This window comes from Hyla sarda, chromosome 5 (genome assembly GCF_029499605.1).
Source record: "Hyla sarda isolate aHylSar1 chromosome 5, aHylSar1.hap1, whole genome shotgun sequence".
In the NCBI taxonomy this organism is placed as follows: Eukaryota; Metazoa; Chordata; class Amphibia; order Anura; family Hylidae; genus Hyla; species Hyla sarda.
The window spans coordinates 269311664-269383752 of NC_079193.1; the positions used below are offsets into that span (position 1 = coordinate 269311664).

Sequence of the window (72089 nt, forward strand, 5' to 3'; positions counted from 1 at the left end):
CAGGCTTTAGGGCACTGTTTTATTTATTTATTTGTTTGTTTGTTTGTTTATTTATTTATTTTTTTTCCAAAGCACCAAATGTAAACTGTACAACAAGTAACAATGAGATCCAGAACAAAAAAAATGCCGTCAACGATTGTACTTTTGTTCATTTTAGGGGTATTCAAGAAATGCCAAATACAATAATCCTATTGTTTTGTCAATCGGTGTGGTGATGTCTTTAGTGTATTTATTATTCCTCATGTGAGTGAATTACCTGCCTCTATACAGACTATATGTAAATGACTTATTCCAGGTGAATTATTTGGAAATTAAACAATACTCGGCTAAGGGCTAAGTGTTAGGGGATAATAAATGAAATTATAGGACTGGGGATAGACGAGACAAATACCAATGCCACCTCAAATTATATTAGTGTAAAGAATTTTAGTTTAGAATTGAATTATAGACAACAGATTAAGTCACATAGGTGCAGAAAACGTTTTTGTACAGAAGGCACAGGGGAGGTGTTTTTTTTTTCTTCCCACATTTATTTCACATTTTTCACATTTATTATTTCATATCTCCTTGTCAACTGGGTCACCATGTTCCAGGGTTTCCCAACCAGGGTGCCTCCAGCTGTTGCAAAACTACAACTCCCAGCATGCCCGGACAGCCTTCGGCTGTCCGGGCATGCTGGGAGTTGTAGTTTTGCAACAGCTGGAGGCACCCTGGTTGGGAAACACTGCTATACTCTATACATTATAAAAGTAATGCAATAGTATGGATATTGTTACTATAGACAGCTGTAAGATAAATGATTCGTTTCCTTCCGCCTTTTATTTTTATTTAAAACAATGACTAAAGAACAACAAGCAATCGTTCTGTATTCTGCTTCTTTCACATAAAGCTAAACTAACATGCAAAGACCATCACATGTATTAGATGGTGCCTGCAGGAATGCAAAGTTACCCCTTAAAATAGACAAAATAAATGTAAAATATCAATGTTAGAAAAAAATAAATCTAAATAATATAATAGGTATAAATATACTACAAATAGTAATAGGTAGAGATATAACACAAATAGTAATAGGTATAGATATACTACAAATAGTAATAGGTAGAGATATAACACAAATAGTAATAGGTATAGATATACTACAAATAGTAATAGGTAGAGATATACTACAAATAGTAATAGGTATATATATATATATATACTACAAATAGTAATAGGTATAGATATACTACAAATAGTAATAGGTAGAGATATACTACAAATAGTAATAGGTATATATATATATACTACAAATAGTAATAGGTAGAGATATACTACAAATAGTAATAGGTAGAAATATACTACAAATAGTAATAGGTAGAGATATACTACAAATAGTAATAGGTAGAGATATACCACAAATAGTAATAGGTATAGATATACTACAAATAGTAATAGGTAGAGATATAACACAAATAGTAATAGGTATAGATATACTACAAATAGTAATAGGTAGAGATATACTACAAATAGTAATAGGTATAGATATACTACAAATAGTAATAGGTAGAAATATACTACAAATAGTAATAGGTAGAGATATAACACAAATAGTAATAGGTATAGATATACTACAAATAGTAATAGGTAGAGATATACTACAAATAGTAATAGGTATAGATATACCACAAATAGTAATAGGTATAGATATACTACAAATAGTAATAGGTATAGATATAACACAAATAGTAATAGGTAGAGATATACTACAAATAGTAATAGGTAGAGATATAACACAAATAGTAATAGGTATAGATATACTACAAATAGTAATAGGTAGAGATATAACACAAATAGTAATAGGTATAGATATACTACAAATAGTAATAGGTAGAGATATAACACAAATAGTAATAGGTATAGATATACTACAAATAGTAATAGGTAGAGATATAACACAAATAGTAATAGGTATAGATATACTACAAATAGTAATAGGTATAGATATACTACAAATAGTAATAGGTAGAGATATACCACAAATAGTAATAGGTATAGATATACTACAAATAGTAATAGGTAGAGATATACTACAAATAGTAATAGGTAGAAATATACTACAAATAGTAATAGGTATAGATATACTACAAATAGTAATAGGTATAGATATACTACAAATAGTAATAGGTATAGATATACTACAAATAGTAATAGGTAGAGATATACTACAAATAGGAATAGGTAGAAATATACTACAAATAGTAATAGGTAGAGATATACTACAAATAGTAATAGGTAGAGATATACTACAAATAGTAATAGGTAGAAATATACTACAAATAGTAATAGGTATAGATATACTACAAATAGTAATAGGTATAGATATACTACAAATAGTAATAGGTAGAAATATACTACAAATAGTAATAGGTATAGATATACTACAAATAGTAATAGATATAGATATACTACAAATAGTAATAGGTATAGATATACTACAAATAGTAATAGGTATAGATATACTACAAATAGTAATAGGTAGAGATATACTACAAATAGTAATAGGTATAGATATACTACAAATAGTAATAGGTATAGATATAACACAAATGGTAATAGGTAGAGATATACTACAAATAGTAATAGGTAGAGATATAACACAAATAGTAATAGGTATAGATATACTACAAATAGTAATAGGTAGAGATATACTACAAATAGGAATAGGTAGAAATATACTACAAATAGTAATAGGTATATATATATATATATATATATATATATATATATATATATATATATAACTAACAAATAGTAATAGGTATAGATATACTACAAATAGTAACAGGTAGAGATATACTACAAATAGTAATAGGTATATATATATATATATATATATATATATATATATATATATTACAAATAGAAATAGGTATAGATATACTACAAATGCAACAAATGATATGCATGACGATTCTATCAGATGTAATGGAAGGGATGTGTTGTGTACTGTATATAGTTGCTTGTGTGTGATCCTGGGCTCCTCATACTTACCTTTTATGTATGTTTCATGGTAATACCAGTCTGTGATGTAGAAACAGTGTCTGAACAGACCTATAAGGCTGCTTCTAGTGACAGATCTATTGCTGATAACCCTGGTTACTTTATATGGAGTGTGTCATATCAGTAATGTCCACATGAGAGATAACTTGTAGCTCCTCCAGGTGTCAGGATGCCAGGTTGGACAACCCTAAGGACTTACCTGTCTATAGTCACTGGAAGGAGTCCATATCCAGTGCAAACCACTGCATGTGACATATAATGTGAATGATTTTCTCCCCTTTAAGTTCAATTACCCTATGAATTTATGAATGATCACAATGTCCATCTGATCAGATCTGTTAGTCTCAGTGATGGGTGCCATATGTGTTTGTGTATTTCTATGGATATAAATATTTAGGGCTGCAGTAAGTGGGCTGTAAAGCTATTATAATAGCTTTGATCATTAGTGATTAATGTGTTTGAGGAGAGGCTGGTGTTTGTGTAGCCCCTTGTTGGTTAGAATACACACAAGTGTCCACCAGTCAGTCTGTATGTGGCATGGAAAGAGCTGGGACTGGCACCCTGGGGAGAGCAGTGTTTATTCAGAGCTGCAGGAGTCCAGTCCTGAGTGGCTGCAATGTTCAGGCAGAGCTGTAAGAGGCGCCTCCTCCTCACATTGTAGGTCACACAGCTCTATCCACCCATCTTCTCTGTCACTCTGAAGCTCTGACTGCACTCAGAAGATCCATGGACACAGCTCTGCATTAGGTCTGTACGTCCACTCTGCTTTCTAGGCTGCAGAATATACATTTAGGCAGATGACTAAGGAATCTGGGTCTTGGTCAAAGACCAGGTGATCAAAGCAGTGTTTCCCAACCAGGGTGCCTCCAGCTGTTGCAAAACTACAACTCCCAGCATGCCCGAACAGCCTTCGGCTGTTCGGGCATGCTGGGAGTTGTAGTTTTGCAACAGCTGGAGGCACCCTGGTTAAAAAGCACTGGGTTAAAGAGTAGTAGTGAGATAAAGCTACTTATGACTTGCTCAGTTGTCACTTCCTTCCTGCTTGTTCCTCACCCCCCAGGTGAGACCTCACCTCATTTCAGAGTCCAGCCATAAGGCATAGGGGAGCTGCACTCTCACAGAGGCTCCTAATGTTGACAGTGGAGAGCTGCCATCCTTAAGGTGTGTTGGAACATGTAACCAAATGTAAACCTTGGGAGTAAATGGTGCTGACTGGCACGGACCTACTCCAGAAGATTGGCTCCCCCTCTCATAGGACTGAGTCAGTGGGTGTGTGGGTGTAAACCGAGCACCCAGCTTTCTCTACTACACCAGGGGAGAAGAGCAGAGCTGTCTACAAGGGATCACACATGGTAACATGCACTTAGGGGGGCTGTAGAGGTGGGGGCTTGTAGACAGGTTCCTGTTGAGTTTACATTGAGGGGGTCCATCATTGTCCAGGATTGTAGATGAGTCTGATCCTATTATGTGCCTCTTTTGCATAGTCCACGTCTGATGGCGTTGTCTTTTGTCTAATGAATTGAATTAAATGGATTTCATTGTCCTCTATTTAGCTGTTGCCTAACTTTGTGCTTGTATGTTTTTTTTTCTTTTTCATATATATCATCTTTTTTTTTTTTTTTTGGCTGTTCTTAAAGGACTCCAGGTTCCAAGTCCCCATTTCTTTCCAGCTCCCAACCTGGATGGACCTACCTGAGGACTCCTGGTCCGATGTCAAGAGAATCAATGTGGGGGGCTATTACTATCCCGTCAAAGTGAAGGGGACTGACAGCCCCTCTTCCTCACCATCCCCCGGCTCTCAAGGAATAGACCTGAGCTCCACCAAACCCAACCACCAACCTGACTCGGAAAGGACCCAACCTGTACAGGAGGGCAGGTCGCCTACCTCTGCCCACCACTTTGGGGTTTCTCACCTTTCCAGTTTGCCAAATCCGGAAGATATTATTCTTTTTAGGGATTTAGATCACATCAACAAACTGATCCTGCCCAGCAGAGACTCCAGGTTTGGTGCTTTGCCTGAACCACAAGGGGATATGTATCAAACTTTGGCCATCACTGCGGCTCAGGGGCCAGTCAGCTACGATGGCTCTCCTGGAAGTTTCATGCACTCCGCTGCCAGCTCACCAGTCTACGTGCCCACCACCAGGGTTGGACCCATGCTTACAAGCATCTCCTATCTTCAAGGGAGCGGACCTTCACAGGCCTCCCACTCTGTGAACAGTCACTCAGTGTGGTCCCAACCAACCTCAGAGACCTCCTCATACAGCAGCAGCAGTCCTCACACCTCCAGCAGATACCACTACTCTCCCAGTCCTCCCATGGCCAATGGAAGCAACAGGGACACTGGCTACAACAATGCCATCAATGTAAATGGCAGAGATCAATACACACCTCTGGCTAGATCGCTTAATGGATCTTACCATAACCCCTACACATCTTACATGACACCACCTCTGACTTCAGCCTGGTCTACTGCACCCTTTGACAACTCCATGCTTCACAGTCTTCAAGGAAGGCCGGCACCTATTGCTATGAGAGGGCATCCTGGAGGTAAGTCCATTGGCATAACAGAGCACTGTACTATAGCATTGGGCTTCCAATGTTCATAACATTCATTTAGAATCAATATTACAAAACTGGATATTATTCATCTTTCATGTTAAGTTGCCATAGTCCATCTCAGTGTTTCCCAATCAGGGTGCCTCCAGCTGCTGCAAAACTACAACTCCCAGCATGCCCGGACAGCCTTCGGCTGTCCGGGCATGCTGGGAGTTGTAGTTTTGCAACTGCTGGAGGCACCCATGGTTGGGAAACACTGGTCTGTTTGGAGAAAAATGGCATGTCAAGGTGTTATGTTAATGGTTAAACCAAGGCTGAGTTGCATAAGTGGCATCTAGCTGCTAAAGAAAAATGTACTTCACCATGGCCAAAAGAAATTGCCAAATGTTATAACTGTAAAAAGAAGGATGCAAGGTACTATAGATTAAAGTGGGCTATGTGGTTTACATTCATGTCCTGTAGCAGATCATTGGTACTGATAGTGGATGCCATACCTGGACATGAATTGGTATTGATAGTGGATGCCATACCTGGGCATGTATTGGTATTGATAGTGGATGCCATGCCTGGACATATATTGGTACTGATAGTGGATGCCATACCTGGACATGAATTGGTATTGATAGTGGATGCCATGCCTGGACATATATTGGTACTGATAGTGGATGCCATGCCTGGACATATATTGGTATTGATAGTGGATGCCATGCCTGGACATATATTGGTACTGATAGTGGATGCCATGCCTGGACATATATTGGTATTGATATTGGATGCCATGCCTGGACATATATTGGTATTGATAATGGATGCCATGCCTGGACATATAGTGGTACTGATAGTAGATGCCATGCCTGGACATATAGTGGTACTGATAGTGGATGCCATGCCTGGACATGTATTGGTTCTGATAGTGGATGCAATGCCTGGACATATATTGGTACTGATAGTGGATGCCATGCCTGGACATATATAGGTATTGATAGTGGATGCCATGCCTGGACATATATTGGTATTGATAGTGGATGCCATGCCTGGACATATATTGGTATTGATAGTGGATGCCATGCCTGGACATATATTGGTACTGATAGTGGATGCCATGCCTGGACATATATTGGTATTGATATTGGATGCCTTGCCTAGACATATATTGGTATTGATAATGGATGCCATGCCTGGACATATATTGGTACTGATAGTAGATGCCATGCCTGGACATATAGTGGTACTGATAGTGGATGCCATGCCTGGACATGTATTGGTTCTGATAGTGGATGCAATGCCTGGACATATATTGGTACTGATAGTGGATGCCATGCCTGGACATATATAGGTATTGATAGTGGATGCCATGCCTGGACATATATTGGTACTGATAGTAGATGCCATGCCTGGACATATATTGGTATTGATAGTGGATGCCATGCCTGGACATATATTGGTATTGATAGTGGATGCCATGCCTGGACATATATTGGTATTGATAGTGGATGCCATGCCTGGACATATATTGGTACTGATAGTGGATGCCATGCCTGATCATATATTGTTATTGATAGTGGATGCCATGCCTGGACATATAATGGTATTGATAGTGGATGCCATGCCTGGACATATATATTGGTATTGATAGTGGATGCCATGCCTGGACATATATATTGGTATTGATAGTGGATGCCATGCCTGGACATATATATTGGTATTGATAGTGGATGCCATGCCTGGACATATATATTGGTATTGATAGTGGATGCCATGCCTGGACATATATTGGTATTGATAGTGGATGCCATGCCTGGACATATATATATATATATTGGTATTGATAGCGGATGCCATGCCCGGACATATATTGGTACTGATAGTGGATGCCATGCCTGGACATATATTAGTACTGATAGTGGATGCCATGCCTGGACATATATTGGTACTGATAGTGGATGTCATGCCTGGACATATATATTGGTATTGATAGTGGATTCCATGCCCAGACATATATTGGTATTGATAGTGGATGCCGTGCCTGGACATATATATTGGTATTGATAGTGAATGCCATCCCTGGACATATATATTGGTATTGATAGTGGATGTCATGCCCGGACATATATTCGTACTGATAGTGGATGCCATGAATGGACATATATATTGGTACTGATAGTGGATGCCATGCCTGGACAAATATTGGTATTGTTAGTAGATGCCATGGCTGGATTTTCTATTGTTACTGATAGTGGATGCCATGCCTGGACATATATTGGTACTGATAGTGGATGCCATGCCTGGACATATATTGGTATTGTTAGTAGATGCCATGGCTGGATTTTCTATTGGTACTGATAGTGGATGCCATGCCTGGACATATATTGGTACTGATAGTGGATGCCATGCCTGGACATATATTGGTATTGTTAGTAGATGCCATGGCTGGATTTTCTATTGGTACTGATAGTGGATGCCATGCCTGGACATATATTGGTATTGTTAGTAGATGCCATGGCTGGATTTTCTATTGGTACTGATAGTGGATGCCATGCCTGGACATAGACATGATCAGCTGGAAAATCTTCATTTTCTATCCTGTGATAATGCTAATAGTCAGTGAACCAATATATTTACACATGTATGTGGTATGTGAGTTTCTATAGCTCTTTAACAGCCCTCTAGTTATATGTTTCTTAGTTAATTTTTAAAGGGGATAAAATAGAACCTGAATATGTATATTACCTAAACTGAGTAGGGCCAGGAGCAATACAGACTTTCAGTGACAGCCCATTCTTCATCTGCTCTGTTATCATGTCATGCTGTGTTATCAGATTGATAAGACCTCTCTAGTAGATCCTATAGAATAACAGAAGGGGTTAAGGCTTGCATCACCATCTAGAGATACTGCTTTTCCAATGTTCCATGTGTCACATGGCTGAGTGCTCTCATAGTTCCAGCTGTCACTGAATAGCACACCATGCTATCATTGTGGAACAGGAATATACCACAGCAAACATACAATTTTGTGTTTAGTTAATATCAGTTATACTATTTTAATAGTTTAATAATAACAATAATAATAATAGCAACAACCTTTTTATTATTATTATCATTATAAATAGTAATAACATTGTAATGAATAATATTGAAAGCACCAAGCATTATAAATGCACAAACTTTGTTCTACTATCAGCAGATTATTTAAAGATTTTGGGATGTGTTCACACATTTAGGTTTCTAACTGAAATTATTGAATACAAAGCCATAAAGAAATACACGGTGGACACCGATAAGGCGAGACTTCTCGAAGCAAATCAATTCCTGGCTTTGTAACCAATAATTGCTATTAAAAACCTAAACATGTGAACACACCTCAGGCTATGTTTTTTTTAGCCTCAATTGTAAATTCAAGAGTGGGACTAAAGCACAGAATGTACAAATTCTTAGATTTTCCCTGTATTTGGTTCCACTCCTGTTTTTTTTTGCAAATATACTGACCAAAATGAGGACCGAAATATGGTCCAAAAGGAAACTCATAATACTGTGTACACATAGACTGGTGTTTCACAACCAGGGTGCTTCCAGCTGTTGCAAAACTACAATTCCCAGCATGCCCGGACAGCCTTTGGCATAGACTCACACGATTGAACTAGGCCAAAGCCTAAATCTAGCATAGATCATCTTGTCTGGCATATGAGACAAAACTGAAGTACATGTTATTTTAAAGGAGAAGAGGAAATAAGCAGCTCCCAGGCATACCTGATGCCGCTTATCTCCAAGGGTAATGGGATTTTTTGACAATCCTTTTGCATCAGGCATGTCCGTTTTTACTAATGTCATTCATTTTTGCACAAAAGACATTTTTGGTCCGGCAAAAAATAATGATGAAAAAAAGGCTGTTAAAATTTAACACTGAAGTCTAGGGGAAACGGATGTTAAAATAAAAAACATCCGTTATCATCTGTTATTGTCTGTTTTTTTAACATCCGTTTTTTTTGTACTGAGCATGCTCAGTACAGCTTTACAAAAAAAAGTTAAAAAAATGAAAAAAAAAAACATTAAAAATAACGGATGTTGGTCATCAGTTATCATCCGTTATTACCAGTTATTGCATTCAGTTTTTTTCCATCCGTTATTGCAAAATAACGGCAGTAAAAAAGCAGGATGATACCTGTAGTGTGAAAGGGGCCTAACATGGAATTGAACAATTCCCTTTTCTTATGAACAGCAGGGCATCAGGCAGCTGGGCCTCATAATTGTTATATATATATATATATATATATATATATATATACACATTATTATTTTTATTGTTGTGTAATTTCTGAAGCTTTTATCTAAATGTTGTTCTTTGAACTGGATTGGTAGGTATTTGCTTCAGAGAATGCATAGGCTATTCTAATAATTATTAGTGTTGTAGCTTGTTCATAATTAGGCCATAAAAAAAAATCATGAAAAAACATAATTTACCTGCAGCGTAGCCTTAGGAATACATTGATTCGCAGGCAATCCTGTGGGCTGCGGCTGTAACAGGTGAAACATTAAAAACCACGGGAGCCGATTTATCATTGCTTGAGTTGGTACACAAGCTGTAACCCTATCCTTACATTGCTGGAAATATGTGTACTTGGGCCAAATATATCAAAATGTCACATGAAGTATGATAAATCTGGCGCACGTGCACATGTGTAGGATTTTTGCTTTTGTCATGTTGTTGTTAGAAAGTTTTGTAAGTGAAACCACAGCTTGGTTTATGACATTTGGAGCCCTCTCTGACAAAATTGGGGACATTTGGACAAAAGTCACATATGATAAATTCGCGACGGCTGCAAAATCAAAGCGCAGTTTGGCACAAATCAGGACAAAAAGTCGCAAATTAAGTAAGCCAGTTTGGCACAAATCAGGACAAAAAGTCGCAAATTAATTTAGATCATGGTATATCCAGTAGTAGGTAATTGTAGGTTACTGGACTGATCATTCCCCTCTTACCAATTCCTTAGCTCCAATGAATGGTAGAGAAAGTGCCCAGCATTTGTCTTGAGGGTGACACACTGGGGGAGATTTATCATTCAAAGTGTACCCTACTCTTTTTTTACCGCCGCTTTTCTGTCTAACTTTTTCCGTTGCAGCGTGTAATTTATCATAAGTGTGTACTGTAGATGATAAATTCCCTGCCGCTTTGCATGGGCGGGAAAAGCTCTAGCTTACGAGGTTTTGTACGTGTACTTTTGGTCGGCGTACTTTAGCGCCTGGAAAGCGGGGTTTGCTCAATTTTTTGCGACTTATTCTAAAAGTCGCATATGATAAATAAGGGTGCACTGCATGTCTAAATCGGAAATAGGTGTACTGCTACTCAAAAAGTTAGGAAACGTCAACTAAAGTCGCACCAATGTCGCTATCACAGCGCCAATGATAGACGGAAAATAACATCTATATTGAAGGATAAATCTCCCCCCCCCATTGGCTTCTTTCATATATACAGCATAGGTGAACTCAGCCTAGATCTTGATGCAACAGATGCCATAACTGATGACAACGGGCATCAATTGTCATCGTTTGCATGGCATCCATTGACCATTGTTACTGAACGCTGGACAGGGGAACGCAGCAAGCTGTGTTCCCCTGTTCGGTGCCATCCAGCGTGTCCAGCCATCCGGCGTCAAAAGTGAGATGCTGGATGATTGTGAACTGTCACGCCCCCTCCCATAGGCTTGCATTGAGGGGCGGAGCATGACGTCACACTCCGCCGGCCCCGTGGTCGCCGGTAATCAGACCCGGAGCGAACATGTTCCGGGGACTGATTTTAACCCCCGCGATCAGGCATCTTATCCCCTATCCTGTGGATAGGGGATAAGATGTCTAAGCGCCGGAGTACCCCTTTAAAGCCTAAAATCTGTCCTTAAACTACAACGGCATAATACTCTTCTGTCAGCCATCTGACTACCTACTTGCAGGGTCATGTAAATAACCACTTTCTTCAATGATGCATATATATATATGTGAATGAGGTTCTTTCTGTAGCATATGAAAAAGTAGCAGATTTCTATATATATATATATATATATATTTTTTTTTTTTTTTTCTTTTTAAATAATATAAATTGTCTGCAGCCCTACTAAACTTTAACTTAGTAAAATGAGTATTGGTGTACCGCATTTTACTAAGTTAAAGTTTAGTAGGGCTGCAGACAATTTATATTATTTAAATGAATAAAAATAAATAAATGTTTAATATATATATATATATATATATATATATATATATATATATATGAGGTTCTTTCTGTAGGATATGAAATAGTAGCAGATTCCTATTTTTTACATTAAATCTGCCATGTGTGAATATACCCTTACATTACAGTCATACATAGTTCATGAATATAACTATGGAAACCAAAATAAATATATCAATCACCTACATTGCTGCCTATATTTAAACAACTGGAAATGAAACACAAAATTATGAGAATTTTTAACTTACAGAGGGAATTATTGTCAGCAGCTTTAATTAAATGATTTAAGTCAGTTTTCTTTTTTCTTGTAAGCAAAACATTATACATTGTGGAAAGAGAAAAAGTAATTGAAGCTAAATGAATGGCTCACATAGGTATAAGGCAGTGTTTCCCAACCAGGGTGCCTCCAGCTGTGGCAAAACTACAACTCCCTGCATGCCCGGACAGCCTTTGGCTGTCCGGGCATGCTGGGAGTTGTAGTTTTGCCACAGTTGGGAAACACTGGTATAAGGATTGGGAAAACTGTCTTTACCTTCAGCTGAACTGATGAAGTCACTGAAATGAATGAGCAAAACCCTGACTATAAAATTGGATAAAGACAACTCTATTTAGTGAAGATTCCATATCTATGAAGGGTTATGGGTTATCTATCATCTATTTATATATTGATATCTTCTAGATAATTTTAGCTATCCAAGGAATTCCAATTCCAACACTTTTTAATTTGACAAATTCCTTGACAATCTAGTAAGCTGGATTTTTTTTAAAAATCTAAACCTTTGTTTCCTCCAACATAAGGGGCACTAGAATATATTTATCAGGAATTACTTCTCTATTTATAAATTGATATCCCCATTTGGCCTTGTTGAATTGGCAGGTCCATGGGAAAAAAATGGAAAAGATAGCTGTTTATTTGTTTTCATGCAGCAATTCAGAAACATTATAGTTGCCCAATACTAGAGGTCGCCACCTGCTGGTAGCTTTTAAAGGGGTATTTTTTATTTTTTATTTATTTTTTTTTTTTAATAGATCAACTGGCTCCAGAAAGTTAAACAGATTTGTAAATTACTTCTTAATCCTTCCAATAATTATCAGCTGCTGAAGTTGAGCTGTTCTTATCTGTCTGGAAACAGTGCTCTCTGCTGACATCTCTGCTTGTCTCAGGAACTGCACAGAGCAGAATAGGTTTGCTATGGGGATTTGCTTCTACACTGGACAGCTCCTGTCATCAGAGAGTAGTGTTGGGCGCGAATATTAGCATTTCGAATTTTTATCGTGAATATCGCAAATTCATGAATATTGCGAATATATTCGCTATATATTCGAAATTGCGAATATTAATTGTGCCGCATATTCGCATATTCCTTCCTTTCACTTGTGGGCCAATTAGAAGGATGCAAATACACTTGTCAGAGGTTATCAACAACATCCCTAGCAACCAATAGTAAAGTTGCCCACCCCCTCACTGTTTTCTTCCTCGAATATGCAAGTATTCACATATGCGAATATTCACATATGTGAATATGCGGAAAAATTAATATATAACGAATGACGAATATGCGAAATTCGCGAATATAGGACGAATATATTCATGAAATATCGCAAATTTGAATATGGCCAATGCCGCTCATCACATCAGAGAGCATTTAGACAGAAAATAACAACTCAACTTTAGCAGCTCATAAGTACTGAAAGGATTAAGATTTTTTTTATAGAAGTAATTTACAAATCTGTTTACTTTCTGGAGCCAGTTGATAAATAAGAATTTTTTTTTACTGGATAACCCCTTTAAATACCCTAATGTGCACATTTCAGATTTCACACAATCTGCAAGAAAAGGAGGGTGCACAATGAGAGGATATATATCAGGAATGATTTCCCTGTCATAGCTTCCTCCCATCAGCCTCAATGAGCACACTCCAGAGTATAGTGGAACTTCCAGAGATTTATTGATGGGGAGCACACTGACAGTCTGTTTATCATAAAATTCTTCTTACAGATTCTTCTTACAGTCAGCCAGGATCAAGGGAGCAGACAATTTCAAACAAAATATTTGCTTTTAGTTACAGATTAGAGACTAAGATTACAGAAAATCATTTATTCTTTTCAGTTCCATAATATTATTTCAAATAACCCACCTGTAGTTTACAGGCACAGGGTCATTGTACAGTATACTGACAGTCATTTACATTCTTTATTAGCACAAAAATATTCTTTTATTTCATTGGATTTTTAATTATTGTAGCACAGTACATACAAAGTACAGGATTTATGTTTTGTTTTACTAATATGTTGTGTATTTTTATATGATTTATATCATTCAATTATTCTTCTTATTTTGAATAATATATATATAAAAAAGAAGCCATTCCTAATATTTAGTCAGAATTATGAAATAAAATATTATTACATGAAATGATACCTGATAGAATATAATACATAGATAACTAGATATTATTCCTATTAAAGTTACACATGAGTTTCTGAAGAATAAACTGTGGAAAATAAAGTGAAGTCATATTTTGGGTTAATGTTTCATTGAACAGTGAACATGAGTCTTTTTTTTTACTGCTCTGAAAGGTCACTTCTTATAGATTCGCAGGGTTTAAACCTTAACTATTTCTATGTTATTAGTCATTGCCCTACATTGTGCAATATACAGGGATTCATCCAGGATTGGACAGATTGCTGGTTAACTCCAATGGCCTTGAAGTGTCTGCAATGTTATAGATTGCAGAAGTTTAAACAACGTAAAGTTGCATCCTTTGAAAAATATATTTCCTTTTTTTAAGAATATAATATAAATGACTGGATTCATAGGAACGAATATAGACACAGAGTAATAGCTGCAGTCTACTGATCTGTGCAGATGACTGGATTTTATTTAATGACCTTATACATGATGCATTATATAGTGGCCGGATATATAATGCACTAATATATAATGGTCTGATATATAATGACCTGATATATAATGGTCTGATATATAATGGTCTGATATATAATGACCTGATATATAATGGTCTGATATATAATGGTCTGATATAAAATGATCTGATATAAAATGGTCTGATATATAATGGTCTGATATAAAATGGTCTGATATAAAATGGTCTGATATATATTGGTCTGATAAATAATGGCCTAATATATAATGGCCGGATATATAATGGTCTGATGTATAATGCACTGATATATAATGGTCTGATATATATAATGGTCTGATATATATAATGGTCTGATATAAAATGGTCTGATATATATAATGGTCTGATATAAAATGGTCTGATATATATTGGTCTGATAAATAATGGCCTGATATATAATGGCCTGATATATAACGGTCTGATATATAATGGGCTGATATATAATGGTCTGATATATAACGGTCTGATATATAATGGTCTGATATATAATGACCTGATATATAATGGTCTGATATATAATGACCTGATATATAATGACCTGATATATAATGCACTGATATATAATGGTCTCATGTATAATTGTCTGATATAAAATGATCTGATATATAATGGTCTGATATATAATGGGCTGATATATAATGACCTGATATATAATGGTCTGATATATAATGGGCTGATATATAATGACCTGATATATAATGGTCTGATATATAATGACCTGATATATAATTGTCTGATATATAATGGGCTGATATATAATGACCTGATATATAATGATCTGATATATAATGACCTGATATATAATTGTCTGATATATAATGACCTGATATATAATGGTCTGATATATAATTGTCTGATATATAATTGTCTGATATATAATGGTCTGATATATAAGGGCTTATATATAATGGTCTGATATATAATGGGCTGATATATAATGGTCTGATATATAATTGTCTGATACATAATGGTCTGATATATAATTGTCTGATATATAATGGTCTGATATATAATGGGCCGATATAAATTGATCTGATATATAATGGTCTGATATATAATGGTCTGATATATAATGGTCTGATATATAATTGTCTGATATATAATGACCTGATATATAATTGTCTGATATATAATTGTCTGATATATAATGGTCTGATATATAATTGTCTGATATATAATGGTCTGATATATAATGGGCCGATATAAAATGATCTGATATATAATGGTCTGATATAGAATGGTCTGATATATAATGGTCTGATATATAATGGTCTGATATATAATGGGCCGATATGAAATGATCTGATATATAATGGGCTGATATATAAGGGCTGATATATAAGGGCTGATATATAATGGTCTGATATATAATTGTCTGATATATAATTGTCTGATATATAATTGTCTGATATATAATTGTCTGATATATAATTGTCTGATATATAATGGGCCGATATAAAATGATCTGATATATAATGGTCTGATGTTATCCTACAAAGTACAAACAATACAAAAGAGAAACAATGTAAAATACATACTGTATCAGGGAGGTCAGCTCTGACATCAGGGAGGTCAGCTGGGACATAAAAAAATTAATAAATACAAATAAAAGAGAGAGATATAGATATATATTGATATTTAAAAAGAAGAAAAGAAAGAGGGAGAAAGAAAGAAATAAGAAAGAAAGAAAAAGAAAAATATTAAGATGCAAAATATTTTAGTAAAAACGACTTGACTTTTTTATGGACTTCTCAGATGTTTTCATGCTTTTGTATTGTATTGATCCGGTCATATTATTATAGTTTGAAATATTTTATTATTTAAATCTCTTTATTATGAAGGGTTATAACATTTTCTCTAAGCTTAGGGACAAATATGACCTTGTATAATTCTTGCGTTCTACACTTCGGGATATTACCCGTATCAGAATGAGTTTCCTTATGGGTGGTTGCTATTGATAAGGTTTGCTGCGCTTTGTAGTTCCACAGCTGCTGAAGATCAGCGGCTCAGATTGTTGTAATGATTTTTCCCATACGAAATGTGTAGTGTGCCGTGGCTGCAGCGCGCGGTGCGGACAGGTGCGGATGCGGTGTGTACTCACCTCTCTTGTCCCCGCAGATGTGCTGGACGAGCTGCCGGAGAGCCGGGAGTGTGTGAACTGTGGCTCCGTGCAGACCCCGCTGTGGAGACGGGACGGGACGGGACACTACCTGTGTAATGCCTGCGGCCTGTACAGCAAGATGAACGGCCTGAGCCGACCCCTCATCAAACCGCAGAAAAGAGTGGTGAGTATTATCATTCTATATATTACAGCCATCGGCATCATATAAGTGCTTATGGAAAAAACTCTATACTTTAGTCAGATTTTCATTATAAATATATATATATATATATATATATATATATATATATATATATATATATTTATTTAAATATTTACCTGTTGACTGGTGACTGGCACTGTTTCCTTGAATGGAGGATTATATATATATATATATATATATATATATATATATATATTTCATAATACATTCATAACATCTATCTATCAGTTATACAGTGGAGGATTATATATATATATATATATATATATATATATATATATATATATATATATAAATATTTACCTGTTGACTGGTGACTGACGCTGTTTCCTTGAATGGAGGATTATATATATATATATATATATATATATATATATATATATATATTTCATAATACATTCATAACATCTGTCTATCAGTTATACAATAGTACAGACAATTACCCTAAGACAGTGTTTTCCAACCAGGGTGCCTCTAGCTAAAGCAGAACTACAACTCCCAGCATGCCCAGACAGCCAACGGCTTTCTGGGCATGCTGGGAGCTGTAGTTCTGCAATAGCTGGGGGCACACTGGTTGGGAAACGCTATCTTAGGGTAATTGTCTGTACTACTGTATAACTGATAGATAGATGTTATGAATGTATTATGAAATATATATATATATATATATATATATATATATATATATATATATATATGAAATCCTCCATTCAAGGAAACAGTGCCAGTCACCAGTCAACAGGTAAATATATGTCACGATGCCGGCTGGCAGGTAGTGGATCCTCTGTGCCAGAGAGGGATTGGCGTGGACCGTGCTAGAGGATCGGTTCTAAGTCACTACTGGTTTTCACCAGAGCCCGCCGCAAAGCGGGATGGTCTTGCTGCGGCGGTAGTGACCAGGTCGTATCCCCTAGCAACGGCTCAACCTCTCTGGCTGCTGAAGATAGGCGCGGTACAAGGGAGTAGACAGAAGCAAGGTCGGACGTAGCAGAAGGTCGGGGCAGGCAGCAAGGATCGTAGTCAGGGGCAACGGCAGAAGGTCTGGAATCACAGGCAAGGAACACACAAGGAACGCTTTCACTGGCACTAGGGCAACAAGATCCGGCGAGGGAGTGAAGGGGAAGTGAGGTGATATAGGGAAGTGCACAGGTGTAAACACTAATTGGAACCACTGCACCAATCAGCGGTGCAGTGGCCCTTTAAATCGCAAAGACCCGGCGCGCGCGCGCCCTAGGGAGCGGGGCCGCGCGCGCCGGGACAGAACTGACGGGGAGCGAGTAAGGTACGGGAGCCGGGGTGCGCATCGCGAGCGGGCGCTACCCGCATCGCGAATCGCATCCCGGCCGGAGGTAGTAACGCAGCGCCCCGGGTCCGTGGAACCGACCGGGGCGCTGCAGTGAGGGAAGTGTAGCGAGCGCTCCGGGGAGGAGCGGGGACCCGGAGCGCTCGGCGTAACAGTACCCCCCCCCTTGGGTCTCCCCCTCTTCTTGGGGCCTGAGAACCTGAGGATCAGACTTTTGTCCAGGATATTGTCCTCAGGTTCCCAGGACCTCTCTTCTGGACCACAACCCTCCCAATCCACTAAAAAAAAAGTTCTTCCCCTGACCTTTTTAGAGGCCAAAATCTCTTTGACAGAGAAGATGTCCGAGGAGCCGGAAACAGGAGTGGGAGGAACAGATTTAGGAGAAAAACGGTTGAGGATGAGAGGTTTAAGAAGAGAGACGTGAAAGGCATTAGGGATACGAAGAGAAGGAGGAAGAAGAAGTTTGTAAGAGACAGGATTAATTTGACACAAAACTTTAAAAGGACCAAGATAGCGTGGTCCCAACTTATAGCTCGGGACACGGAAACGGACATATTTAGCGGAGAGCCATACCTTGTCTCCAGGGGAAAAAATGGGAGGAGCTCTTCTTTTCTTATCTGCGAATCTCTTCATGCGAGAAGAAGCCTGTAAGAGAGAATTTTGGGTCTCTTTCCATATGGTGGAAAGATCACGAGAAATTTCATCCACAGCGGGCAGACCAGAGGGCAAGGGGGTAGGGAGGGGGGGAAGAGGGTGACGGCCGTACACCACGAAAAACGGAGATTTGGAGGAAGATTCAGAGATTCTGAAATTATACGAGAATTCGGCCCAAGGTAGAAGATCTGCCCAGTCATCCTGGCGGGAGGAAACAAAATGTCGTAAATAGTCACCCAAGATCTGGTTAATTCTCTCTACTTGTCCATTGGATTGAGGATGGTATGCAGAAGAAAAATTTAATTTAATCTTGAGTTGTTTACAGAGAGCCCTCCAGAATTTAGACACAAATTGGACGCCTCTATCCGAGACGATCTGTGTAGGCAACCCGTGAAGACGAAAAATGTGTACAAAAAATTGTTTAGCCAACTGAGGCGCTGAAGGAAGACCAGGAAGAGGGATGAAATGTGCCATTTTGGAGAATCGATCAACGACCACCCAAATAACAGTGTTGCCATGGGATGGGGGTAAGTCAGTAATAAAATCCATACCAATCAGAGACCAAGGTTGTTCGGGGACAGGTAGAGGATGAAGAAAACCAGCGGGCTTCTGGCGAGGAGTCTTATCCCGGGCACAGATAGTGCAGGCTCGCACAAAGTCCACCACATCAGTCTCTAGAGTCGGCCACCAATAGAAGCGAGAGATGAGTTGCACAGATTTCTTGATGCCCGCATGACCTGCGAGATGGGAGGAGTGACCCCATTTGAGGATCCCAAGGCGTTGGCGTGGAGAAACAAAGGTCTTTCCTGGAGGAGTTTGCCTGATGGAGGCTGGAGAAGTGGAAATCAGGCAGTCAGGAGGAATGATGTGTTGAGGAGAGAGTTCAATTTCAGAGGCATCTGAGGAACGAGAGAGAGCATCGGCCCTAATGTTTTTATCAGCAGGCCGAAAGTGAATTTCAAAATTAAATCGGGCAAAGAACAGAGACCACCTGGCCTGACGAGGATTCAGCCGTTGGGCAGACTGGAGGTAGGAGAGGTTCTTGTGATCGGTGTAAATAATAACTGGAAATCTTGATCCCTCCAGCAGATGCCTCCATTCCTCAAGTGCTAATTTAATGGCTAGAAGCTCTCGATCCCCGATGGAGTAGTTCCTCTCCGCCGGAGAGAAGGTCCTGGAAAAAAAAACCACAAGTAACAGCATGCCCGGAAGAGTTTTTTTGTAGAAGGACAGCTCCAGCTCCCACTGAGGAGGCATCAACCTCCAATAGGAAGGGTTTAGATGGGTCAGGTCTGGAGAGCACGGGAGCCGAAGAAAAGGCAGACTTGAGTCGTTTGAAGGCGTCTTCCGCTTGAGGAGGCCAAGACTTGGGATCGGCATTTTTTTTTGTTAAAGCCACAATAGGAGCCACAATGGTAGAAAAATGTGGAATAAATTGCCTGTAATAATTGGCGAACCCCAAAAAACGTTGGATGGCACGGAGTCCGGAGGGGCGTGGCCAATCTAAGACGGCAGAGAGTTTATCTGGGTCCATTTGTAGTCCCTGGCCAGAGACCAAGTATCCTAGAAAAGGAAGAGATTGGCATTCAAACAGACATTTCTCTATTTTGGCATAGAGTTGATTATCACGAAGTCTCTGAAGAACCATACGGACATGCTGGCGGTGTTCTTCAAGATTGGCAGAAAAAATCAGGATATCGTCCAGATATACAACAACACAGGAGTATAGTAGATCACGAAAAATTTCATTAACAAAGTCTTGGAAGACGGCAGGGGCGTTGCATAGACCAAAGGGCATGACCAGATACTCAAAGTGTCCATCTCTGGTGTTAAATGCCGTTTTCCATTCATCCCCCTCTCTGATGCGGATGAGATTATAAGCACCTCTTAAGTCCAGTTTGGTAAAAATATGGGCACCTTGGAGACGATCAAAGAGTTCAGAGATGAGGGGTAGGGGGTAGCGGTTCTTAACCGTGATTTTATTAAGACCGCGGTAGTCAATGCAAGGACGTAGAGAGCCATCTTTTTTGGACACAAAGAAAAATCCGGCTCCGGCAGGAGAGGAGGATTTACGGATAAAGCCCTTTTTTAAATTTTCTTGGACGTATTCAGACATGGCAAGAGTCTCTGGGACGGACAGAGGATAGATTCTGCCCCGGGGTGGAGTAGTGCCCGGGAGGAGGTCAATGGGACAATCATAAGGCCTGTGAGGAGGTAGAGTCTCAGCTTGTTTTTTGCAAAAAACGTCCGCAAAGTCCATATAGGCCTTAGGGAGACCGGTTACATGAGGAAGCACAGGGACACGGCAAGGTTTACTGGGAACCGGTTTTAAGCAGTCCTTGGAACAAGAGGGCCCCCAACTCTTGATCTCCCCAGTGGACCAATCCAGGATTGGGGAATGGAGTTGAAGCCAGGGAAGTCCAAGAAGGATTTCAGAAGTGCAATTGGGGAGGACCAACAGTTCAATCCTCTCGTGATGAGATCCGATGCACATTAGAAGGGGCTCCGTGCGGAAACGTATAGTACAGTCCAATCTTTCATTGTTTACACAATTGATGTAGAGGGGTCTGGCGAGACTGGTCACCGGGATGTTGAACCTGTTGACTAGAGAGGCTAAGATGAAATTTCCTGCAGATCCAGAGTCCAGGAAGGCCACAGCAGAGAAGGAGAAGGCAGAGGCAGACATCCGCACAGGCACAGTAAGACGTGGAGAAGCAGAGTAGACATCAAGGACTGTCTCACCTTTGTGCGGAGTCAGCGGACGTCTTTCCAGGCGGGGAGGACGGATAGGACAATCCTTCAGGAAGTGTTCGGTACTAGCACAGTACAGGCAGAGATTCTCCATGCGGCGTCGTGTCCTCTCTTGGGGTGTCAGGCGAGACCGGTCGACCTGCATAGCCTCCACGGCGGGAGGCACAGGAACAGATTGCAGGGGACCAGAGGAGAGAGGAGCCGGGGAGAAGAAACGCCTCGTGCGAACAGAGTCCATATCCTGGCGGAGCTCCTGACGCCGTTCGGAAAAACGCATGTCAATGCGAGTGGCAAGATGGATGAGTTCATGTAGGTTAGCAGGGATTTCTCGTGCGGCCAGAACATCTTTAATGTTGCTGGATAGGCCTTTTTTAAAGGTCGCGCAGAGTGCCTCATTATTCCAGGATAATTCTGAAGCAAGGGTACGGAACTGTACGGCATACTCGCCAACGGAAGAATTACCCTGGACCAGGTTCAACAGGGCAGTCTCAGCAGAAGAGGCTCGGGCAGGTTCCTCAAAGACACTTCGAATTTCCGAGAAGAAGGAGTGTACAGAGGCAGTGACGGGGTCATTGCGGTCCCAGAGCGGTGTGGCCCAAGCCAGGGCTTTTCCAGACAGCAGGCTGACTACGAACGCCACCTTAGACCTTTCAGTGGGGAACTGGTCCGACATCATCTCCAAGTGTAATGAACATTGGGAAAGAAAGCCACGGCAAAACTTAGAGTCCCCATCAAATTTATCCGGCAAGGATAGTCGTATTCCAGAAGCGGCCACTCGCTGCGGAGGAGGTACAGGAGCTGGCGGAGGAGATGATTGCTGGAGCTGTGGTAGTAACTGTTGTAGCATAACAGTCAGTTGAGACAGCTGTTGGCCTTGTTGCGCAATCTGTTGTGACTGCTGGGCGACCACCGTGGTGAGGTCAGCGACAACTGGCAGAGGAACTTCAGCGGGATCCATGGCCGGATCTACTGTCACGATGCCGGCTGGCAGGTAGTGGATCCTCTGTGCCAGAGAGGGATTGGCGTGGACCGTGCTAGAGGATCGGTTCTAAGTCACTACTGGTTTTCACCAGAGCCCGCCGCAAAGCGGGATGGTCTTGCTGCGGCGGTAGTGACCAGGTCGTATCCCCTAGCAACGGCTCAACCTCTCTGGCTGCTGAAGATAGGCGCGGTACAAGGGAGTAGACAGAAGCAAGGTCGGACGTAGCAGAAGGTCGGGGCAGGCAGCAAGGATCGTAGTCAGGGGCAACGGCAGAAGGTCTGGAATCACAGGCAAGGAACACACAAGGAACGCTTTCACTGGCACTAGGGCAACAAGATCCGGCGAGGGAGTGAAGGGGAAGTGAGGTGATATAGGGAAGTGCACAGGTGTAAACACTAATTGGAACCACTGCACCAATCAGCGGTGCAGTGGCCCTTTAAATCGCAAAGACCCGGCGCGCGCGCGCCCTAGGGAGCGGGGCCGCGCGCGCCGGGACAGAACTGACGGGGAGCGAGTAAGGTACGGGAGCCGGGGTGCGCATCGCGAGCGGGCGCTACCCGCATCGCGAATCGCATCCCGGCCGGAGGTAGTAACGCAGCGCCCCGGGTCCGTGGAACCGACCGGGGCGCTGCAGTGAGGGAAGTGTAGCGAGCGCTCCGGGGAGGAGCGGGGACCCGGAGCGCTCGGCGTAACAATATATATATATATATATATATATATATATATATATATCTATATATATATCTATATATATATATATATATATATATATATATATATAAATAAAATCCTCCACTGTATAACTGATAGATAGATGTTATGAATGTACAGTATTATGAATATATATATATATATATATATATATATATATATATATAAAGAAAATAATGAAAAATGGTATGATTCTTTTCTGGTGGATCACTAGCTATTGTTCTTTGTCTCACTAATAGAAAAGTTGTATCCAGGTCATTTTGCTCCACTGTGTATGAACAGTCTCCTGTATAGTTTACAAGCTGGCATCTCCTTATGGCTATCCTGCACTGTTATGTCTCTAGTTTTGTGGCTATCAATACTGTGCCAGCTTTTGTGAAATATTTGGTTTTGAGCTGACACTAGTACCTATTTTTTTTTTTTTTTTGTGTATATAGGAATTTTATATTTCTGATTATTCCGCAGCAAGAATTCAGTTGAATGATAAATACCTGTAGAAATAGTGGGATGGTCAGCTCACAGGATCCCCAGCACGGCTAGTAACTCCAATATGGTAGGAACAAATAGTAGAAGTAGCCAGCGGTAAACGTTGAAAACTTTATTCGGATCCCAATAAAGCCGCATGAAAAGCGGGATACAGCCGATAAGACAACTCACAGATAGCGTGGGTTGTCTTATCAGCTGTATCCCACTTTTCATGCGGTTTTATTGGGATCCGAATCAAGTTTTCATCGTTTACCACTGACTACTTCTTCTATTTGTTCTGATAAGTACCTGTATTTACTTTTATTGTGATGTGGCAAAATCTGCCCCATATTCTTACAATGTTGTAGAGCCTAGGTCTCCAAGTGTGGACCTCCAGCTGTTGCAAAACTACAACTCCCAGCATTCCTGGACAGCTGACACCGGCCTGGGCATACTGAAAGCTGTAGTCTTGCATCAGCTGGAGGTCTACAGTTTGGAGACCAGTGTTCTCTTTAGTCCAATAACACTTATCTGAGATCACATGTAGTATAATGAAACAGCAGCACAGTGAACTGAACAGCAGCGACAGTTGGTAGTGACAGTCGGCTTCAAGGGGACCTGATGCAAAGTTCCAAAATTCAGAACTAGACTCAACGTTAATGCAACATAGGAAAATGCTGTGTAAGCTGATTATCCTTTTTTTTTTTTTTTTCAAATCACAATTTTTATTGGTATTTTAATATTTTAAGTGGCAAACATGTTTACGTAGGATAGTTTGAACAGTGCAAATCATGTAAAACGACAATAGACAAGTTAAACAAAGGGACACACAGGCCGCGAAAAGGCAGCTGCATCTGAGAAGAAAGTAGGCATCTATTCTAGCACCATAGGTAGGTATTGCGTTATGTAGGGAAAGGAGGAAAGGGCTGGGGGAATGGGGGGGGGGGGGGGGGGGGTACATATTTGGAGGGAGAGATACAACAAAGGGGAGGTACATCCAGAATAAGGGTGCATTCACACCACATTTTTGCAATACAGTTCTCATATATGTTTTCAATTTAAAAAACGTAGGAATCGTATTGAAAACCGTATGCATTGACTCTCCATTGAAAACCATGTGCCAAACAATGCATCAGGTTGCATCTGTTTTGTCTCTTCTACGGTTTTGACCCTTTTTTTCCCGTACCCAAAACCGTAGCCTACCACTGTTTTTGGTCTGAGTAAAAAAACGTATTGAAACCATTTTTTTTTTTTTACATGGGAGTCAATGGAAACCATAGAGAATTGTATGTGCGTACGGTTCCATCCCGTTTTCACCGTACTGTTTTTGACTTTGCACTGTTTTTTTTTTTCTTGGAATTTCAATCAAACAAGTGAAAATGTATTCATAATGGAGTGAAAAGTTAAAAACGTACACGTTTTTTTTCTTAAAAATCGGATGCAACCGGACATCATATTTCAAACCGTATATGGTTTTTAACCGTATACAGGTTACAATTTGTACACACGTTTTAATACAGTTTAGTACGGTTTTGAGGAATCAGTTTTTCATCAAAAACCTGATACGGGAACTGTACTGTGAAAACGTGGTGTGAATGCACCCTGAGGCTCCTTTTACACTGCTGTTGCAATCCGTTGAGAACTGCCATTGAGCTCTCTCTCTTTTTTTTTTTTTACTTTAATGGCTGTTATCTTGACGGGACACAATGGGAAACAACGGGCCTCGGTGGATCCCAATATAGTCAGTGGGGTCCTCGGGTACCGTTGTTTTTAGCGATACTAGCGGGAGAAAGAGACAGTGCTTGCAGTAATTTTTCTCCCGCTATTCTCCCCTGATTTTCTGATGGGCGCTGCCCTGCCGTGTGACAACAGCAGTGTGAAAGGGTCCTTAGTAATTTTAGGAGGATGGACCGAACTATTAACATACCAGGCAAGAATTATATAATAAGGTAATTCACCGATCAGTGCAGAAACAACAAAGCTCAAATGCGGATAACTAGTGCATGTATGAGTACTTGTATGATAAAACAAGACCAGGAACCTAAGTCAACTGCAGGGGAGGGGTTTTAGGGGTATACAGACTAGTACCTCCATATGGAGGCATTAGAAGGGACGTGGTCAAACAGAGACAGAGGGAGGTGTTAGTGGCGTAGCCGTGGAGTAGGTTGAGCGGAATGCTTTCCGAGGGGCCCAGACTTTTTGAAAAGAGGCACAATTCCTCATCTTCCAGCTCAGCAATTCCTCCATTCTACATATATGGTCTACTTTAGCTACCCACAAAGCGAGTGTAGGAGGCGCTATAGACTGCCAGTTGGCTGGAATTAATAGCTTGGCCGCTGTCAGGAGAGCAGTGGCAAGATTTTCTTTTTTTTTTTTAGGGCAGAAGCCAGGATTTGGAGCCCAGAGTAGTATGATTGGTGCAGAGAGAAGGATTTCCTTGTTAATGAGTGATAAAAGCTCGCACCAAAAGGTTTGGATTTTAGAGCAGGTTAGCCAGATGTGAGATCCCTTTTTCACCATCATTACCTCAGTGCTCAGGTCACTTACTTTGTAAAGGTTCCCATACACTTTAGTCAAAAGTAATCTGAAGCTAATAACTTCAATGGGAGCAGCTAACAACCTAAAGTCTATGGGGTCCTCCCAGCTTTCTCCAACCGATGATGTTGGGGAGAGAAGGATCAGGCTCATGTTGGATTTTCACTACCTGACCCTTTTGTTTTCAGAGAGATAAGCTGCCGTCAGAGCTGTCTGGCAGTGGTATACCCTATTGAAAACACATGAAGCATTGACTGTGCTGAACATTCATGTGTATGGAGAGATTGATGGAGATAGCTATCAGCTGAATGAACATTTGGCTGACAGCTATTAAAGATTTAAATTCCAGCATATTTAGTTTTTTAATAGTTTGCTGGAGTGAATTCAGTCTAGTCTTGTAAAATAAAGCATTAGGAGGTATGAATACCTATTTGTTATGCTTTTAGGTCTATGACACATTACTCACAGGCATCCCCCCCCTGGGAGGAGCTTAGTTGTGTGCATCTGCCAATCAACATCTGTATAGTGTCTGATCATTACCATACGTCTGATACAATTCATGGCCCTAGAGACTTATAATGGAGCTGTCTCCTTAAACTGGATAGAGATTGCAGCAAGCTGGGGAGTGAAGTGCACTACTGTGCGCATCACCTGACTATATCTGGAGATTGGTAGGGGTGTGAAAACTTTTGACATATTTTATTTATTTTGTTATTTTTTTAATTAGGTATTGTATAATGACAGGGACACTTTAAATTTCATAGATTTTATGCAGTAAAACAGAAATATATAATTTTGCATTGTGTAAAATGTTGTGCCTGGCACTATGATCAGGAGACAGTAGCTGTGTCCATTTTGTTGCATCATCATTTGTGGGCAGTGGTTAGCAGCACCCATGTGTATAGATGATCTGTAATGGCATAGAGATCTCAGATGTTCACTTTTGGCCTACAGGCACACTAATGTCTAAGCCTTTAATTGGGCCCAATTAGACATTTTTCCTTTCAATGTTATGTGACTCATTAGAATAACATAGTCTCAGGTGTGAATTGGGAGCAGGTGTTTTAAATTTAATGTTATCGCTCTCACATTCTCTAATACTGGACAAAAAAGAATGATTCCTCTACATAGAGATGGACTAGGCTATAAGAAGATTGCCAAGATCCTGAAACTGGGATGTGCTACGGTGGGCTACACCATACAGCTGGGTCTCTATATCCAATCACTACAGGCTGCTCTTGAACCCCCTCCTTTCTGTTTTCATGCTGCCGTCTGATAGGACAGTAGTGAGCACTATAGAATGCTAGTTCCGTCCTCACTTTCTGGACCTTGTGCCAGCCTACGCTTCAGCTTGGACAAAGATGATGCTGCAGTCAGACAGGATTATGTTTTGGATGGTATAGGGACCCCTAGTTGTCTCTTTTATAAGCCATGATTTCCATGAAAAGGAAATAAATTTTTTTTTTGTCAAGCATATAAAGAAGGTTAACCACTTAGGGACCCAGGGCGTACAGGAATGCCCCAAAACCCCGGTACTTAAGGACCCAGGGCGTACCTGTACACCAGTGGGAATTTCAGTCCCCGTTGCGCGCCGGGCGGGGACTGCTGATATCAGCAGGCACCCTGTGCAAACTCCGTGCAAACTCCTGAAACCCCCCCCCATGTCGGTGATCGCCGCAAATCGCCGGTCAGTTCAGACCGGTGATCTGTGGCAATTCCGGGTCATACAGGTCTCTAGTGACCCAGAAAATAAGGGGGATCAGGGTTGTCCAAGACACCCCCGATTCCCCTGAAGGGATAGGAGTGAGGTGGCAGGGGTACCACCCCTCCTATCCCTGCTATTGATCGGTCAGAAGCGACTGATCAATAGCAGATTGGGGATGGGGGGTTAAAGTTCGGTTCCCCCCTTCTGCCCACCCACGGTAATCTGGGCAGAATGGGGGACTGTCCTGTGACCGGCAGCAGCAGTGGAGGTTCACTTACCAGCGGCGATTAGCGGCGGCGGGCGGCGATCCTCTCCCTGGTGCATCGATCCTGCGACCACGGAAGCCAGTGAGTTGTTGCCTAGCAACAGCTGGAGGGCTACAGTTTGGAGATCACTGTGCAGTGGTCTCTAAACTGTGGCCCTCTAGATCTTGAAAAACTACAACTCCCAGCAAGCCCACACAGCAGTTTGCTGTCCGGGCATGCTGGGATTTGTGGTCTTGCAACATCTGGAGGGCCACAGTTTGGAGATCATTGTGCGGTGGTTTCTAAAAAGTGGCCCTCTAAATCTTGCAAAACTACAACTCCCAGCATGCACGAACAGCAAACGTCTGTCTCACCATGCTGGGAGTTGTAGTTACATACCTCCAGCTGTTGTATAACTACATTTCCCAGCATGCCCTTGGCTACCAGGACATGCTGGGAGTTGTAGTTTTGCAACAGCTGGAGGCACACTGGTTGGAAAATACTGAGTTAGGTAACAGAACCTAACTGAAGGTTTTCCAACCAGTGTGCCTCTAGCTGTTGCAAAAGTACAACTCCCAGCATGCATGGTCTGTCAGTGCATGTTGGGAGTTGTAGTTTTGCAACAGCTGGAGGTTTGCCCCCCATATAAATGTACCGGGTACATTCACACGGGCGGGTTTACAGTGAGTTTCCTGCTTCAAGTTTCCACCGCCTCACAAACTCCCAGCAGGAAACTCACCCTAAACCCCCACCTGTGTGAATGTACCCGTAAAAACACTACACTAACACATAATAAAGGGTAAAACACTACATGTCCCCCCCAATAAAAATTAAAAACGTAGCGTACGGCAGTGTTCCCAAAACAGAGCCTCCAGCTGTTGCAAATCAACAACTCCCAGCATTTCCGGACAGCCACACACTGTCCAGGCATGCTGGGAGTTTAGCAACAGCTGGATGCACCCTGTTATGGAATCACTCTTGTAGAATACCCCTATGTGCACCCCTATGCGATCCCTAATTTAGTCCTCAAATGAGCATGGCGCTCTTTCACTTTGGAGCCCTGTCGTATTTCAAGGAAACAGTTTAGGGCCACATATGGGGTGTTTCCGTACTCGGGAGCAATTGTGTTACAAATTTTGGCAGGCTTTTTCTCCTTTTACACCTTATAAAAAGAAAAAGTTTGGGTCTACACCAGCCTATTAGTGTAAAAAAATTAACATTTTTACACTAACATGCTCGTGTTGCCTCATACTTTTTGTTTTCACAAGAGGTAAAAGGAAACAAAATTTGAAACACAATTTCGCGGAAATACCCCCTATGTGGGCGTAAAATGCTCTGCGGGCGCACAACAAGGCTCAAGAGTGAGAGCGCACTATGTACATTTGAGACCTAAGTTGGTGATTTGCACAGGGGTGGCTGATTTTACAGCGGTTCTGACATAAATGCAAAAAAATAAATACCCATGTGTAACCCCATTTTGGAAACTACACCCCAACTTGGATGGGAAAATGAAAAAAAACTAAACTAAAATGCTGGTGTTACCCTAAATTTTTCATTTTCACAAGGGAAAATAGGAACAAAAGCCCCCCAAAATTTGTAAGTAAGAACATACCTCATATGTGGATGTAAAGTGCTCTGCGGGCTAACTACAATGCTCAAAAGAGAAGGAGCGCCATTGGGCTTTTGGAGAGAAAATTTGTCCAGAATTGAAGGACACGTGTGTTTACAAAGCCCCCATAGTGCCAGAATAATGGACCCCCGCCCCACATGTGACTCCATTTTGTAAACTACACCCCTCACGTATTGTAATAAGGAGTACATTGGGCATTTATACCCCACAGGTGTCTGACAGATTTTTGGAACAGTGGTCCGTGAAAATGAAAGATTTAATTTTTCATTTGCTCAGCCCACTGTTCCAAAGATCTGTCAAACGCCAGTGGGGGCGTAAATGCTCACTGCACCTTTTATTCAATTCTTTGAGGGGTGTAATTTCAAAAATGGGGTCACATGTGGGTGGTCCATTCCTCTGGCCCCACGTGGGGCTTTGTAAACGCACAAGGCCCCCGACTTCTATTCCAACCAAATTCTCTCTCCCAAAGCTCAATGCACCATGCTTCTCTTCTGAGCTTTGTTGTGCGCCAGCAGAGCACTTGATATCCACACATGGGGTATTTCCATACTCAGAAGAAATGGGGTTAGAAATTTTCGGGGGCATTTTCTCCTATTATGCGGAAAATGGGGAAAAAACTGCATTTTAGTGAAAATTTTTTCTCTCTCATTTACACATCTGACTTTAACAAAAAGTCATCAAACACCTGTGGGGTGTTAAGGCTCACTGTACCCCTTGATACATTCCTTGAGGGGTGTAGTTTCCAAAATAGTATGCGTTTTTTTGTGTTTTTTATTTATTTATTTATTTGCTGTTCTGGCACCATAGGGGCTTCCTAAATGCGACATGCCCCCCAAAAACCATTTCAGCAAAATTTGCTTTCCAAAAGCCAAATGTGACTCCTTCTCTTTTGAGCATTGTAGTGCGCCCGCAGTGCACTTGACATCCAAACATGTGGTATTTCCATACTCAGAAGTAATGGGGTTACAAATTTTGGAGGACATTTTCTCCTATTACCCCTTGTAAAAATGTAAAATTTTGGGAAAAAACATCATTTTAGTGGGAAAAAAACTTAATTTACACATCCAACTTTAACGAAAAGTCGTCAAACACCTGTGGAGTGTTAAGGCTCACTGGACCCCTTGTTACGTTCCTTGAGGGCTGTAGTTTTCAAAATAGTATGCCATGTGTCTTTTTTTTTTTTTTGCTGTTCTGGCACCATAGGGGCTTCCTAAATGTGACATGCCCCCCAAAAACCATTTCAGAAAAACTCACTCTCCAAAATCCCATTGTCGCTCCTTCCCTTCTGAGGGAATTCCTGTGAAACACCTAAAGGTTTAACACACTTACTGAATGTCATTTTGAAACTTTAAGGGGTGCAGTTTTTATAATGGGGTCATTTATGGGTATTTCTAATATGAAGGCCCTTCAAATTCACTTCAAAACTGAACTCGTCCCTGAAAAATTCAGATTTTTAAAATGTTGTGGAAAATTGCTGCTGAACTTTGAAGCCCTCTGGTGTTTTCCAAAAGTAAAAACATGTCAACTTAATGATGAAAACATAAAGTAGACATATTGTATATGTGAATCAATATATAATGTATGTGGGATGTCCATTTTCCTTATAAGCAGAGAGTTTCAAAGTGAAAAAAAAAGAGCAAAATTTTCAAATTTTTCATCATATTTTGGATTTTTTCACCAAGAAATGATGAAAGTATGGATGAAATTTTACCTCTAACATAAAGTAGAATATGTCACGAAAAAACATTCTCGGATACAAAACGAAAAGTAAAAGCATCCCAGAGTTATTAATGCTTAAAGTGACAGTGGTCAGATGTGCAAAAAATGCCCTGGTCCTTAAGGTGAAAATGGGCTGGGTCCTTAAGGCGTTAAAGGGGTACTTTTTTTTAATTTAAATCAACTGGTGCTAGAAAGTTAAACAGATTTGTAAATTACTTCTATTAAAAATCTGTATACTACAGAGGAAATTCTTTTATTTTTGGATTTCTTTTCTGTCATGACCACAGTGCTCTTTGCTGACACCTCTGTCCATTTTAGGAACTGTCCAAAGCAGCAAATGTTTGCTATGGGGATTTTCTCCTGCTCTGGACAGTTCCTGAAATGAACAAAGGTGTCAGCAGAGAGCACTGTGCTCTTGACAGAAAAGACATCTAAAAAGAAAAGAATTTCCCCTGTAGTATACAGACACTAATAAGTACTGGAAGGATTAAGATTTTTTAATAGAAGTAATTTACTAATCTGTTTAACTTTCTGGCATCAGTTGATTTAAAAAAAAAAAAAAAAAAAAAAAAATTGTTTTCCACCGGAGTACCCTTTTAATATTTTGCCAAGATATACACCATATAAAAAGTTTTTGAATCTGACAGTGCCCATAGGCTATTGTTCTGTAGTCCTACCTATTTGTTTCATGGGTCATAGCAGGACATAGACTTGTTTCTTGTTTGTTCCTCGTTAAATGCTACAATAAAAGCTTGAAATCTCATATTGCACAAATGTTACAAGTGTTACACAAAATATTATAAAGCTATTGCATATTTATCTTAAACCTGCTAATAAAAAGCTTTATGGGACAAAAACATTATCATAGGCCATCAATGTGTGATTAGTGCCACCTGTGGGACCCCTGCCTTTCAGTAAAACCCATGCCCACGTATAAAAGATATAGTTATAAGTCGTGTGCATATGCCATGCCATTACATAGGCAACCAGGCTAACTCATTGTGCTGATCACGTTAGGTCCCTGAGGACAGACCTCTACCAATTAAACATTGAACTCATCAACATTAAAGTCCCTGAGACCTCCTTATTTCATTAGTTGCATCCATGAGGACAATTACTCGGCTGCCTACAATGTTATGATTTCCTTATTCTCTTGGGCCATATTATTTTTATTACTTGTCGAAAGAGTTAGCAGTTTATGGTTATATGATAGAATAACACATGAAAATCTAAATTAATGAATTGTTGGAGTTATTTCCCATATTTGCTGAGTTTTTTCTCTCATATGTCCCTTCGTATCTTTGCCATCATTATCGTAGCCATTTGCCTTCATGTCTGTGAGAGAGTCATTGTCCATTGTACACTCAGGCCCTCATAAAGCTGTGTTTAGTTTTGTTATATGACTGCTTTTAATATGCGACTGCTGTACCTTGGCTTCAAAGTGCTGGATATAGAGTCATAAAAGGCTTATTTGTAATGCGGACTTTGCTGCCAAAAGTTCACTTGTAGTTTGATAACAGATTAAAAAGGGATCATGCATTGTCCATATGGCATTTATTCTTCTTTGCTTCACAACAAGCTGTCTGCTTTTTTCTGAAATACAACATAGTTATTAATGTATAACAAGAGGTCGGCTGCTACTTTTTTTTACCTTACTATTCCTTTATGACACATAAATGGCCCAACAGTCACCAATAAAGGGGAAATCCACCTAAGTTCTGCGAACTGGTGGTGTTTGCAAGAATTTTTTTTGCACAAGCCTCTCTTTTGCGCAAAAATTATTCTATTATATAGATATAATATAATTATAACTATTATGTATTTAATCTATTATAATCTATTTAACTTTACACCAAGTGGGCAGGGCTTGGTGTTAGAGATGAGCGAACTTACAGTAAATTCGATTCGTCACGAACTTCTCGGCTCGGCAGTTGATGACTTATCCTGCATAAATTAGTTCAGCTTTCAGGTGCTCCGGAGGACTGGAAAAGGTGGTATACAGTCCTAGGAAAGAGTCTCCTAGGAAGGTATCCACCTTTTCCAGCCCACCGGAGCACCTGAAAGCTGAACTCATTTATGCAGGATAAGACATCAACTGCCGAGCCGAGAAGTTCGTGACGAATCAAATTTACTGTAAGTTCGCTCATCTCTACTTGGTGTATAGTGGTCATGACAGGAGGACTCCTTCAATGCTGGGTTTATCACAATTTACATCACAGAAGTAGCTTAAAGGGGTACTCCACTGGAAAACATTTTGCTTTAAATCAACTGGTGCCAGAAAATTAAACAGATTTGTAAATTACTTCTATTTAAAAATCTTAATCCTTCCAGTACTTATCAGCTCCACAGGAAGTTATTTTCTTTTTGGATTTCCTTTCTGTCTGACCACAGTGCTCTCTGCTGACACCTCTGTCCATGTCATGAACTGTCCGGAGCAGGATAGGTTTGCTATGGTTTTTTTTTCCTACTCTGGACAGTTCCTAAAATGGACAGCGGTGTCAGCAGAGAGCACTGTGGTCAGACAGAAAGGAAATCCAAAAAGAAAAGAACTTCCTCTGTAGTATACAGAAGCTGATAAGTACTAGAAGGATTAAGAGTTTTAAATAAAAGTAATTTACAAATCCGTTTAACTTTCTGGCACCTGTTGATTTAAAGAAAAAAATGTTTCCCAGCGGAGTACCCCTTTAAAGGAGTACTCCCGTGAAAAACAAATGTTTTCAAATCAACTGGTGCCAGAAAGTTATACAGATTTGTAAATTTACTTCTATATAAAAATAACTGTTTAACTTTCTGGCACCAGTTGATTTAAAAATAAAAATAAAAAAAAGTTTTCCACGGGGGTACCCCTTTAAAGCTAGCATAGAGTTTTACTACAATTTAAAGGGGTACTCTAGTGGAAATTTTTTTTTTTAAATCAACTGGTGCCAGAAAGTTATACAAGTTTGCAAATGACTTTTACTTAAAAATCTTAACCCTTCCAGTACTTATCAGCTTCTGTATGCTCCACAGGAAGTTGTGTAGTTCTTTCCAGTCTGACCACAGTGCTCTCGACTGACACCTCTGTCAGTGTCGGGAACTGTCCAGAGTAGAAGCAAATCCCCATAGCAAACCTCTCCTGTCTGGACAGTTCCGGACATAGACAGAGGTGTCAGCAGAGAGCACTGTGGTCAGACTGGAAAGAACTAAATAACTTCCTCTGGAGCATACAGCAGCTGATAAGTACTGGAAGGATTAAGCTTTTTTAAGTAGAAGTCATTTGTAAATCTGTATAACTTTCTGGCACCAGTTGATTTTAAATATTTTTTTTCCACCAGAGTACCCCTTTAAATTGTAGTAAAAGTCTCTAGCTTTAAGCTTGTGTAGATCTCAGAAGTATGGTGCACAACCCGCCTCCCTGCCTGATTTATTAAAAGGCGTGCACCTCTTAATAAATCAGGGGAGCAGAAAGCAGTGCAGTTTCATATTAGGACCAGTATCTGAAATGTTGGTCTTGAAAATGTTGCAAATTCTGTCCGTTTGGCTGATATCCGTGTTTCCAAACAGAGTGTCTCCAGCTGTTGCAAAACTACAGCTCCCAGCATGCCCGGACAGCCGTTGGCTGTCCGGGCATGCTGGGAGTTGTAGTTTTGCAACAGCTGGAGACACCCTGTTAGGAAGCCATTGCTCTAAAGTGACTTGAAGCCAGATTTACTAGCATTTTTTACACTTGCGGGGCCAAATTTCACTTTCCCTCTCGGCCAACCTATTGCATAAGACATTTGTTACAATGCCCAATCCAGATCAACCCCTATCTCTCCTTTACTACATTTATAAGGACCTTTATCTCTGGTGTCTGAAAACAATCATTAACTTTATAGATGGAGATAACGCATCTTAATAGATTATTACCGCAGGTGCATTGATCTTTTTAATGCTGTTAATTAGATTTACGGGAAATATTTAAGACCCTGGCCGGCCGCTGTAATGATTGCTTCTTTAATGGGTTAAAATCTAGGTATTTCCCTTTTCTATGCAGCCTTCGTCAAGGAGAATCGGCTTGTCTTGTGCCAACTGTCATACAACAACTACGACATTATGGCGCAGGAATACAGAAGGGGAGCCCGTATGCAATGCCTGTGGCCTGTACATGAAATTACATGGGGTAAGTTGTTTGTTTTCTTCCTACATTTTCCTTTATGATTGGGATTAACATCGGCCGAAATAATCTGTGATAAAAAAAATAAAAAAAGTAAAAAATAATAATATTAAGCATCAACATTTGTTTAGTTAGGTCTTTCAATATATTTTATTATTGGATTCCTCTGTGTTTATTAGGACTTGCATCTGGACTTCTGGGATATGTGTTGCACGCTCTGTAGAAACTCATTAAAACTTTTTTTTAAGAAAGCCTGCGCTCCTCGGTCCTACCTTCTGTTTTCACTATGGACATTTGCACAACAAGCAGCTATTAATACAAATAGGCTCTGTATAGCTTTATATTATGTAGTCACGGGTGCCCCCCCCCCCTCGGAGTGGGACTGCAACAAGGAATATGTGTAAAATTTTAGCATGCTCAGTATAATCTTCATTTAGTACTATTTATTTATTTTGTCACATAAATAAATACATAAATAAATAAACAAATAACTAACTTAAAGGGGTATTCCATGAAAAACCTTTTTTTTAAATATATCATCTGGCTCCGGAAAGATTTGTAAATAACTTCTATTAAAAAATCTTAATCCTTTCAATAATTATCAGCTGCTGAAGTTGAGTTTTTGTTTTCTGTCTGGCAACAGTGCTCTCTGCTGACATCTCTGCTTGTCTCGGGAACTGCACAGAGTAGAAGAGGTTTGCTATGGGGGATTTGCTTCTAAACTGGGCGGTTCCCGAGACAGGTGTCATCAGAGAGCACTTAGACAGAAAAAGAACAACTCAACTTCAGCAGCCCATAAGTACTGAAAGGATGAAGATTTTTTAATAGAAGTAATTTACAAATCTGTTTAATTTTCTGGAGCCAGTTGATATATATAAAAAAAGTTTTTTCCTGGGTAACCCCTTTAATAAATAATAAAAAATATATAAATAGAACCTATTTAATATGTGTGCTTAGTAAGGGTGCGTTCACACATTTACTCGAGTAATTCCTCTTGAATTCTCCACTCCAAATTAATTCACTTCTCCTCTGCCCATTGACTTTAATGTTATTTCTGCTGTCCTGTTCACACTGCGGAAATTCTGCTAGCGGAATTCCGACACTGAATTCCGTTCCGCTTGAAGAAAAAAAAAATTCCACCCGACATCATTTTCATGCGGGATTTGCGCGGAAATGGCTGAAAAACTCTTCACTTCTTTCTCCCCCATTTCCGCACGCAATTCTGCACGCAATTCCGCGCGAAAATAAAATTATTTTTTCCGCCCATAAATTTTTCGGCGTGAATTCCTCTTGATTTACTCCGTGTGAATTGAGCGGTCAAAAGTAAATTTTGAGACAAAAACAGCAGGTTTAGTTATACAATGTATTGATTCAAATTGATGTGACAGCAGTTAAAGGAGAACTTCAGCAAAAATTCAATTATCCCCTATTCACAAGATAGGGGATAAGTAGCTGATCACGGGGGGATTCGACCACTAGAACCCCCTCAATTTCCGCGATGGGACCCAGTGCTCAGTAAGGAGCTCGTGCTGCAGACTGTACATGCTCCATTTATTTCTATGGGGGCACTGAAAAGACCCAAGTACAACACTCGGGCATCATCGGCGTTCAGATAGAAATTCATTGAGGAAGTGCCAACTAGAGCTGGGGTCCTGTCCCAGAGAGTGCGGGGGTTCCCAGCGCTCGGATCCCCCACGTTCAGCTACAGGATAGGGGATAAATTTACTTTTGCTGGAGTTCACCTTTGAGTAGCAATAAGCAGAACACCAGTTTTATAAATTTATGAAGAATCATTTTGTACTCCTGTTTTTTTAGGTTCCACGACCACTCGCAATGAAGAAAGAAGGAATCCAAACTAGAAAACGAAAGCCAAAGAATCTAAACAAGTCAAAATCCTCTAGCAATGGTATGTAATACATAACAAATACGGAACCTGCATTATATTTATTATGCTTTCTATTTTTATATAAAGACAAAAAAAAAAAAATTCTAGAGCATCAGGGTTAGTGTCTGGAAAGCCTCTAGGTTCCTCTTTTTCATAATATTTATCTCTTATGCTCATTTTTGTTTAAATGATCATTTACTTGATATGAATATATTGTAATGAAATATAAATAATACATGTTGGCAAATATATTAAATAATCGCAAAAAATGTCTTTCTAAAGTTAACCTTACTGACCATTATATGGCTTATCTGGGAAATACTTTTTATTGTGCAATGGGCTGAGGCTGGGGTGAAAACAATAAAAATAGTGTACATCTGAATGGCGGTGGTGGGGGCAGCGGTCCGGCTCTTATTTTGGCTAAAAATAATAACCAAAATACTACATGTGAACCCAAAATAAGGCTGTCAAACATAGGGCAGGTGAATATGATTTTTGTATTTTTTTTAATTGTTTTTAGCCCAGCTTTAGATCATTGCAAAGTAAAAAGTACCTGTGCCATTGCTACTTAAGAGAAGATCTGGTGCCTTCTTCAGAGCATGAGCTGCTGGGGTTTAGCAGATCAGCTGTGCTTGAGATGCAGATTTCTTCTGCTTATGACTTGTGTTACACTCTAAGGCTATTTTTAAAGGGGTATTCCAGAACCTAAAAAATTTATCCCCCATCCACACGATATCCAGAACATTGTCCAAGCTCTCCCCCCTGCATGGAACAATGGGTCATCCCTGTGTCAATGCCACTCCTCTTTTGGCTAAAAATACGTACCAAAATACTACAACATCAGGCTGTCAAACATAGATTACAGTCAAACGTAAATATAACATGGAACACAGTCAAGATACAGTCATGGCCGTAAATGTTGACATCCCTGAAATTTTTCTAGAAAATGAAGTATTTCTCAGAGAAAAGCATTGCAGTTACTCATGCTATACACATGTTTATTCCCTTTGTGTGTATTGGAACTAAACCAAAAAAGGGAGGAAAAAAAGCAAATTGGACATAATGTCACACCAAACTCCAAAAATGGGCTGGACAAAATTATTGGCACCTGTAACTTAATATTTGGTTGCGCACCCTTTGGAAAAAATAACTGAAATCAGTCGCTTCCTATAACCATCAATAAGCTTCTTACACCTCTCAGCCGGAATGTTGGAGCACTCTTCCTTTGCAAACTGCTCCAGGTCTCTCTTATTGGAAGGGCGCCTTTTCCCAACAGCAATTTTAAGATCTCTCCACAGGTGTGCAATTGGATTTAGATCTGGACTCATTGCTGGCCACTTCAGAACTCTCCAGCGCTTTGTTGCCATCCACTTCTGGGTGCTTTTTGACGTATGTTTGGGGTCATTGTCCTGCTGGAAGATTCAAGATCTCGGTCGCAAACCCAGCTTTCTGACACTGGGCTGTACAGTGCGACCCAAAATCCATTGGTAATCCTCAGATTTCATGATGCCTTGCACACATTCAAGGCACCAAGTGCCAGAGGCAGCGAAACAACCCCAAAACATCATTGAACCTCCACCATATTTCACTGTAGGTACTGTGTTCTTTTTTTTGTAGGCCTAATTCCGTTTTCGGTAAACAGTAGAATGATGTGCTTTTCCAAAAGCTCTATTATGGTCTCATCTGTCCACAAGACATTTTCCCAGAAGGATTTTGGTTTACTCAAGTTCATTTTGGCAAAATGTAGTCTTGCTTTTTTATGTCTCTGTTTCAGCAGTGGGGTCCACCTGGGTCTCCTGCCATAGCGTTTAATTTAATTTAAATGTCGAAGGATAGTTCGCGCTGACACTGAAGCTCTCTGAGCCTGCAGGACAGCTTGAATATCTTTGGAACTTGTTTGGGGCTGCTTATCCACCATCTGGACTATCCTGCGTTGACACATTTCATCAATTTTTCTCTTCCGTCCACGCCCATATTAGCTACAGTTGCAAACTTAATAATGTTGCGCACTGTGGACAAAGGCAAATCTAGATCTCTGGAGATGGACTTGTAACCTTGAGATTGTTGATATTTCTCCACAATTTTGGTTCTCAAGTCCTCAGACAGTTCTCTTCTCCTCTTTCTGTTGTCCATGCTTAGTGTGGCACACACAGACACACGATGCAAAGACCAAGCAAACTTCTCTCCTTTTTATCTGCTTTAAAATGTGATTTTTATATTGCCCACACCTGTTACTTGCCCCAGGTGAGTTTACAGGAGCATCACATGCTTGAAACAATCTTAATTTTCCACAATTTTTTCAGGGTGCCAATAATTTTGTCGAGACCATTTTTGGAGTTTGGTGTGACATTATGTCCAATTAGATTTTTTCCTCCCTGTTTCGGTTTAGTTCCAATACACACAAAGGGAATAAACATGTGTATAGCAAAACATGTGTTACTGCAATCCTTTTCTGTAAGAAATACTTAATTTTCCAAGAAAAATTTCAGGGGTGCCAACATTTACGGCACTGTATGTTTTCCTGTAAAAACAACTCCATAAATAATAAAAAATAGATAGCCCTCCCCCAAAAATGTTTAGGTTGCAAAACTATATAAGCAAAAGCATTAAACAGTCATTATTAGTTGACTTCTGCCTACCTCCTGTTTCATTGCTTATTTAATAGTGTTCTTAAAAAAAAAAAGGATAATATTAGAACTGGCATATCCGGTGTTTTAGAAATGTTCTGTTCTGCACTTAACTTTTCACAAATGCTGCTGCCACCACCTGAGAAAGTTTTCTGTCTTTTATTTTCACTTGCAATGGTTTGATTTAGAACGTGCTATGAAACTTATAGAAGAGTAAAGAAGGAAAAGTACCACTAGTATTATACTATAAAATGTATGCAAGTGATGGAACAGGGCATCCAAGATTAAAGGGGTCCTTCGCCCCTAGACATCGCATCCCCTATCCAAAGGATAGGGGATAAGATGTCTGATCATGGGGGTCCCGCAGCTGGGACCCCCACGATCTCTGTGCAGTAGCCGGCGTTCGTTTAGAACGTTGGGTGCGGGCAGCGTGGTCGTGACATCACAACCACACCCCTTGTGGCATCACGCCGCGCCCCCTCAATGCAAGTCTATGGGAGGGGGCTTGGCACCTACCATGCTCCCTCCCATAGACTTGCATTGAGGGGGCAAAGCGTGACGCCAGGAGGGGCATGTCGATGACGTCACGACCCCCACCGTCTGCTCCAAAACGTTCGGAAAAAAATGCTGAGGCAGTGGAGTACCCCTTTAATAGGTAAAAAAAAAAATATGCACAGTAATGGTTTTCGGAACAGGTCTCCCACTTGCCTCTACGGCGTCTCGGACGAGACCGAACCTCAGTCTCTTGTAATATAGAAGAAAAACGAAAATGTCCAGCACAGTCTCGATGCAATACGTATGTTTTATTCAGCAGTTAGCAAACATGGTGAACACTTGACGCGTTTCAGCCACAGTATGTGGCCTTAGTCATCCTGACTAAGGCCACATACTGTGGCCAAAATGCATCACCTGTTCACCATGTTTGCTAACTGCTGAATAAAACATACGTATTGCATCGAGACTGCGCTGGACATTTTGGTTTGTCTTCTAAAAAATGTATATATACCAAAAATGTCAAAACCCATACAAATTGTAACTGGTATTCTGCATTAGGCTTACAACTAAAGCTTCTGTGCTATAGTTAGTATCTCTATATAACACGATTTCTTATGTAAATTAAATCTCCTTATTACATATGTCACTTGTAGGTACCGGTAATCACCAAATCCCTATGACTCCGACTTCCACAACATCATCCACAAACTCTGATGACTGTGTAAAGAGTGGATCTCCCAACAATCAGAGCGCGGCTTCTGGGGTAAGTGTCATTATGATAACTTACAAATACAACTCAGTGTCTTATCTCTCTCACTATCTTATCTTAGAGAAGTTATCTCCACAAACATTTAGCTTTCAATGTCTGATAGCATGTATGCAAGAATATCATAAGTCATAACCGAGCCAGTATAAAAATAGAATTCCACGTTGATTTTGTTAACTCATATCTAAAAGGAAAGTCCATGACTGCTGGTTATACGCACAATGAAGTTTTCCTTTATTTTAACACAGTGACTAACAGTTATTGGTGGACACATTGCAACCTTTGCCACAGTCATTTTCAGGGGCTTCTACTTCTTTTGAAGTGTTTTAGATGTTTGGATTCAGGGTTCTTATTAATTATAAACATAGACCGTTCGGTTAGTCAGATGTCCAGAGGACTATTAATTCCTTTTGAGGTTGGTATTCAGATAGTCCTCTTTTTCCCAATGGAAGTTGGAGATAAATATTTGAAGAAATCTTTATTAAATCCTTCGGGAACTAGGCATTTTGGCATTTTGTTGTAAGCTTAGGTACATACAGTTTTCATTTGGTCATCAGCAAAGTGAGTCACTCAACAGGAACCAAACATTTGCGATGCCACTGACTATGATACTATAGGGCACTCTAGACCTGTGGAATCTATAAAGTTGTCCTTTTCCCACAAAATGTAAAGAATATGAAAAGGGGAAACTATTTGAAACAGAGGACATTTTTCATCATATTTTTAGTCAATATATTGACTAGTTATATTTAAGGAATATTTTACAAAAGAAACCCCATAAAAAAAAAAAAAAATAATAATAATTAAACTAAAATAGGGCTAGGGCTGGTGTAAAATGGAAAAAAAATATAAGACACTTACCTACCTCAGTCCCCCCCACATCTCCCATTATACCATTACAGCTCCTTCAGGTCCCCCAACGCTTGTCTCTTCTCCCAGCATCAAAGATGAGATGCCTCAGCAGGACCTGGCCACTTAGGCAAAGACTGGCTGCATTTGTGTCCCATACTGGCCAGTAATCGGCAAATCCTCTTGTCTCAGAAGCATGGAGAAGAGACAAGTATTAAAAGCCTGGAAGGAGCTCCAACGTGAGCTGTGAGGGAATAGGAAAGGCGAGTTTAACTTGTATTTAATTTGTACACCAGCCCCAGCGTATTATAATTTTTTTATACCAGAATACTCCTTTAAATATCATGCTGCATTAGTAATCTTACATGTGTTTGTTCTTGTAGGCATCATGTTATATGTATATATAGGAACTCTTTGGATTTTGGCCATATACATATATGAGTAAATGTTAAGGAATTCTGAAAGAATTCAGTGTTTAGGGCACTAAATGGATTTATTGCAAAACAGTTCCCAGTACTGAAAGACTCTGGCTTAGATCTATTCACTAGAAAGTGGTGTCAGCAATTTTATCTTCATACCACAGATATTTCATCTACACACCCAAACCCTATTCACATTGACGCTTCAGTGTGCATCGAAGGCAAAACTCATCATTAAAAATAATTACATTTGTTATTTACATGAAGATTAAGGAGACCAGAGGGCATTCCAATCCTTCTGTGTTCTTTTTGAGAATAAAATAAAATAAAATGCACCTCATGCAGGTCATGTTAATAATATCCAGAGCAGAATCAATAGAAACACCATAGAATCCCTGTATTGTCTATAGTCCCCGAATTATAGTAAAGGACAATACAGTAGGTTAACTTGTTGTTCCTGACTAAGGTTACTATAAAGTTACATGAAATGTTTTCTATAGAGATCAGCACAGAAGAAGAGTATCTGTGTCGAATAGGTGTTCATCGTATCTGATGGATGGTGCATGCCTAAATGACAAAAAGCTAGGAGAAGAAAGTTTTAGAGAGAAACAGAAGTTGTGAAACTTAATGTACTAAATGTAATAATCAATCAATAATCAATCAATCAACTAACAGGTATTTTATTATCTTTATATGAAAAGTGTAGCTCAGCTTCTGAAAATCGGGGATAGTGTCTTGCATTTAGTAATACTATGGCTGAGAAAAGCGAGGCAGGCACCAATGCTGGAACGCTAGGGGTTAATGACACAGCGTGTGGAGTGGAACAGCGCAGAGGTTATGAAGGAGTACACTTCAGGGGGTGCCAATCAAATGTCCAGAAATGGTTATATGCAATACACGAGTAGAGAAAAGTAGATTGCACTCACCCAGTAGTGACGTTAAAGGGGTTATTAAGAAAAAAACTTTTTTGTATATATCACTTGGCTCCAGAAAGTTTAACAGATTTGCTAATTACTTCTATTAAAAAACCTTAATCCTTTCAGTACTTATGAGCTTCTGAAGTTAAGGTTGTTCTTTTCTGTCTAAGTGCTCTCTGATGACACATGCCCAGTTTAGAAGAGGTTTGCTATGGGGATTTGCTTCTAAACTGGGTGGTTCCCGAGACAGGTGTCATCAGAGAGCACTTAGACAGAAAAGAACAACCTTAACTTCAGAAGCTCATAAGTACTGAAAGGATTAAGATTTTCTAATAGAAGTAATTTACAAATCTGTTTAAGTTTCTGGAGCCAGTTTATATATATATATATATATATATATATATATATATATATATATATATATATATATATAAAAAAAGTTTTTTTTCCTGGATAACCCCTTTAAAACGTCATCTTTATTAGATCATCACTTAAAACATTCCGAAGGAAGGGTAGAGAGATGCGGTCAGCGTGAGCTCACGCTCACGCTGACCGCATCTCTCTACCCTTCCTTCGGAATGTTTTAAGTGATGATCTAATAAAGAGGACGTTTTAACTTCACTGTTGGGTGAGTGCAATCTACTTTTCTCTACTCGTGTATTGCATTTAGGGTGGCATTAGGGCTGTGTCTGTTGGCATAGCGGGAACACACTTAAAATATATGATCCCGAAGTCACTGGGAGTTTTATCTTTAGAAGATGGGTGGGGTGAATGAACCTTATCAATGACCTATAGATGGCACTATGAGACTTCATATTATTGGCCGATTACTGTAATTCCATACTTATTAGATCCCTGTTACAAGTCTTGATGCCATAATTTACAGTGACAGCCTAAGTATAGCTGCATGGAATTCCGAGCAGAGAGCGCCTGATATGTCTGGCTTTGTGAACTCCTCAGAGAAGAAAAACACATATCTATCTTGGAAGTTTGAGCTTGGAATCCTTTAAAGTAACAGTATTTGTTAAGCAATGTAACAAGCAACTATATTTCTTGTGAAGTATAAATAATAAAAAAATGTGGATAAGATGTCATATAGTTAAAAGTTGGCACAGTCTGTACAAATTGTAGTCAATCTGCAACATAGTTTTTAGGACGTCTCATAATACATTTGATGCAATGTAAGGCTGGGTTCACATCACGTTTTTGCCATACTGTTTTCAATCCGCTTTTCTAAAGAAAACCGTATGGCAAAAAAAAAAACGTATTGAACAGTATGGGAAAAAGTAAGCCGTATGTGTTTTTAAACTGTGTACTGTTTTTAAAAGTGCAGTTCCATCCGTTTTTATAAAAAGAAAAAACCCATACGTTTTTGATAATTTTGTCCATTTTTAATGGGAGAGGTGTTGGATGGGGACTTTAGGATGCAAATGCGCATGTGCAAAGTAAAAACCGTATACGGTTTCCCATATGGAACTGTATACATTTGTGTTTCCCATTGACGTCCATGTTAAAAAAAACTTATGTGGTTGCAGTACGGTTTTTAAACCGGAGACAAAAACGTGCTCAACCATGGTTTTGACTCCGGTTTAAAAACCGTACTGCAACCGCATACGTTTTTTTTAACATGGACGTCAATGGGAAACGCACATGTATACAGTTCTATACAGGAAAACGTATACGATTTTTACTTTGCACATGAGCATTTGCATCCTAAAGCCCCCAAGCAACACCCCTCCCATTAAAAATGGACAAAATTATCAAAAACGTATGGTTTTATTTTTTTTTTTTTATAAAAACAGACGGAACTGTATGCACTTTTAAAAACAGTATACAGTTTAAAACGCATACGGTTTACTTTTTTCCATACTGCTCCATCCGTTTTTTTGCCATATGGTTTTCTTTAGAAAAACAGATTGAAAACAGTATGGCAAAAACGTGATGTGAACCCAGCCTAACCTTGAGAAAAAACTTAGGGTGTCATATTCTGGCCTAATAGGTGATGCATATTATTGTAAATTGTGATGTAATATGTTAAATACTGGTACACCATATAAATATTAGTGGGAAAGTCTTCCCTGCCGTGATCCAAATTTATTATAAGGGCACACATCCTGTTGACGAATCTGACATTTGATATCACTTTTCTAAATGGTGTAAATATATTGATAAATCTGCCGTTATACATGATTGTAAATATGGCATATCTGACTGGGATAATTTATTCATGATCTCCAGTTTCCTTATAAAGCAATTATTACCAAAGTACACTACTTATTCATTTTTATTGCAGACTATAGTCAGTCAACAACATATTTTTATCACTTCATTGCAACCCTAAGATTAAATGTATAATATTTTATTACTATCCTATTATTATTAACATTATATACATTTTTATTATCAATATCATCGGGATCATCTTTGTTCAGACTAAATGTTACCCTTATATTATTACCCTGTACATATTATTAAACTGAATTGATAAAAATCGGATCTATATCACAGCTTGTAAATCTTGCGTCTTTACTGATATAACCCTATTACTGTTTATTTGACTATAATTTAATACGTTTTCTCTTCATGTTCTTATATAGGTTGGGACACTGTTGATATCTTCTCAGCAAAGTGGGAGCACCAGCCCAGACAATAATGCACTAAAGTACACAGGGCAAGATGGCTTGTACTCGACTGTCAGTATGGGATCCTCCTCTGAAGTTGGCGGTTCTGTCAGACAAGATTCTTGGTGTGCTTTGGCTTTGGCTTGATAACTGTTGGATTGATTTTGGCATCAGTAAGCCTCCTCCTTATATGTGTTGAAGCAAGTCTACAGACTTCTGATCTTCATACATCTCTAAAGAACACTGTCTAATCCTTAGTGCCTTGGTTTATCTGGAGATTTTTGGAGAACATTGTAGATCATCTATGCAAGAGGAATAAGACTAACGGATATATATTTTACATGAAAATGTTCTATGAAGCCAATGTTGAATGAACTTCCTAACCTGGATGGATGCAGTTAAATGCTCTTTAGAAGAAGGCCTTTATACTCCATAACACATCGGGAAATGCTGCCTTGTGAAAAGACACTTGATCTAATATTATTCTCCAGGCTTCCAGTTGGTGAATTTCACCAAAATTGTCTCACCTATAGTAACTGGCTGAACCCTCAACTTTCAACTATTGAAGTCATCTCAAGAAGTTTCGCTGACACTCTTATCTCTACTCCATTCAGACCATGTGACATTTTGTTTAATACAAGCCTGGTGATACATTGAAGCATGTTGTGTCATAAAAAAATCCCATTATGGGTATGTTCACACGTACACAGATTTGATGCACATGATTTGATGCACAGGATTTTCTGCTGCGGATTTCAATGTAAACTAAATGACTGAGCACATCTTATCTGCAGTTACAAATCCTGCGCATCGAATCTGGGCAGGATCCTGTACGTGTGAACGCACCCTATAGCAGCATCACACATAACATGACTTACTTGGCACCTTGCTGGCAGATTGAAAATAAATATGAATTGATGTCATTCTTTTTGTAGACATACACTGGTTGCCAACCAAGGCTGGCTATTAGATTGCCAAATGTTCTTAAAGATAAATAGCTGCATATCCTCCTGGTTGTTAGGTTGGTCATTATGTACACACAGATACAACAAAAACAACAATCACATAGAAATGAATGTGTCGATGTTGTGTGATCGGGGACGGTGTTCGATAAGTTTTCCATTTTGGAAGATTTGTTCTTTTTAATACCTATAATATTTTTCAGAGAGGGAAATAACCAGCTAAAAAGCTATTGCAGCATAAATTCTACATTTTCAACAAGATTATCATTCTTTATGTGAGCCATCCAAATTTCATTTATGCATGTAGAGGAACAACAAAGTAAAGACATGAGAGTATCACGTAGGTTTATGGACATGGAGACTAAGTCATCATCAACATTATTGTTGACTAAAGATGAGAATGGCTTCCAGGATAGTGGATGATAGAAAACATAAAACACTAAGAAAGGTTTTGGTCACATATTTCCTCTTTTAGGGCCTTTACCCATTTTTGAATGCAAGGAAAATGCAAGGAAGAGCAGATCTGTCTAACTTGAGCAAGAGCCAATTACAATATCCAACATTTGGGTGGAGGGTTTATCGTTCTTAGAGGTTTGTGTGACTGGATTGTTCAGTCTCAGTTGGCATACAGGGTAGCAAATGATATTTTTTCTTCCATAATACAATATTTTTGTAAAGAGAAAAGTGCAATTGTCATTGCAACAATCAGTGTTAAATCATTTACATAAGATTTAACCACTTTTTGTATGGAATGTATACATTTTAACTTAATGGTACTTTAATAATTTAATAATAATGTTAAGCTGGCATTTTTATAACTTTTCCAGGCCTTGACAGGTGCCCCTCCCCCACCCATATCCCCCCCCCTCCCCACCAAGATTTAAATGAACGTTTTATGTATATTGTTTTTCTAATTGTAATTTTCTTTCAAGAACAAATATTCTCAGGAAAATGGTCTTTATTATTAAACTTAGAAAATGCAAATAACCCCACTACCTATTTGCTGTTGAATGTGTGCAAAGTGCAACACATGTTAAATTTGAAAATGTTTATGTGTTAAATATGTACATAAGGTAAAGAACCACACTTGTGTGACTGGCACATTGCTAAGTTGGTTTTATGTTATTTTTTGCCTTTTTTATGGGATGTTGTTGGAAACGTTACCATACTAGAGCTTTAAAAATAATAAAAAAGCCTATTGTTTTTATCATTGATTTTGCTTTTTTAAATTCTTAACACCAATAAAAACGAAAACAATAAAAAAATAAATAAATAAATAAAAACACAGGAAAACCATAGCAAAAAGAACAAGTGTGAATGTACAGTAGACCTCATGCAAAAAGGAGTGCTGGGTACGGAGGTACAGAAGCACTCCTCCCTGAGCTGCTCTAAAGAAGTCTATACAACACAGTATTATGAATTATTCTCCCCTATAACCAGCGTTCCTACAGGAGAATTGTTCAGTAGTGTTGTGATCCAGCATCTGACGGAGCATGTCCCATTCGATGAATGGTGTACTTGGACTCTGTGTCCAAAAGTTGCCCAATTGCCCAAAGCAACCAATCAGATAATTTTTTTTTCATTTTTAACAAGGCCCCTGAAAAACAAAAAAAGCAATCGTATTGGTTGCTATGGGCAACTGGTCAACTTTTCCTCTGCACAGGTTTTGATAAAACTTCTCCATTTAACTATAGACATACATTTTTTTTTTAAATCCATAATAGGCTTTTTAGCATGAAACCCTCATATTCTAACCATCATATCAACCATCATGAAACTGTTATATTCTAACCGTATTACCTTCTACATTCAGGTCTTGTTACTTTCTTGTATGAGGGTTTTTTAAGCCCTATTCACATGACTTTTGAGTATCTGAGTTTGAGGTAGATTTTTTGCTTAGGAATTTGCACTAAAAAACTGAAATGATTTGTCATAATTGGGATGATTATGGCTTACAGCTCATGGAAACCCCAAAGCCCTCCCCCCCAAAAAAAATTACTATGATTTTGGAAGCCATTGCATCTGCTGGTGTTGGTCCACTGTGCTTCATTAATTCCAGGGTCAACACATCCATCTCCCAGAAGATTTTGGAGCACTTCATGCTTCTTTTCCTTTTAAGTTGCATTAATGAAATACACTGGACTTTTGCACAATATTCTAATTTTTTAATTTTCACCTGTAAATTTTATAACTGGAAGTTAACCCCTTACCCTTACGTACATTAACGTCCACTTGCGGCTCCCAAGGTAGGACACGCGCTCAGCAGGTGAGCATGCATCATACCCGGTGGGTCCCGGTTGCTATGAGCAAGCAGGACCCACAGCTAATGCTGGACATCGCAGATTGGGCTGATGTCTGGCATTAACCCTTTAGACCCAAACTTGAATGCAGCATCTAAAATGAAAGCAAACATTGCCGGTTTGCTCAGTGGTGCTGTTGGGGACCACCCCGGTGAAATCGCGGCATCCCGAACAACTTGCAGGATGCGAGGAGGATCCCTACCTGCCACCTCGCTGTCCGATTGACAAATGACTGCTCCGTGCCTGAGAACCAGGCAGGAGCAGTCAAGCGGCAGAAACACTGATCTATGCTATGGCATAGCACTGATCAGTGTAAGTGCTCACTGTAATGAATGTTACAGCCCCCTATGGGGGGCAATAACTTTGCAAAAAAAAGTGTAAAAAAAAAGTTAATAAATGTGATTTAACCTCTTCCCTAATAAAAGTTTGAATCACCCCCCTTTTCCCATAAAAAAAAAACTGGGAATGAAAATAAACATATCTGGTATCGCCACGTGCTTAAATGTTCAAACTATAAAAATATATTGTTAATGAAACCGCATGGACAATTGCGTACAGGTTTTATAGCACAAAAAATGAATAAAAAGTGATCAAAAAGTCCAATCAAAGCAAAAATGGTACTGATTAAAACTTCAGATTAGGGCGCAAAAAATGAGTCCTCATACAGCCCCTTATACGGAAAAATAAAAAAGTTATAGGGGTCAGAAGAGGACATTTTTCAATGTATTAATTTTGGTGCATGTAGTTATAATTTTTTTTAGTAGTAAAATAAAATCGAACCTATAAATCGGGGACCGTATGGTCCTACATAATAATTCTTTGGGACCATATGGCCCTACATAATACATTTAAGATGCAATTTTTTTTTCAATTTTGCCCCACAAATAATTTTTTACTGGTTTTGCTGTAGATTTTGTGGTGAAATTATTAATGGTATCACAAAGTAAAATTGTTGGCACAAAGAAAAAGCCCTCATATGGATTTTTAGTTGAAAAATTTTAAGTGTTATGATTTTTAGAAGGTGAGGAGGAAAAAACAAAAGTGCAAAAATGAAAAATCACCAAAGAGGGAAGGGGTTAAAGGAGTACTGTAGTGAAATAAATCTTATCCCCTATCCAAAGTATAGAGTATGAGTTATAGATCGGGGGTACGACCGCTGGGACACCGCCTTTCTCTTGCACGGCATTCTGGCAGTCCGCAGAAAGGGGGTGTGCTGACAAAGCGTACATGTTCTCTCCATGTATCCCATAGAAATACATGGAGGGGGCATCCCAGCGGCTAGAGCCTCTGCGATCTATAACTTATTCCCTATACTTTAGATAGGGGATACATTTTATTTCACTATGGTACTCCTTTAATTTCTCTTGGCTGTATTTAGCTGTATATGAAGTCTAGTAAAGTACACCTTTAGTAAAGTAAAGTGCACCTTTACATTCAGTGCCCATTTGACCCTATTATTCTGGGAAAACCTCTCCATCACCATTGTCCCACCCATGCAATGTGATGGGGTGCTGATGGATTGGCAGCACAGCAGGAAACCTAATGAAAGCCCCCAGGCTATCTAAGTACAAGTTCAGTTCTGCTGGTCGGCTGTACTTGGCAAAATGTTCTGGTTCTGAACTAGTTCTTTACTAGTTCTGTCTGTAGCCTGCAGTTCACTAATCACTCAAGAATGTTTGTATAACACTGTCTAAAACCATTAGTAGCCCAGCTTAACTGTTAGGCCACCTAGGTGTAAATCTATGTCTCTCTGAGCTGGTTTTAAGGGAAAGCTATCATTAGCATCATCCGCACTTACCGATTGGAAAAAGCTTGTAGGTTGGGTGATGCTGATGACAACTGTACTTGCAATTTTATTACAAAATGGAGTTTCCTTTTATGCTCATTTTTCTTTACTTTACGCTCACAGCAGCAAAAGGGTTAACAATACATTTGAAATGGTGTAGAAAACTTTTTTAGCATAACCAAACATATGGTGCCAATACAACAGCCAATCAGAGTGTCTCTTAGGGCATATGACCCCAAAGTCCCAACTGCAGCTCTTCTTTCTTTGCTGCTCACAACGGAGATAAGTGCTGTTTTTTCTCTGTGATAAACACTGCTCAAAAAAATAAAGGTAACACTTAAACAACCCAATGTAACTCCAAGTAATCACACTTCTGTGAAATCACACTGTCCACTCAGGAAGCAACACTGATTGACAATCAATTTCACATGCTGTTGTTCAAATGCAACAGACAACAGGTGGAAATTACAGGCAATTAGCAAGACACCTGGCAAGAAGGTTTGCTGTGTCTGTCATCGTAGTGTCCAGAGCATGGACACTACGGAGTGGTTCTGCAGGTGGTGACCACAGACCACTTCTAAGTTCCTATGCTTCTTGGCTGATGTTTTGGTCACTTTTGAATGCTGGCGGTGCTTTCACTCTAGTGGTAGCATGAGACGGAGTCTACAACCCACACAAGTGGCTCAGGTAGTGCAGCTCATCCAGGATGGCACATCAATGAGAGCTGTGGCAAGAAGGTTTGCTGTGTCTGTCAGCGTAGTGTCCAGAGCATGGAGGCACTGCCAGGAGACAGGCCAGTACATCAGGAGACGTGGAGGAGGCTGTAGGAGGGCAAAAACTCAGTAGCAGGACCGCTACCCCCTCCTTTGTGCAAGGAGGAGCAGGAGGAGCACTGCCAGAGCCCTGCAAAATGACCTCCAGCAGGCCACAAATGTGCATGTATCTACTCAAACGGTCAGAAACAGACTCAATGAGGGTGGTTTGAAGGCCCCACGTCCACAGATGGTGGTTGTGCCTACAGCCCAACACGATGCAGGATGTTTGGCATGTGCTCTTCACAGATGAAAGCAGGTTCACACTGAGCACATGTGCATGCAAAAAGATACAGCAATCGGTAGGGCCGGACTGACAGGCCGGTCCAATCGGCCCTCATCCGAAGGCCCAGACGGGGGAAAGGGCCCGCTGTCCGCCACCTGCCGCATAAAATAAAAATTTTTTTTTATCTAATTGCCCGACACACACCCGGACCCAGAGAATGGTGCTGCTGGCTGCTGTTTGGCATCTCCCAAAAAGCCACGGCAGCCCTGTAAGAGAACAGCAGTGGCTGGCTGGGAGATGCGCTTTGAACTCCGGCGTGGCACTGCAGCGCATGAGGTCACGTCACCGTGGGGGTGGGTGGGGGGGTGACGTGACCTCACGCATAAGCGCCGCGTCGGAGCTCACTGTGCGCCCGCCGACCTGCTCGCTCTCTCGTACAGGGCCCACTTGTCCTCAGGTACAGAACCCTGTTTGTCCTCAGTGTACAGAGCCCTGCTTGTCCTCAGTGTGCAGGGCCCTGCTTGTCCTCAGTGTAGAGAGCCCCGCTTGTCCTCAGTGTGCAGGGCCCCGCTTGTCCTCAATGTGCAGGGCCCCGCTTGTCCTCAGTGTACAGGGCCCCGCTTGTCCTCAGTGTACAGAGCCCTGCTTGTCCTCAGTGTGCAGGGCCCTGGTTGTCCTCAGTGTGCAGGGCCCCGCTTGTCCTCAGTTTGCAGGGCCCTGCTTGTCCTCAGTGTGTAGGGCCCCGCTTGTCCTCAGTGTGCAGGGCCCCGCTTGTCCTCAGTGTACAGGGCCCCGCTTGTCCTCAGTGTACAGGGCCCCACTTGTCCTCCGAGGACAAGCAGGCCTCTGTACACTGAGGACAAGCAGGGTTCTTTGCACTGAGGACAAGCGGGGCCCTGCACACTGAGGACAAGCGGGGCCCTGTACACTGAGGACAAGCGGGGCTTTGTACACTGAGGACAAGCGGGGCTCTGTACACTGAGGACAAGCAGGGCTCTGTACACTGAGGACAAGCAGGGCCCTGTACACTGAGGACAAGCGGGGCTCTGTACACTGAGGACAAGCTGGGCTCTGTACACTGAGGACAAACGGGGCTCTGTACACTGAGGACAAGCGGGGCTCTGTACACTGAGGACAAGCATGGCTCTGTACACTGAGGACAAGCGGGGCTCTGTACACTGAGGACAAGCGTGGCTCTGTACACTGAGGACAAGCGGGGCTTTGTACACTGAGGACAAACGGCTCTCTGTACACTGAGGATTAGCAAAACTCTGTACACTGTGTACAGAGCCCCGCCTGTCCTCGGTGTACAGAGCCCCACCTGTCCTCGGTGTACAGATCCACGCCTGTCCTCGGTGTACAGAGCCCCGCCTGTCCTCGGTGTACAGATCCACACCTGTCCTCGGTGTACAGATCCACGCCTGTCCTCGGTGTACAGAGCCCAGCCTGTCCTCGGTGTACAGAGCCCCGCCTGTCCTCGGTGTACAGAGCCCTGCCTGTCCTCGGTGTACAGAGCCCCGCCTGTCCTCGGTGTACAGAGTTCCGCCTGTCCTCGGTGTACAGAGCCCTGCCGAAGAAGGGCCCTGATCTCTCTGCCAGCTTTCTCAGTCGGCATCTGCATGGACACATAAACAGGCTAGCCTGGCCAGGTGGGTGGCTTATGAATTGTATAATTGTATGTATCTTCTACCTGCCTACATGATGGAACAGTCTGACTTAGTTATATGTGAAATATAACTTATATATCTGACTGTGCCATCATGTAGGGGGCGTTAAAAGCCAGATCGAAGATGGAGTAAGCTTCCCAGCAGCACAGAGTATTTCAGACAGTCTGCCTCACTACAGTTCCCTCCAGAAATACTCTGTGCTGCTGTACTATTTCTGTAATAAATCTAAGAGGCATCACCCAAGCAGGAGGCAAAAAAGGTAAAGTGTGTGGCTTATGAATGGACTAGTTGCTATTTTCTACCTGCCTTTCATCGCTTACTATATGATGTCAGAGATGAGTTATATATCTGACTGTGCCATCATGTAGTGAGCGGTGAAAGGCAGGTACTCCTGTGAAAAACTTTTTTTTTTAAATCAACTGGTACCAGAAAGTTAAACAGATATTTAAATTATTTCTATTAAAATTTTTATAATCCTTTCAGTACTTATTAGCAGCTGTATACTACAGTACAATTTCTTTTCTATTTGGGATTTCTTTTCTGTCACTACCACAGTGCTCTCTACTGACACCTCTGTCCATTTTAGGAACTGTCCAGAGCAGAAGAAAATCCCCATAGCAAACATATGCTGTTCTGGACATTTAGCAATATGGACAGAGGTGTCAGCAGAGAGCACTGTGACAGAAAAGAAATATCAAATAGAAGAGAATTTCCTCTGTAGTATACAGCAGCTAATAGGTAATGGAAGGATTAAGATTTTTTAATAGAAGTAATTTACAAATTTGTTTAACTTTCTGGCACCAGTTGATTAAAAAAAAAGTTTTCCACCGGAGTACCCCTTTAAAGGTGAGTGGAGGCTGGAGCCAAGTTGGACTGGGTATCACAGACAGAGATCCCAAGTTGGCACAAAAAGGAGTTCAGTGTTTTAAGGCACTTGGGGGGAGATTCATCAAAACCTGTCCAGAAGAAAAGTTGCATCAGATCATTTCTTTCATTTTTGAAAAGGCCTCCGAAAAATTAGAGAAGCAATTTGACTGGTTGCTATGGGCAGCTGGACAACTTTTCCTCTGCTGAATGACACAGTGTGGAGGTGGCGGCAGCATGAGGAGACCATATAATGGCTGAATAACACAGCATGAGGAGACCATATAGTGGCTAATTGACACAGCCTGCAGTTTGCGACAGCATGAGGAGACCATATAGTGGGGGAATGACACAGCATGGAGGTGGCGGCAGCATGAGGAGACCACATAGTGGCTGAATGACACATCCTGGAGTTGGCGGCAGCATATAGTGGTTGACTGACACAGCGTGGAGTTGGCAGCAGCATGTGGAGACCATATTGTTGCTCAATGACACAGCGTGGAGGTGGTGGAAGCATGAGGAGACCACATAGTGGCTGAATGACACAGCCTGGAGTTGGCGGCAGCAAATAGTGGGTAAATAACAAAGCCTGGAGTTTGCAGCAGCATGAGGAGACCATATAGTCGCTGAATGACACAGCGTGGAGGCGGCCGCAGCATGAGGAGACCATATAGTTGCTGAATAGCACAGCTTGGAGTTGGCTGCAGCATGAGGAGACCACAAAGTGGCTGAATGACATAGCCTGGAGTTTGCGGCAGCATGAGGAGACCATATATGGGCTGAATAACACAGCCTGGAGTTTGTGGCAGCATGAGGAGACCATATAGTGGCTGGATGACACCGCGTGGAGGTGGCGGCAGAATAAAGTGGCTGAATGACACAGCTTGGAGTTTGCGACCGCATGAGGAGACCATATAGTGGCTGAATGACACAGTCTGGAGTTTGCGGCAGACTGAGGAGACCATAAAGTGGCTGAATGACACAGTGTGGAGGTGGCGGCAGCATGAGGAGACCATATAGTGACTGAATAACACACCGTGAGGACACCATATAGTGGCTAAATGACACAGCCTGCAGTTTGCGGCAGCATGAGGAGACCATATAGTGGCGGAATGACACAGCGTGGAGGTGGCGGCAGCATGAGGAGACCACATAGTAGCTGAATGACACATCCTGGAGTTGGCGGCAGCATATAGTGGCTGACTGACACAGCGTGGAGGTGGCAGCAGCATGAGGGGACCATATAGTGGCTGAATTACACAGTCTGGAGTTGGCTGCAGCATGAGGAGACCACAGAATGGCTGAATGACACAGCCTGGAGTTGGCGGCAGCATATAGTGACTGAATGACACAGCATGGAGGTGGCGGCAGCATGTGGAGACCATATTGTGGCTGAATGACACAGCGTGGAGGTGGTGGAAGCATGAGGAGACCACATAGTGGCTGAATGACACAGCCTGTAGTTGGTGGCAGCAAATAGTGGGTAAATAACAAAGCCTGGAGTTTGCAGCAGCATGAGGAGACCATATAGTCGCTGAATGACACAGCGTGGAGGGGGCCGCAGCCTGAGGAGACCATATAGTGGCTGAATAACACAGCATGGAGTTGGCGGCAGCATGAAGAGACCACATAGTGGCTTAATGACACAGCCTGGAGTTGGCGGCAGCATATAGTGGCTGAATGACACAGCCTGGAGTTTGTGGCAGCATGAAGGGACCGTATAGTGGCTGAATGTTACAGTGTGGAGGTGGCGGCAGCATGAGGAGACCATATAGTGGTTGAATAACACAGCCTGGAGGTGGCGGCAGCATATAGTGGCTGAATGACACAGCCTGGAGTTTGCGGCAGCATGAGGAGACCGTATAGTTGCTGAACGTTACAGTATGAAGGTGGCGACAGCATGAGGAGACCATATAGTGGTTGAATAACACAGCCTGGAGGTGGCGGCAGCATGAGGAGACCACATAGTGCCTAAAGTTTGCGGCAGCATGAGGAGACCATAAAGTGGCTGAATGACACAGCGTGGAAGTGGCTGAAGCATGATGAGAACATATAGTGCCTGAATAACACAGCGTGGAATTTGCGGCAGCATGAGGAGACCACATAGTGAATGAATGACACAGCCTGGAGTTGGCAGCAGCATATAGTGGCTGAACAGCACAGCCTGGAGTTTGCGGGAGCATGAGAAGACCATATAGTGGCTGAAAAACAAAGCGTGGAGGTGGTGGCAGCATGAGAAGACCATATAGTGGCTGAATGACACAGCCTGGAATTGGCGGCAGCATGAGGAGACCATATAGTGGCTGAATGACACAGCCTGGAATTGGCGACAGCATGGGGAGACCATATAGTGGCCGAATGACACAGCCTGGAATTGGCGGCAGCATGAGGAGACCATATAGTGGCTGAATGAAACCGCCTGGAGGTGGCAGAAGCATGAGGAGACTACATAGTGGCTGAATGACACAGCCTGGAATTGGCAGCAGCATGAGGAGACCATATAGTGGCTGAATGACACAGCCTGGAATTGGCGACAGCATGGGGAGACCATATAGTGGCCGAATGACACAGCCTGGAATTGGCGACAGCATGAGGAGACCATATAGTGGCTGAATGAAACCGCCTGGAGGTGGCAGAAGCATGAGGAGAACATATAGTGGCTGAATGACACAGCCTGGAGTTGGCAGCAGCATGAGGAGAACATGTAGTGACTGAATGACACAGTCTGGAGTGGGCGGCAGCATATAGTGGCTGAATGACACAGCGTGGAGGTGGTGGCAGCATGAGGAGACCATATAGTGGCTCTATGACACAGCCTGGAGTTGGCGGGCGCATGAGAAGACCACTTAGTAGCTGAATGAAACAGCCGGGAGTATGCAGCAGCATATAGTGGCACAATGCAGCCTGGCGTTTGCGGCAGCATGAGGAGACCATATAGTGACTGAATGACACAGCGTGGAGTTGGCAGCACCATGAGGAGAGCATACACTGGCTGAATGACACAGCATGGAGGTGGCAGCAGCATGAGGAGACCATATAGTTGTTGAATGACACAGCCTGGAGTTGGCGGCAGCATGAGGAGACCATAAAGTGGGTGAATGACACAGTCTGGAGGTGGCGGAGGCATGAACAAACCATATAGTGGCCGAACGAGACAGCATGGAGAAAGCGGCAACATGAGAAGACCATATAGTGGCTGAATGACACAGCGTGGAGGTGGCAGCAGCATGAGGAGAAGATATAGTGGCTGAATGACACTGCCTTGAGGTTGCTGAAGTATGAGGAGACCATATAGTGGCTCAATGACACAGCCTGGAGTTGGCGACAGCATGAGAAGCCCACAGGGTGGCTAAATGATACAGCCTGGAGTATGCGGCAGCAAATAGTGGCACAATGACACAGCCCGGCATTTGCGGCAGCATGAGGAGACCATATAGTGACTAAAATACACAGCCTGGAGGTGGCGGCAGCATGGGGAGAACATATAGTGGCTGAATGACACAGTGTGGAGGTGGCAGCAGCATGAGGAGACCATATAGCTGCTGAATGACACAGACATCATGAGGAGACCATAAAGTGGGTGAATGACACAGCCTGGAGGTGGCGGTAGCAGGAAGAAACCATATAGTGGCTGAACGAGACAGCGTGGAGAAGGCGGCAGCATGAGAAGACCATATAGTGGCTGAATGACACAGCGTGGAGGTGGCGGCAGCATGATGAGAAGATATAGTGGCTGAATGACCCTGCCTGGAGGTTGCTGGAGTATGAGGAGACCATATAGTGGCTCAATGACACAGCCTGGACTTGGCAGCAGCGTGAGAAGCCCACAGGGTGGCTAAATGACACAGCCTGGAGTATGCAGCAGCATATAGTGGCACAATGACACAGCCCGGCATTTGCGGCAGCATGAGGAGACCATATAGTGGCTGAATGACACAACGTGGAGGTGGCGGCAGCATGTGGAAAACATTTAGTGGCTGAATGACACAGCGTGGAGGTAGCAGCAGCATGAGGAGACCATAAAGTGGCTGAATGACACAACCTGGAGCTGGTGGCAGCATGAGGAGACCATATAGTGGCAGAATGACACAGCCTGGAGGTGGCGGAAGCATGAGGAAACCATATAGTGGCTGAATGACACAGCGTGGAGGTGGCAGCAGCATGAGGAGACCACATAGTGGCTGAATGACACAGCGTGGAGGTAGCAGCATGAGGAGACCATAAAGTGGCTGAATGACACAACCTGGAGTTGGTGGCAGCATGAGGAGACCATATAGTGGCAGAATGACACATCCTGGAGGTGGCGGAAGCATGAGGAAACCATATAGTGGCTGAATGACACAGCGTGGAGGTGGCGGCAGCATGAGGAGACCATAAAGTGGCTGAATGACACAACCTGGAGTTGGTGGCAGCATGAGGAGACCATATAGTGGCTGAATGACACAGCCTGGAGGTGGCGGAAGCATGAGGAAACCATGTAGTGGCTTAATGACACAGCGTGGAGGTGGCGGCAGCGGCAGCATGAGAACATATAGTGGCTGAATGACACATCTTGGAGTTGGCAGCAGCATACAGTGGCTGAATGGCACAGCCTGGAGTTTGCGGCAGCATGAGGAGACCATATAGTGGCTAAATTAGACAGCCTGGAGGTGACAGCAGCATTAGGAGAACAAATAGTGGCTGAATGACACAGCCTGGAGGTGGCGGCAGCATGAGGAGACCATATAGTGGCTGAATGACACAGCGTAGATGTGGTGGCAGCATGAGGAGAACATGTAGTGGCTGAATGACACAGCCTGGAGGTGGCAGCAGCATGAGGAGAAGATATATTGGCTGAATGACACAGCCTGAAGGTGGCAGAAGCATGAGGAGACCACATAGTGGCTGAATGACACAGCGTGGAGGTAGCAGCATGAGGAGACCATAAAGTGGCTGAATGACACAACCTGGAGTTGGTGGCAGCATGAGGAGACCATATAGTGGCAGAATGACACATCCTGGAGGTGGCAGAAGCATGAGGAAACCATATAGTGGCTGAATGACACAGCGTGGAGGTGGCGGCAGCATGAGGAGACCATAAAGTGGCTGAATGACATAACCTGGAGTTAGTGGCAGCATGAGGAGACCATATAGTGGCTGAATGACACAGCCTGGAGGTGGCGGAAGCATGAGGAAACCATGTAGTGGCTTAATGACACAGCATGGAGGTGGCGGCAGCGGCAGCATGAGAACATATAGTGGCTGAATGACACATCCTGGAGTTGGCAGCAGCATACAGTGGCTGAATGGCACAGCCTGGAGTTTGCGGCAGCATGAGGAGACCATATAGTTGCTAAATTAGACAGCCTGGAGGTGACAGCAGCATGAGGAGAACAAATAGTGGCTGAATGACACAGCCTGGAGGTGGCGGCAGCATGAGGAGACCATATAGTGGCTGAATGACACAGCGTAGATGTGGTGGCAGCATGAGGAGAACATATAGTGGCTGAATGACACAGCCTGGTGGTGGCAGCAGCATGAGGAGAAGATATATTGGCTGAATGACACAGCCTGAAGGTGGCAGAAGCATGAGGAGACCATATAGTTGCTCAATGACACAGCCTGGAGTTGACGGCAGCATGAGGAGACCACATAGTGGCTGAATGACACAGCATGGAGTTGGCAGCAGCATATAGTGGCTGAATGACACAGTCTGGAGTTCGCGGCAGCATGAGGAGACCATATAGTGGCTAAATTACACAGCCTGGAGGTGGCGGCAGCAAAATCTGCAAATCAAGTTTGGCTGCCCAGAAGTCCAGTGGATCTTCAAGGTGTGTTGGAATGGTCATGTCAAGGTATGCCATCACCTGATGATTCAGGTCCTGCTCCAGGTCTACCTGCTGCTGATGAGTTGCTTCACAATGCGGTTGAAGAATGGTATTCATATGCGACTGTAGACTCAGGCCGCTGCTGATTTAGCTGATACTACACCTGTCAGCCCACCCCTCCCCAGCAGCCATGGCAGTGGAGAGTGAGCACAGAGGGCCCCCCAAGTCAGACCTGCGAGAGGATGAACGATGGCGCAGATAGGCATCGGCCAACTGACTACATAGGATGTCTCTGTAGTAGGTCAGTTAGTCCTCCCTCTCAGTGGGTGTTATAAAGGCCCCCATTTTGTGCCTGTAGCGAGGGTCCAATAAGGTGGAGAGCCAGAAGTCATCCCGCTGCCGAATGGTGACAATTCGGCGGTCACTACGTAAGCAAGTGAGCATTCATCGTGCCATTTGTGCAAGTGACTCAGAGGGACTGCCTGCCTCCATCTCCACTGCATAATGCCACAATGTGTCTGGGTCCTCTGTCTCGCCTTCATCATAACCCTCTAGCTCCTTTAGCTGCTCTTGCTCCTCCTCTCCTGTCAGATGACTAGAAAAACCACCTATCTCGTGAAACCTAAACTGTGCTCCACTGTGCCCCTCCCCCTCCTTCATTTCAGCCCCCACAGGGCTCATGTGGCCCTGAGATGTAGGCACCACATCTCCAGTGCCCTGACCAGCCATTGTTTCCAACACGTGTTGTAGTAGATGAAGCAGTGGAGTGACGTTGTTCATCCCATACTCTTGGTAACTGACTAATAATGTGGCTTTCTCAAAGGGCCTGAGCAAACGGCAGGTGTCACGTATGAGCTGCCACTGGTTGACATTGAAGTTACACAGTGGAGTCCACCTATCCGCTCATCAAAAAATCGGTGATGGCTTTTCTCTGTTCGTATAGTCGGTCCAACATATGGAGGGTGGAATTCCAACATGTGGAAATGTGGCAAATCAGACTATGTTGGGGGATGCAGTTCTGATACTGCAGCTCAAGGAGGGTGTGCTTTGCGGTGTACGAGTGGCTGAAGTACATGCAAAGTTTCCTTCCCATTGTTAGGATGTCTTGCAGATGAGGGGAACACTTCAGGAACTGCTTGACAACCAGATTGAACACGTGTGCCATGCAGGGCGCATTGGCTCAGGCCTCCTTGTTGCAGCGCAGACAAGATGTTCTTGCTGTTGTCGGTCTCCATGGCTCCCATTTCCAGTTTTAGTAGAGTAAGCCATGATTTGATTTCTTTATGAATTACTTTTAGCAGTCCCTCCCCTGTGTAACTCGATTCGCCAAGGCCAATCGGAGCCACGGTTCTCTCAGGCCGCATTATGGCGACGCTGCATATGTTGACGCAGGGCCATGGTGCCAACATTGGGACCCTGGCCACGCTTCACCTTTTGCCGAAACATCTTGCATGTGGCCATTCCTCCTCCGGATGCTTGATGAAAAACTGCCACACCACCGAGTAGCTGATTTTCCCACCAACAGTCCGCACTGATTGACTGCTACTGCTGCCGACTCTAGGAACCCCTGTTACACTACCTCCCGGGAAGGTAGGCCGCCGCAAAGCAGTTGGTCTACCCCGGGCATGTTTGGCTCCAGATTTTCCACTTCTGCCACCATGCTGACTGCCAACCATGCTACCACCTTGCTTGCTCAGCTGCTGCCTCACGGGCAACCTGCAACCCTCTTCTCCTGAAGATGATGAAGTCCCTTCTGCACCCGATTCCCAAGTGCGATTGGCTTCATCATCGAGTTGTGGCTGCACGTCATTGATGTCCTCCTCAGGTTTCTCAACAGTGTCTGATTCAGGAGCCTAAATGCTCACAACACCACCTCCCACGTCACTCTCCTCATCACTACTTGCCCGCCAAGTGGAGGAAGCAGCGGATGTCTCCTCCACTTCTTGGCTGGGCAGTAGCTGCTGACTGTCCTCTAGATCGTCCTCACTAAATAGTGGAGCTGAACCCACAGCATAAGATACTTCTGTGGGGGAGGGAACAGCAGAGGACAGAGGCAATGGGACTGCTCCCGGGCCATGCCAAGTGAGGGTTGTGTCTGAGGAACTCAACGACTGTTGACTGGGGGTGTCAGACGTCACTTGTGATGAAGTGGATGACCGTGTTAACCAATCGATGAAGGCAGATGGGTTGCTGGTCGAGACAGGATCACTAGCTGATACCTGGAGCTCAGGCCTCTCGCTGCGACTCCTGCTGCCACTTGCCTCTAGTCTGCTGCGACCTCTGTCTGATGAATTTAGGCCTCTGCCACTCCTCTGTGCACGTCCTGGCACTTCCCTGCCTGACACACTTAGTGCGTTTATGAGGGGAGTACAATACGCTCCACTACGCTCAAAAATTATTTGTGTACAACACCAGCCGATGAGTACTTTTGCCTGGCCTTTCACAGTATCTAGGCCCTTGAGACTTTAACAGGAACAAAATAGTACACCAATTAAATGTACGTATGTGGTATGCACTTATGAGGGGAGGACAATGTGCTCCATTATGCTTAAAAAAGTATTTGTGTACAATAGTGATGAGCGGCATTGGCCATATTTGAATTTGCGATATTTCACGAATACATAGACGAATATTTGTCCTATATTCGTGAATTTCGCGTATTCGTTATATTCACATATTCGCATATTTGCGTATTTTAGGAAGAACACAGTGAGGGGGCAACTTTACTATTGGTTGCTAGGGATGTTGTTGATAACCTCTGACAAGTGTATTTGCATCATTCTAATTGGCCCACAAGTGAAAAAAAGGAATATGCGAATACTCACATATGCGCATGTGCGAATATGCGCATATGCAACAAACGTGCATATTCGTAATTTTGAATATATAGCAAATATATTCGCAATATTCGTGAATTCGCAAATTTGCGATATTTGCAATAAAAATTCGAAATGCGAATATTCACGTACAACACCAGCAGTACACACCAGTGCTGCAGCACACAGTCGCTGTGTACTTCACTCAAAATTGCACTTTCTCTCTCAATTTCACTCCCTTCCCTATCAGTGCTTCTAGGCAGGATTTGTGCTTGAGCTGAATCGCTGCTGTTCTGTGCAACACACTGCTCTCTGTCCCTCTCTGTAATAGAACGCTGTAGTGACTGGGAGGTGAATCGCTGCATTAAGAAAGTTTTTCTGTGCAACACACACTGCTCTCTGCCTCCCTGTGCAACAGAACATTGATGTGACTAAGAGGTGAATGGCTGATGGAAAAAAGCTTTTGTAGACAACACACAGCGCTGTCTGTCCTTTTCTATCTCTCTACAATGAAAGGCTGAAGTGACTGGCGGCTATATGGCTACTGATTACATAGGGCTGTGACATCACAGGGGTGACTGGCTGCTGCATGTGATTCAGGGTTATCCCGCCTACCCTTGTTCCCGCCTTCCCAGGATTCCTTGCCCCACGTTCTCACATGTGGATCCACTACTTTAGATGCCCTGGAGCCTGGACCGCACTAAATGGAATTTAATGAAGCGTGCCGATATTCCCATTCATTGTAAATTGAATTTTTCCTGAAACGAATTCAGATTCATCAGATTCGATTTGCTCATCCCTATATATAATCATCTGCTCCTCTTTCATATTGCATAAGATAATGTGTGTAGGGTACTACAAATCCCAGCCAGTCATGCAATATGTAAGAGGAGCAGAGGATCATATATATATATATATATATATATATATATATATGTAAATGTATATATATCCTCTTACATAATGCACAACTGGCTGGGATTTGTAGTCCCCCGCACATAGATTTTATGCAATGTGAAAGGGGAGCAGGAGAAGATAATATATATAATCCTCTGCTCCTCTTACATGTTGCATAATGGCACTACAAATCACAACCAGTCGTGTACTCTGACTGGGATAGCGTTACAGCCCTAGGTAGCACCTGTGACGAACGAACAGCTGCTGCATGGCGCCCAGCGCAGGAATACATGCCTCCCTCTGTTTCTCCTTGCGGTGAGTGACAGGCCGGGAGTGTGCACAGAGCCTTCTAAAGCCCGCCCTTACTTCCTGTATTCCGACGGACCAGGAGTGTTGCCACTGTCGGTTTTCATATAGCAACGGGCAGAGTTCGGCGTGGGCCTCTTTTGTGAGGACCCCTAGTGGCCACTTTTATACAGGCGATTTTTACGTTAAATCAATGAAAAAAAATATTGAAGGTATTTACAAATATACATATTTTATAGTGCTCTATTGTATTTAACAAAAAATAAATAAAATGTTTGTGACAGTGGCCATTTAAGCATAATGTTCACCTACTGTCTTTAATAAAATCCATATTTTTGGTCATTAGGACAACGAAAATCTCCAATTCTTAGATACATCCTCAGTTTCACCGATATTCCTTGTTTTCATGGTAGCATCTGACTTAAATCTTCTTATACCTATAGGTTAGTGCAGGTGATGCAGCTGATAGATTCCCTCTAGGCAAAATTAATTTCAAAGCTACAGCAACATGTACATGGGTAAACGGATGGTACCCACTGGAAAATAACAGGTTGAATAAAAACACATTGCACTAGCAGATTTTTGTTCTTTTAAAATTATTTTTCAAAAATATACCCTTTTTGTAGGCAGATGTATTCTGGTGTTTATCTGCACAGAGGCATCGAAAAAAGCAATGGCTTTTTCTAAGTGGTCCAAAAATTATCCCTTTTTTTGGAAGTGGCAAGAGGTTTTGGTGCCTGGAAAGTGAAGAAGCAGTGGCATTTTACAAGCTGTAAAAAATTATTCCCTTTTTTGCCATCCCAGAAAGGGCACAGAAGTAACACACAACACTCATGTTCACACTGCAGAATTTTTGCAGACTGTCCACATGGAATATGTCGGATGGAGATCCCGTAAACAGCATGTGCTGGTAGAACATGTCGGCACTAGTCTCTCTCGGAAATGTGCCATCTTCATAGATGACAAACCACTTCCGAGCATATTCTGTAGAAAGAACTGACATGTAGGCCAGAATCGGGATATCCACATAATGTTTCCTACCCGGAAATTCTGCCTTGTGCATGGTGCAGCAAAATGCCTTTAAAAGAACGATGGAACTCTACCCCAACCTAACTTCCTAGCAGAATTCAACTGCCATGTTCTGCTAGGAACTTCTATCATGTGAACATGGCTTTAGGCTGGAATTCCACGGAGGATTTTCATGCAAAAACGCCATAAAAACGCCCATTTTGCCGCAGCGTCCAGATGTAAGCTGCAAGTCAATAGTAAACTGCAAAATGCAAGATCCACTTGGTGTTTTTCAGTTTGGTGTTTTTTTTTCTTTAATCCTTTTGGCGTTTTTCCGCTATTTTGGGCTCAGAGGCTGGTTTTCCAAAATGCCCTACAAAACCTAGTTTGGCGTTTTTTTGCACAGAAATCATGGTGTTTTACTCCCATAGAAGTCTATGGGAGAGCAAAAACGGCAAAAAAACTGCATATTGGTTTTAAGTTTGGCATTTTTGCCAGCGGTTTTTATTCTTTTTTTGGAATTTAGTGATCCAAAAAAGTGATGGAGATACCTTTTTTATAAAAATTTCATAGGGTTCCATTAAAAAAAATAATAATAAAATGATGGGAGTAGTAGTACCTGTACTAATTGCCAGATCGCCATAGGTCTGTTGCGATTCTTCTGTATAATGTATAGATGCGGCCAGCCACTCTTCTATGGTCCCCTGACCTGCCGTATATATACACCTATTCATATTTCCCATAGAGAGCTGTGATTGGCCAGATGGTTCCAGCCAATCACAAGGTGTATATATACGGCAGTGCAGGGGACCATAAAAGAGCAGTCGGTTGCATCTACACTATACAGGAGGATCATAGCGGGTGTCAGGATTGACACTCGCTGCGATCTGTCTGTTAATGCAGGTACTACAGCTCCCAGCATGGAGCAGAGTGTGCTCCATGTTGGGAGTAGTACCCACAGTTAAGGACAGATCACAGTGGGTATCACTCCTGACATCTGCTGCGATCGTCCTTTCTATTGCAGAGATGCGAAGCGGCTTTCTCCTGCGCTCCGCATCTCTGAACTATACTCCGGCCGGTGTGAGAAGGAAATTTGCGCCCTGTGCAGACTTGCCTCCTCTCCTCCCCTCAGCTCTCCGGAGATTTCCAAAGCTAGAGCTGGGTCGGAGGGCAGAACGAAGGCAGAGCAGGGGGAAAGAGGAGGTACATGCCCCCTCATCTTCCCTCTCCCTGCTCTGCCTTCGGAGGACGCAGGTCTGCACGGGAGAAAGAACACAGAGCAGGGAATAGAGGACGTACGCGTCTACCTCATCTCCCCTCCCCCTGCTCTGCCTGTGTTCACTGAACAGGAGGATGACAAAGTGCAGGGGCAGGGAATTTATAGACTGTTGGGGCTGGGGAATAAATCTCGGACTAGGGATGATTTCTATGTGTGAAGGGGGGGGGGGGGGACTCCTGAATGACACATGGTGGGAGTTGTAATCCCTGTTATGTGTGTGTATGCTAGTGTTTCCCAACCAGGGCTGAGTTATATTAGTGTGTATAACGCAGATTTCCACCTCACACCAGCCAGTGATATGAATAGAACATCACTGATTCACATTTCCCTCTGAGAGCGGTGATTGACTGCCACCATCCGGCCAATCCCCACTCTGGGCGGAAAATATGAATGAGTACCCAACAAATTTGGAAAAAAAACACCAAAGGGGCCAAAAAAGGCAAATTCCACACAAGATAAAAATGCCAGAAAAACGCCAGAGAAGACGCCAAAATGCAGGGAAAACAGTGGCAGTTTCTCTGGCGTTTTTAAGCCTAAAAAAATGCAGTGCAAGAACCTCAGTGGAATTCTAGCCTTAGTGTAAAACAAACACAAAAAAAAAAAATGAAATAAAAATAAAATTAAAAACACTGTTTTCCTACTCTTTTCTGATCATTGTTCCTCACCTAACACTTGATAGGATGCTAGAGCTTAGGCTTTTATAATGACTTTGACATCATCTCTATACTGCCTCCTGATTGGTAGGTAGATCTGTTTGAAAGGCATTATGGGTAAAGTTCTAGCTGAACCGAACTTTTAGCACATTGCTGGCCAAACTCGGATTCTAGAGGTTTGGTTTGCTCATCTCTGCTTCTAGAGCCTATTAGGATAGCTTTGGATTACAATGGATGTATGACCTTAATTCTAATAAACTTTTTATAGAATTTTCAGTACATTGTTATGTGGGCAACTAAATTGTCTGAGCTGTTTTTAACAGAGATATGCTTCACAGCCCCGTGGACATAGGCCAAATAGACTGGAGGGAACCCTATTCACCTCTGTGGGAGAGTTTTCTAGATGTGCTCTGTGCACATGTCATTGTGCAGGGAGGGGGAGGCTGAGCTCTGTACTTCAGCTGTTGTGTGGCCTGATCACATATTATCTATATACTGGTGTAATCTTTTACTGTAATGCTACCTATTATGATAAGGAGGAGACTTTGGAAAAGATTCCTCTGAAAAACAGCAAGAAGAAGCTTTTTCTTAGGCATAGTGTCCAGAATTAAAACCTTCAAGATTTCATCATTATTTGATATTATAAATAGCAGAATGGAATATTGAAAATTGCTAAAATTCTGTGGGGTAATACATTTTTCAGAGTTTTCGAAAATTTACATACTTATTTTAGTCTACAGATCAGAATAAGTTTTACTAAAAAAATAAATAAATTTGTGCATCACCATGTTGTGATCCTTATAACTTTTTTATTTTTCCACCTACTGAGCTGTGTTAGGGCGATTTTTTTTGTGTAGTTTTGACCATTACTACCTGTTGTGTAGCATTGACTTTTTGATCACTTTTTATAAAAAAAAAAATTTGGGATGTGATGTGACCAAAAATCAACAATTTTGGAGTTTGGAATTTTTTTTATTTTTATTTTTTTGCTTTCAAGCCTTTGAGCATGTGGGCTCAGACGTGTGATGATTTAATAATTCTGACAATGCTGCACACAGTAATATCTAATATGTTTATTTTATTTTTTACTTGGAAAATATGTTCATTTTATTTTTTACAATTTTTATTTGGATCAATGGGAAAGAGGGGCCTCCCTAGGGCCCATTAATGAGCAATTGTTTGATTTCTTATATAGATAAATGTAATGCAGAGCAGAAGTAAGTAGTCTGATCTGTGAATAAAACCCTGGATCTTTCACTTACACCTGCCTGTATACTATTTTTCTTTTCTCCAGCCACACTCCTTTTCTCTAAATAGACTTGTATTGGCAGTTTTAATATGATCTCAGAGTGAGATTCAGGTCTGTTTTGTGAAAATAGGACAAAACTGAGCTGATATTTAGAGTGAATGAAAGCTGTGTATATGTTTATGTGGGCGGGGGTGGGGGGGGGCAGGGTGGTTGTACTATTTTGATCTATGCAATGTTTTTTAAAAACAGAGCAACATTAAATTTGTAAATATCTATAGCTAAGGTTTATGTTACATTTTAAAGAAAGTAATAATATAAAGTTTGCTTTCTAAAAATATATAGTTAAGTGACACTTCTGGAATTTAGCTTTTTCTTCCTACAATATTTGTTCTGTGAGGATATATTTAGCTTCATTAAAAGATTTAAAGCTATAATCAACTGAGCTCCCTCAGTAGCAAAATTGTTATAAGCAAGCGCAGGTATTACTAGTTTGTATATGTTACTTTATCTGACTACTTAATGTCTGAGCTAATATTACTCACTCAGCCATGAAGATTTAAACATACTTTGCCAGTATATTTTACTCTAAATAAAGTCACCTTCTATGATGTCTGGAGATAAACATTCTTCTGCCAAGTGGTGAGAAGGGTGGTTGTTGAGTACACATGGCTACCTTTGTACCAGGTTTGAAGCATATGAAAGCAAACACTTTCTTTCTACCGGTGGTTGGAAGCACTTTGTTTAGTGTGATAGGATCAATGAGTGTTGAAGCCTCCTTAACCACATTCTTCATAGTTCCTGCAGAAGTGACCCTGAGTTCAGGTGGTGGGTAGCACTCTTGAGTACTCATTGTAGGGAGAACATGACCCCTAGTTAACATTAGACAGTTAATTTTTTTTTTTATTTGATTTAAAAAAATCCAAAAGTAAAAAGTAATGAGCAACTACAATAAGGGACAAACGGTGATGGCTGGATGATTGAGTCTGAGCATCGCATACAGGCTGATAGGGTGATTCCGGTATGCAGTAGTTAGTATCTGCCACAAGTTTTAACAAAGCTGGATGTGGAGCCTCTAACCTGTGTGGCTGATGACTCGGACCGTATCGGGGAGCGGAGTCTAAGGTGCCGCCACACAGGCAATATGGGCTTGCTGCGGCAGGCGACACCCAGGTCGCAACCTCTGACACAGCTTGACCACACAAGTAGTTGGGTAAGGCGAGGTACTGAAGGATAAGGCAGTAGCGTAGACAAACGCAGCAGAAGGTCAAGGCAGGCGGCAAAAGTGCGAAGTCTAATAACGTAGTGGAAGGTTTGGATAAACGGGGAAGGCTAACAGGCTATATGGGTCACTTAATCTAAGGCTAGGGGCACTGAAGATCTGGCAGGGAAGTGGGGAGGAGCTGGCTTAACCCTTTAAGGATGCAGGGTTTATCTGTTTTTGCATTTTAAAATTTTTTCTTCATCACTTTCTAAAAATCATAACGCTTTCAATTTTGCACATAAAATTCCATATCATGGCTTATTTTTTGTGCCACCAATTCTAGTTTGCAGTGAAAGTCATTTTACCAAAAAATCCATGGCAAAACGAAAAAAAAAACGTGCGCCAAAATGTAAGAAAAAATTTCCTTTTGTAACTTTTGTGGGCTTCCATTTCTACACAGTGCATATTTCGGTAAAAATTACACCTTATCTTTATTCTGTAGGTCCATACGGTTAAAATGACACTCTACATATATAGGTTGGATATTGTCGTAATCATACCTACATGCAGGAAAATTTATGCGTTAAAAAAATTCTCATATTCTAACCCCTATAATTATTTTTCTGCGTACGGGCCTGTATGAGGACTCATTTTTTGCGCCGTGTTCTGAAGTTTTTATCGGTACCATTTTTGTATTGATCAGACTTTTTGATCGCTTTTTATTCATTTTTTCATGATATAAAAAGTGACCAAAAAGACACAATTTTGGACTTTGAAATTTTTTTGCACATACGCCATTGACCGTGCGGTTTAATTAATGATATATTTTTATAGTTCATTTTTATAGACATTTCCACACGCGGCGATACCACATATGTTTATTTTTATTTTTATTTACACAGGTTTTTTTTTTATGGGAAAAGGGGTGTGATTTAAACCTTTATTAGGGAAGGGGTTAAATGACCTTTGTTAACTTTTTTAACTTTTTTTTTTTTTGCAGTGCTATAGCTCCCATAGGGGGCTATAACACTGCACACACTGATCTCTTACCCTGATCCCTGCAAAGCCATAGCTTTGCATGGATCAGTGGGATAGGGGCTTGATTGCTCAAGCCTGTAGCTCAGGCTTGGAGCAATCAAACGCCGATCTGATGCGACGGAGCAGGGTAAGGGGGTCTCAGCTCGCGTCCTAGCTGATCGGGACATGAAAGCGTTTACTTTCATTTTTAGATGCGGCGATCAACTTTGATCGCTGCGTCTAAAGGGTTAATAGCAAGCGGCACAACAATCGGTGCCGCACGCTATTGGCCCAGGGTCTCAGCTGGGAGCTGTAGTCTTGCAACAGCTGGAGGCGTCCTGGTTGGGAAACACTGATACACTGGGTGAGTACTGCAATCTGTCCAGGGCTCTGCTGAGAACCTTAACTGCTGCAGAATCTGAGCCACCTATCGTCAGGATTCGGCAGGCTGGAGGTGGATCCTCTGTGTCAGAGAGGTATTGGCGTGGACCGTGTCGGTGGACCGGTTCTAAGTTGCTACTGGTTTTCACCAGAGCCCGCTGCAAAGCGGGAACGTCTTGCAGCGGCGGTAGCAACCAGGTCGTATCCACCGGCAACGGCTCAACCTCTCTGACTGCTGAGATGGGCGCGGTACAAGGGATTAGACAAGAGCAGAGTCGGACATAGCAGAAGGTCAGGGCAGGCAGCAAGGATCGTAGTCAGGGGCAACAGCAAGAGGTCTGGAACACTGGCTAGGGATACACAAGGAATGCT

The 72089-nt window shown here is 41.7% G+C and overlaps 1 protein-coding gene across 2 annotated transcripts; it reads left to right on the plus strand.

Annotated features, from left to right (window-relative positions):
- The first annotated feature begins 3707 nt into the window (after positions 1 to 3707).
- On the plus strand, positions 3708 to 48631 carry GATA6 (GATA binding protein 6). Of its 2 annotated transcripts, none has more exons than XM_056521700.1 (7): positions 3708 to 3789; positions 4680 to 5592; positions 16867 to 17033; positions 35788 to 35913; positions 37723 to 37813; positions 41568 to 41677; positions 46463 to 48630. In XM_056521700.1, the coding sequence occupies exons 2-7, from the start codon at positions 4725 to 4727 to the stop codon at positions 46631 to 46633; spliced, it is 1533 nt and encodes a 510-aa protein (XP_056377675.1). In that variant the 5' UTR covers positions 3708 to 3789; positions 4680 to 4724; the 3' UTR covers positions 46634 to 48630. The 2 variants fall into 2 exon arrangements, with proteins under 2 accessions (XP_056377675.1, XP_056377674.1); XM_056521699.1 differs by lacking the exon at positions 3708 to 3789 and adding an exon at positions 4338 to 4394 and having other exon boundaries at positions 46463 to 48631.
- Positions 48632 to 72089: the final 23458 nt, after the last annotated feature.

What these genes read in the sequence shown, in the direction of transcription:
- GATA6 (XM_056521699.1), top strand. An exon ending in TGTACATGAAATTACATGGG is followed by an intron (nt 35,914 to 37,722) that starts GTAAGTTGTTTG and finishes CTGTTTTTTTAG; the next exon opens with GTTCCACGACCACTCGCAAT. An exon ending in ATCAGAGCGCGGCTTCTGGG is followed by an intron (nt 41,678 to 46,462) that starts GTAAGTGTCATT and finishes GTTCTTATATAG; the next exon opens with GTTGGGACACTGTTGATATC.